This window comes from Telopea speciosissima, chromosome 3 (assembly GCF_018873765.1).
Source record: "Telopea speciosissima isolate NSW1024214 ecotype Mountain lineage chromosome 3, Tspe_v1, whole genome shotgun sequence".
Taxonomy (NCBI): domain Eukaryota; kingdom Viridiplantae; phylum Streptophyta; class Magnoliopsida; order Proteales; family Proteaceae; genus Telopea; species Telopea speciosissima.
This window is the reverse complement of record NC_057918.1, coordinates 35,793,289-35,849,232: the sequence shown is the minus strand read 5'-3', so window position 1 is coordinate 35,849,232 and position 55,944 is coordinate 35,793,289. Positions and strand designations below refer to the sequence as shown.

At 41.8% G+C, this 55,944-nt stretch overlaps 1 protein-coding gene and 1 long non-coding RNA gene across 2 annotated transcripts; one reads left to right on the top strand and one right to left on the bottom strand.

Annotated features, from left to right (window-relative positions):
* Positions 1-2,953: 2,953 nt before the first annotated feature.
* LOC122657098 (BEL1-like homeodomain protein 8) lies at positions 2,954-33,755 on the bottom strand. Its single transcript, XM_043851871.1, has 4 exons — positions 32,406-33,755; positions 4,628-5,028; positions 4,482-4,542; positions 2,954-3,707 (listed from the first exon to the last, which is right to left on the bottom strand). Exons 1-4 carry the CDS (start codon positions 33,738-33,740, stop codon positions 3,213-3,215), a joined length of 2,292 nt encoding a protein of 763 aa, XP_043707806.1. The 5' UTR covers positions 33,741-33,755; the 3' UTR covers positions 2,954-3,212.
* LOC122657099 lies at positions 11,685-14,930 on the top strand. The gene is made up of 3 exons (XR_006332211.1): positions 11,685-11,721; positions 11,791-11,879; positions 14,920-14,930. It is a non-coding gene; the product is annotated as an uncharacterized LOC122657099 (long non-coding RNA).
* Positions 33,756-55,944: the final 22,189 nt, after the last annotated feature.

Sequence of the window (55,944 nt, the reverse complement as noted above, 5' to 3'; positions counted from 1 at the left end):
CCCATCTTTTGAGAGTTATAGCACTTGACCTTGGTGATATCTTTCTTTCCACCTAGCTTGCCACGTCGACGCTTGGTGGTCTTACGCTCAGTTGGTGCAGCGTTCTAAGCTTGGTCCTAATTCCCAGTGGTCCTCTGTCTCTTGCGCTTAGACCCATTCTTGCGTGCCCCATTTGGGCGACAAGGGCATGTGGTTGGGTCGCCTCTAGGCACTCCGCCTCTAGTTCCACATGAGCGGCAATGTCATTAAATATCTTGACAATATCGTTATTTGTTAGAACTATCTTCATTTGCCTCCAGAAATCAGGCAATGTCTTGATGATGGCTTATACTTGCTTCTCATCGGTAAGGTGTACCCCAGCATCATCTAATTTTTGGATCATGTCTTTCATGACCCTGAGGTGTTCAACCATAGTGTGCTTGGGGTCCTTACGGTACTTCTCAAACTTTAAGGTCATGGAGCTAAGCCTAGTAGTGGATGTACTGCCACAGTTGAGCTTTATCTGGTCCCACATGGACTTAACAATCTCGCACTTCTCCGATGAGATCATCGTGCATCGTGCTTAACATAAGAAAACGCACACTACGATCTCTCTTAAACCAATTATCGTAAACCTCATTTTCTTGATTGTGAAGAGTAATAGTACCCACTTCGAGTGGGGCCATTTCAGTGGTCAATAGTTCAAGGTAATCTTGCTCATTAAGCAAGAACTTGACCTTTCGATGCCATATGTCATAGTTGGTGCCATCCAACTTGTTGCCTTGATTAAGGTCAGCAACCACACTTTTAAAGGTCATCACTACAATGTGCAAGGGAATACATTTAGTATACATCCATAAACCAAATTTGTTCAAGAAACCCTAATTAAAATTAATGGTTCATTTTCCCACATGATGAGATCAAAGACTTCGCTAAGCTGGTAATCAAATTTCACATTGTGTAGGTCTGGGGACTTATAACTTTAATTGATTTCGAACAAATATAGGAGGAAAAAACATCTCCTAATCACAATTTAATGCGTCATTCATCGGATGCGCAAAGGACTCACACAAGAGACCCAAACTGATACTTAAAGTGATATGCCGAGTCGGTACAGGGTTGTAATATGCAGCGCAGTAACTCCCATTACATGGCTTCTCAAATAATATTAAAAATTACAACCGACTATTTACATTCAAGATTCCTACTACAAACTATCGGCGAACACTACACTTTGTATCACTTCCAGGTACCAACTCTAACGCACATATATCTCAAAAAACATATCACTATGCAAGCACCAAATCCATCCCACGAAAAAAATAATAAAACCACATGGTATACATGGGATGGGGTGTTTGACAACATTACCCCAATGGTAACGTCAAACTGGTATGGACCGCAATGGGAGGGTATAATTGCTAATTTAAATTTACAAACACATAATAGCAAAATTAAATATAAACAAAACAATTAAAACCCAAAAAAACTGGCCCACAACCATAAATATAAGTTCATTAGGGAAACAAGATAAAGGGGTGGGTGAAGGAATTCCCACTTCAACCATCTCCTTCTCCCCAAAAACCCTAAAAAAAACATTCCTTAAAATATTTCTACCCGGACCCCCTTTTTTTCTTTCTTCTTTTTTTTTTTAATATATATAACTTGTCATGGCTACAGTAGCCATACGCATGCAGCCCAGCGGCGCACAGCCGCAGCAGCCACAGGCCACAGCCTATTACTATCGCTGCTGTGCCCGCAAGGCACAAGCATATCGTGGGGCAGACAAAAATCAGATTGCTTGTTTTTTTTTTTTATAAAAAACCTGTCATACTTTTCAATCATCACAGCAATCATGAAAAGGAATCTGTTTTTCATAATTGCTGTGCGTCATGCATGGTTTTTTTTCTTTGTTTTTCTTCTTTCTTTCCTTTCTGTTTCTTTCTTCTCTGTTTTCTTTTTTTTTTTTTTTTTGGCAACAGCTACTTGGCTCAGCCAGCGGCTGCTACCATGTGTACGCTTTGCTGCACACGGTTGCAACAGCGCAAGCCACGACCCGCTGCTGCTGCTGTTGTATGCTACTAGGTCATGTGCGCCCCTGCACACATCCGTAGCATCCGTCCACCGCGAGCGTGCGCCAAGGGCAGCAAGGCATGGGGAAGAAAAAAAAAAAAAACGTGCAAACTAAAAGCCAATAACTCTGATACCATTGCTAGATCACATACACCAAAATCCAAATTAACTAGCGTTTGGATCATACCTGAATGTGTACAGAAGCGCAGCGAAAGAAGGATCAAACGCCAAGCTTATAGTTACAAGCACACGAACGAATCTCCATGATCACGACAGACTTCTCTATAGAAAACACCACACCACAAATCCCTGGGAAGAGATGGAAACCCAAAGAGAACACAAACACTGCAGAGAAGGAGAATTTGGTTTCACAGATCTCTTGGTCTTAAGATTACAGATTTTCTATATAAAGCCAAAACCCTAAGACCCCTGCCCCTTTTAGACTCCCACTGAGAATCTATCTAAGAGGGAGGAATAGATCCAGCCACTTAAGTGGCTGGTTCTTCCCATGCGCACCAGGGTCGGGTCAGGTCCGACCTGCCCCTTGTGGGCGGCTTAGGCCGGGCCTGGCCCGTGTTCTATTTACAGTTTGTATGATTTCTTCCTTGATTGCACATTCGTTCCCACCAAAATATAAAATAACAACTAGTTGGAAAGCTTTAATCAATAATCAGATTTTTCCAACAATAATTGATAGATCTGTACTTCATCCCATCATCTACATCTGCCCATATATAGCATCTATACATTTGAGTGGGGTTGCTGGCTTGCTGCTCATATTGCGTCACATTTTCCACTCCATCAGAACGGATGGCCTTTTCCCAAAATCCAAACTACCATCGTTTTTCTCCATTTCACTCCTCAACAACCCCCCCCCCCCAACAAAACACCCCTCAAGTAGGCCTTGGAACTGAGGTATACCTTAAACCCCCAGTCTCTCTTTTTTCATCTCTTATCCAATTCCAACCTCTTTTGGATGGTGCCCAGCTGCCCCTAGACCAACTCTTTCTGTGCACTTCAGCCATTATTCCCATCTACAACATCCACCAAAAGTACAGGATTCAAAAAGTGGATAACATTTCCTCTTTCTATTCCCCCAAGCTTACACTCCATCCAATCAAAAAACACAGAAACCTCCCCCTTCCCAATAATGCTCAAAATTAACCCACAAAGTCATGCATCATCTGAGCCCCAAAATGACTGATTAGCTGATGTTCCTGTTGTATTTCCTGTCTATGCTGCAGCTGTTGCGCATTCTCGGCGCTGTGTCTGAGACCTAAGGTGAGTGACACAGCTCCCATTCTCCCAATCTCTAGCCTGTTCTGGTTGTATGGCATACAACCCATTAAGCCCCCACCAACATCGACCGGAAACTGACTCCCCATTCTCAAACGCTTCCCCTGATTACATTCTTGAGGACTCTGATTATCTTTCTTGTTCATCATGGATACCACTCCCGAGCACTTGGATCGCTTCTCAGAAACTGCATCCACCATGAACTTGTTGAAGGTATGATCTCCCATTGGCTCACTGCTATTTCTGATGGCTGGTTCAACATCATTATTGCTGGAATTCAGGTTGGTTTCAAGCATGTGTATCTCCTCAACCATAGGTTTCCACACCCGCACTCGAGCATTGATGAACCAATTTGATACCTGCAGAATACAATCTAATCGCTGGTGTCAGACTGTCACTGATGATTGGATATCAAAGACCAGCCAATTCACTCAAAATAAAAAATTCTAAATAATAAGATAAACCTATCAATCTCATGCTGAATCCTTAGCAATAGCAATGGGGCATAACAGCTTTATTTCTAAATGCCAACTCAGCGATTGGAAAGTTCTGAAGTTATGGTTCATCTTTATATTATGGTAATTCTGTCATTATGGAAGAAAGGGCAACTAAAAACCCATGATTTAATGCAATAATCAAAACTTGCCAATCATACCACAACAGGTTCTAATTATTTCGACAAGAACAATAATTAATAGCTGCACACTATTTCTAACCATGTCTAACCATTCCAAGGTCAAAAGCTATTCCAAAAATGTGGAATATATAGCTCACTCATGTAAATTACAACATCCATAGATAATTTGGATTTGGAATGATTCAGAATGCGAATAATTCAGGTTTAATTCGAACTGAAATTTGGAAAAAAGAATCAAATTTGTCAAAAAAAAAGTGGATTATGGCAAAAGGTAGGTAATGGATAAATTCAGGTATTAATCTTTTACGTTTCAAAATTATGGGCAATAGTCTTTTTCTTGTTTTTATTGAAGTTTCGTGAAGATTCTGAATTATACAAACTCTGAAAAAATCATGAAATTTAAAACCAATTTGGATTCAGTTCAATTTTTTGCCGAATTATTCAGCACTTCATTGACTATTATAACAGCCCATTAGTTACCATCAGAAGGCCCCACCTGGTTTCGAGTAAGACCAGTTTGCGAAGCTAACATGTCCTTGTCTGTGTCGGTTGGATACCTGAAAAAATGAACCACTCATTATATTCAAGAGGGAAGAAGAATGCAAGGGGGGCACACACACACACACACAAGTGAGAACTCACGGATGAAGAAAATGTTCAAACAGCCATGCTCTTAGAATGGCAACTGAATTTTCTGGGAGGCCCCTCTGAGGTCTCCAGATGTGGTGTTGGGGTTCAAGGATGCCTAGACTGTCCCCACCTGACTTGTGCTTATGAATGCTATGGTCAATGAACCTTAGCTTTGGCACAATTGTTCCACCTTTACTACTACCGGTGGCAGGGGACGACAAATCCTCCCCAATGGACCTGTTTATGTGTCGAAGCCGATCTGAGATGACATTCTTCAGGCTCCGGAAGTGCCTTGAAACAGCTTTCAAAGCCAAGGAGGTGTAGGGGGTAGCAGCACTGAGACCGGCTACTGATTCAAATGATGATACCACCATTTGCATCTGCTGGTGGTACTGCTTAAATCTTCTCCAAACCTTTGAATACAATAAGATAAAATCCATCATTGAATCAATTAGTTTATGATCTGTGTACAAACATAATCCAAGTTGCAGAAGACAGAACATAATACAAATGCAAATACTTGAGAATAAAGTTCACCCTACAGTTACAATAAACCTGAGAATTGATATTCTAGCTAATGCCCACACTCAAGCATAGCATTTAAAACAGGATTTAAAGAAAAACAATGAATCGAAGCTGACTAATGACAATGAACTGAAGTAGTGGTCAAATGAAGTTCACAAGATGAGAAAATAAAACATTCAAGTTGCAGTCATGACACTGTTTCATTGTTCAATACCTAGGGCAGACTACACCGGCCAGCCACTTGACGGATTCCATAATGATGTTGAAAACTTTGCAAATCCTTCCTTTTTTCCACTTCATTCCAGGTAATCAAATGGATCTGGTCTTAGAAACTGTTATAATTCCAAGAACAACTAACCAGATTAGAGGAAGAAGAAGAAGAAAAGAGGCAAATCCCGAGAGAGAAAGGGACCTGCGGGAGAACAATTAGTTCTCATGCAAGTCAGCTGCCTTTGTATTAATAACAAAATAATAAAACCAAAAAGGACTGTAATGCCCCTACACTGAACCGAAATAACAAAAGACTGAAATAACTACAGAAAAAGACCTATCTGCCCCTAGACTCAAACTTCAATACTCCCTCTCAAGCTGGAGCATAAATATGACCAATGCTCAACTTATTACAACATGATCGAAAACTAGGGGCAAATAAATATTTGGTAAACACATCTGCTAGCTGATCAGATGAAGCGACAAAAGGTGTCTCAATTAGTTTCTCCAAGACGACGCTGCGAACAAAGTAACAATCCACCTCAATATGCTTTGTCCTATCATGAAAGACCAAATTACCAGTAATATAGATGGCTGCCTGATTGTCACAAAAATCTTCATAAGAGTTGGAACTGGAAACCCCATCTCAAGAAGGAGAGATCTAATCCACATCAACTCGCAATAGTATGAGTCATAGCACACGTTTCATAGATGGCTGAAACCCCATCTGAAGGAGAACTATCAATCAACTCTCAATAGTATGAGTCTGCCTATCTGCTTTCTTGCTTCGCCACATAACCATTTTCATAGATGGAACTAGAAACCCCATCTCAAGAAGGAGAGATCTAATCCACATCAACTCTGCAATAGTATGAGTCATAGCCCTGTACTCTGCTTCAGCACTGGATCTGGCAACAGTGCTCTGTTTCTTGCTTCGCCACATTACCAGATTTCCTCCAACAAACGTACAATACCCTATGATAGACCTACGATCGCTAGCAGAACCTGCCCAATCTGCATCAGAGTAGGCAACAAGCTCCATATGACTATTTGGACGATAAATAAGCCCCTTCCCAGGGGCACCCTTCAAATACCGAAGGACCCAAATAGCCGCATCCCAATGAGACTTATAAAGGAATTGCATGAATTGGCTGAGAACTCCAACAACATAAGACATATCCGGCCTAGTGACAGTCAAGTATAACAGCTTTCCAACTAAACTTTTGTAGGAATGAACATCCTTGAGACACTCACCATCATCAATACCAAATTTTAGATTGGGATCCATAGGAATATCTACTGGTTTTGCAGCAAGCATACCAGTTTCGGTCAAGAGATCTAACACATACTTTCTTTGGGACATGCTGATCCCCTTTTTGCTTCTAATGACTTCAATCCCAAGAATGCCCAAGTCTTTAGTCTGAAAATGCTATTGTAAGTAATTTTTTCACCTCCTTGATCCCACTCTCATCATTTCCCGACACAATAATGTCATCTACATAGAGAACAAGAACTACAAATTTCTCTCCTTGGTGATGAACAAATACAGAATGGTCTGAGAAACACTGAGAGAAACCATAATCAATCACAATGGAACTAAACTTCTCGAATCAGGCTCGAGGAGACTGTTTCAACCCATAAATGGCCTTATGCAGCCTACACACACGTCCATCATTCTCCCCCTGAGCAACATACCCAGGAGGTTGCTCCATATAGACCTCTTCGAGCAACTCACCATAAAGAAAGGAGTTTTTAATGTCCAACTGGTATAAGGGCCAATCAAAATTAACAGCCATAGAAATAATGAGGCGAACTGAGTTCAACCTAGCCACAGGAGAGAAGGTCTGGAAATAATCAACATCATAGGTTTGAGTGTATCCCTTAGCAACCATACGGGCTTTAAGCCGCTCAACAAAACCATCAGAATGACACTTAATAGTATATACCCACCAACAATTGACTAAGTCTTTGCCAGGAGATAAATCCACCAACTCCCATGTATGCCGAGTTAGTAAGGCATCCATTTCCACATCCATGGCTTGCTTCCAAGCAGGGATAGCAAGAGCTTCAGTATGGGTGCGAGGAATGGTATAGGTAGATAGGGAAGTAGCAAGACTATGATGGCACGATGGAAGATGAGACAAAGAAACAAACTTATCAATATGATAGGCAACTAAAGATTTTTGAGTACATGGACGCTTACCTTTCCGAGTGGTAATAGGTAAGTCATCAGGATCCGGATCAGCTGGTAAGTCAAGGAGAGCAGGTAAGCTAGAATCTCTACTAGAGGTTGATGACGGTACAGGAAGCGATGTAGGTGGATCAATATTATATGTGTTGAGCTTCTCACCACGCATCTTCTGTCAATACACCTGTAGTAGAGAGGTAGATAGAGGGACAACAACCAGAATAGGAGGAGGATCAGACACAATTAACGGATCACCTGACAAGTCGGGCTGACCAGAAAAATAGGATGTGCGTTCAAAGAAGGTGACATCCGCACTAACAAATTGCCGCCGAGTCAAAGGGTCATAACACCTATATCCTTTCTGGGTCCGAGAGTAACCTAGGAAGACACATTTTGGTTGATCTGGGGTTTAACTTATCACCAGGCAGATGAAGATTATGAACAAAGCAAACACATCCAAAAACCCGAGGAGGCAAGCAGAAAATTGGTAAGTCAGGAAATAAAATAGAAAAAGGGGATTTATCTGCAAGTACAGATGAAGGCAGTTGGTTAATCAAAAAACAAGCAGTGAGTACTGCATCACACAAAAATGTTTGGGCACCTGCATATGCAGCATGAGAGCTTGGGCTACCTCAAGTAAATGCCTATTCTTTCGTTCCGCTACCCCATTTTGTTGAGGGGTATGAACAACTAGTTTGATGAATCACCCCGTTGGCATCACAAAAAGAAGAAATCTCATTTTGAACAAATACCAAAGCATTGTCAGACCTAAAAATTTTAATGGAAGCATTAAACCGAGTCTTTTTGCAAAAGCTTTGGAAAACATGTAAAAATTTAGACCGATCCTTTAAGAGATACAACCATGTAGTTCAGGAGTGGTCATCCACAAAAGTGACAGTACCGAAAACCATGTCTATTACTTGCACGACAAGGACCCCACACATCTGAATGTACTAAAGAAAATAAAGACGTACTACGGGGCATAGGACGAGATGGATAAGTAGCACGATGATGCTTACCTAACTCGCAGCCCTCACACTCTAAGCTATCTAAAGATTTAAACTGTGAAAATAAAATTTTTAATCTAGACAAAGATAAATGTCCTAGCCGACACCACCATTGAAAAAGAGACTCTCCACCAACAGTAGTAGTTGCAGCCGAAGCAAACGAAGCAGGGCCATACAGATAATACAATCCATCTTTCTCACACCCTCCACCAATCGTCTCCTCGTGTGAAGATCTTGAAAATATAGTGAGAAGGGAAGAATTTACGAAGCAGTTCAAATTTTTAGTAAGTTGGCTAACTAAAAGTAGACTTGAGAGAAATTGAGGAACATGTAATACGGAAAAAAGAGAAAGGTTAGAATTAAGACAAATAGTGCCATGCCCAGTAACAGGTGTGGAGGAACCATTGGCCACAATAATAGGAGTGTGAAAATTAGATGAAATAGAACTAAAAATAGATGACTTACCAGTTATGTGGGCGAGAGCCCCAGAATCAATGATCCAAGGTGTGGAAGTGGTGGAAAAGAAAGCAAGTGTACCTGCATGAGCCAACGTGGCAACGGAAGTAGATGCCCCAAGAGTGGAAGTGGACGACTCTAGACTCTTTATACGGCGCATCAGTTGATGAACCTCATCACGAAGGTTGGAAGATGAATCTCCCACGGCTGGACCAGGTTTGGTATCATTAGGTGCAACTAAGTTAGAACATCTTCAGGAGCTGCATGATTGGCCATGTTTTGAGCCCATTCCGGTTTCCCATGCTTGGACCAGCATGTCTCCACAATATGATTTAACTTCCTACAATAAGAACACAGCCCGGCAGCTTTACCAATGTGCTGTCCACCTGAACCTTGACCACCAAAGCCACGTCCTCCCCCTGAATCACAGCCTCTAATAGTAGTAAAAGCAGAATTTTCCTTAGGTTTGGTTTTAGGCTTGGAACCTGGAGAAACAATCCGCTACAGCCTAGAATAGGTTTCATTCAAAGTAGGAATTGATCCACCTGCAAGTAGATGTCCTTTCACAGTCTTCAAACTAGGATTCAAACCAGCCAAGAATTTGGCGACAAAAAATTCGTTTCTTTGGGCCTTCAACTTTTCAATATCAGTGGTAAGGGGTTGAAACACATTTAATTCTTCAACCATGCCCTTAAAAGCAATGTAATTCTCTTGGAGAGACCTGTCGGATTGTTGGAATTGGAACAACTACTCATAGAGGTCATAAATAGACCTGTGGGATTGTTGGAATTGGAACAACTACTCATAGAGGTCATAAATACGTGTCATACTCTTCTCCTGAGAGTATGTCTCCTTTAAGTCATCCCACACTCTTCTTGCAGTGGTGTGGAACATGACATTGGCAACAATATCTGGCTTCATGCTATTCCATAACCAAATTAAGATAATGGCATTCTCCTTCACTCAGGTACTGTAGCCCTTAGAATCGGATGGTGGAGGGGCAGAGGTAATGTAGCTAAGTTTATCCTCAGCCATAATGTAAACACGGACAGCTTGGGCCCATAGTAGATAATTAGAACTCCCCTTGAGCTTGATAGAAGTAATTTGAACATTGACATTGTCAATGGAAGTCTTTGTATCAGCCATAATAAGAGAAGGAGATTAAAAAAAAAGGGCAGTAGCAGCTAGTTCAGACAATTCTTCAAACACTTGTAAGGCAGCAGAAATTAACTCAAGAAGCAGGGCAGCAGCAGCTAGTTCAGGCAATTCTTCAAACACTTGTAAGGCAGCAGAAACGAACTCAAGTAGGTAACAAATTAAACTGCAGAAGTGGAGATAAAAAAAGTAAGAAGCAACCGAAACTGACTCCAAGTATGTATAGGAGTTTGAATCTTCAATCAGCCAGAAGAAACAAACAAGCAGAATACTAGCAAAAATCGAAGCCAAACCTCAGATGAGACCACCACCACCTCAGAAATGCAGCAATGGAGATGAAAAATAGTATGCAGTCGATTGCAATCAGTAATCAGAAACCATATTAGCACAGCCTTCAAGCAGCATATCTCCAACAGCAGCCATACAGGAGGAATCCATCCTTGTCAGGGTTTTCCCTTGAAGTCGATTGTTGCAATCCTTGGCAGTGGGTCACAGAATCTTCAACTCAGTAATCATAATTACAGGAAAGAGAGATCAGCACGAGAAGAGAGAAAGAGAATCCAATCTGATTAGAGAAGCTCTGATACCAAGTTATAATACCAAGAACAACTAACCAGATTAGAGGAAGAGGAAGAAGAAGAGAGGCAAATCCCGAGAGAGAAAGGGACCTGCGGGAGAACAATTAGTTCTCACGCAGGTCAGCTGCCTTTGTGTTAATAACAAAGTAATAAAACTAAGGGTTAATTACGTAACACCCCCTGAAAATGGAACGATACTCAAGTCACCCCCTCTTTTTTGAAAATACTCAACCGTCTCCCTCTACATTAACAGTGTTAACTTAAATCAATCCAAAAACTGAAAAGACAATTTTAACCTCAACCAAAATACGATAAACAATAACAATTGAGGTATCCAACGTTTGTCGAAAATGCACTTTAGATACCCAAAACTGGTAAATTATATTTAGGATACCAATTTTGATATTTCCAACTATACCCCTAATCACCACCACCGCTACAACCACCGTTGCCACAGTCACCATCACGGGAAGGACTTTGATATTGGACAGGGCAGCCAGTACATGACCCTCATCCATGCTCTTGCAGAGCGACAATCGGCCAAGCCCACCACCGTAAAGATCACCACTGTCATCGAACCTTGCAGCAACCCAAACGAATAGGAGTTACGAGCTATTGGTGATCGGCTGAAAAAGCTAACCGATCGAGTGGGTGTCAACCTTAAATTCAATGCCGTGAGTCGTAAAATCACTGATCTGGACAGGGAAGCACTTGGGTGCGATGCCGATGAGGCACTCGCGATGAATTTCGAATTCAAGCTGTACAGAATGGCAGACGAGAGTGTATCAACGGAGAACCCTCGAGACCAATTGCTGAGACTGGTGAAAAAGTTATCCCCTCTTGTCGTGATTTATTTGGGGGTTTTTTTTACCCTCAGAAAATTATTTCTCTCCCTGTCCCTCAATTTGGAATTTTAAGTTTCTGATTCAAGAAAAAAAGGAAGCCCAGCCAATGTCTTCTGCTTACAACAGATGGTCAAAGCCAGAGGTTTGTTCAGAAAAAAAAATGAAAATTTTGGCATGAAATCAGTGTTTTAGTTCTCTGAATGAGTTGCAGGTTTATCCAATGTTGGGAGCACTAGGTCTGGTAATCTCAGTTGGGACGATGCAGCTCGTGCGAAACCTTCGCCAAAACCCTGAGGTTATGTAGGTGTCTTCCTTCGTCTTCCTTCTATCCATTCCTTCTTTGTAAAAAACTTGCTCTTACTCTTTACTAATCTCATATGTCCACCGTGTTTTTTGTATCTGCACTTGTCGTAGAAGATCCCACTACAAATAATAACTCTTAGATTTTCAGATCTACAAATCAATCAATTAGAAGAGAGACAGAAAGAGAGCTTAGTGTTTATGGTGAAATTCTCTTGAATTTCTTAAAATGCTTTTCTATATCCAATGGTGCCATTCAAGGTTGACAAGAATGAAGAAGGACAAGAAGGGTTTCGTTTCATGAACTAGGAATGAAGAAGAAATTGAAGGAATGAATGGTCAGCAACTCTATAGGGTTTCGTTTCACGAACTAGGAACGAAGAAGAAATTGAAGGAATGAATGCTCTGCAACTCTATACCTCACTTGTCTCCTCTACTCTATTCTCATTCTCGCATCTCTGAAAACCCTAAAACCAGAAGAAGCAGCAAAAGATGGAGAGGAGGACGAGGCAGTTATAAGTTGGGGAGATTAAAGCAGCAGGTCCACGTCAGACAGACATTGAAGACGCAGGTTGGTCGGAGATGGAGAAGGAGAAGATACTGGCTCCAGTGCCGGTGCTGGTGCTGGAGAAGGTGAAACGCTTCATTCCTTCATCGCACTTGATTTAGGGGTTTTTTGATAAAGGGTAAAATAGTAAGTTTACCCTTATTTGAGCGTAGTTTGGGCATTTAAATAAAATTAACTTGCTGACTTCATAAATTAACCGCATAAAACTAACGGTAGGTACTAATTTGTGATATAGTGCTCACATACAGGGGGGACAGGTGAGTATTTTCAAATAAGAGAGGTGACTTGAGTATCGTTCCATTTTCAGGGGGTGTTATGTAATTTAACCAAAAAGGACTGTAATGCCCCTACACTAAACCGAAATAACAAAAGACTGAAATAACTATAGAAAAAGACCTATCTGCCCCTAGACTCATACTTCAACAGAAACAAAGCTAGGGGCTTGATTTTCAAAGATATTATTGCAAGTAAGGTTTCTCCCTGGTCTCCCAAACAATCAATAAACTTTTTGGCCTCTCTTCATTCCAGGTAATCAAATGGATCTGGTCTTAGAAACAAAGCTAGGGGCATAATTTTTCAAGATAATAATGCAAGGAAGGTTTCTCCCTAGTATACCTAACAATCAATAATATTTTTGGCTTGTTTTGAGGTCAGAGAGATAATTACAACAAATTGTCAGTGATCCTCAAAGGATGTTAACCAATTCATATGCAAATACTACCATTGGGTTTCAACCTCAACCAATCAGCTGGATAACAGGCCAACTACTAAGTAAAAGACAAAGATATGACACCTATAAACATGAAAACTGAATTGGCGGATTCCCCTTCAACCAATCAGTTGGCACATAGTGAACTTTTATGTAGAAAACCTTGATATGACACCTAAAAAAAACAGAATCGTTGACAACCACAGGGTGACATTCCCCAAAGAAATCCTCTGTGACATTTTGGCTACCAAAGAAGACATGCAAGGAAGCAAAAACAACCCACAATGATGGTCAAATTTCCACTCCTTCGAGTTGGTTTCCATAACACTCCAGTTTGGCGTTAATTCCAGCTTTTGTTTCATCCACCAAAATAATGTCATCAGCAAAAAACATGCACCACGGAACTTCATCTTGGATGTCTCTGGTTTGTAATTGGGAATTCACTACTTTGACCCCCCCCCCATGGTTCTTACACTAGTCACCACACCATCATACATATCTTTAATTATGTCCAGGTCAAAGTAGTGAATTCCCAATTATAGTTGGGTTACATCAAGATTCTGCTTTAAATTCTTATTTGTTTGCGCTTATCATGAATGATTCAACCAAAGACATTTTAAATGAGGTTCCGTGGTGCATGTTTTTTGCTGATGACATTGTTTATGGTGGATGAAACAAAATATGGAATTAACGCCAAACTGGAGTTATGGAGATCAACCTTGGAATCAAAAGGTTTTAAGATAAGTAGAACGATGATGGAGTATATGATGTGTAACTTTAGTAACTCTGGGACGGATAATGAGAGGGTGAAAGTTGATGAGATGGAGATTCTGCAAAACGATCATTTTAGGTATCTAAGATCTATCATTGTAAGGAAGGTGATATAGAAGAGGATGTCTCACAAAGAATTAAAGTACGATGGATGAAGTGGAGAAGGGCATCCAGAGTGTTATGTGATCGACGGATTCCTTTAAACCTTAAAGGAAAATTTTATATGACAATCATAAGACTGGCTATGACGTATGACACAGAGTGTTGGGCAATTAAGAAGCATCATATAGATAAGCTAAGTGTAGTGGAGATGAGGATGCTAAGATGGATGAGTGACAAAACCAAGAAGGATAAAATAAGGAATGATCATATTAGAGCTGATTTAGGAGTAGCCCTGATTCAAGATAACCCATGTGAAAGTCGTCTGAGGTGGCATGGCCATGTTCAACGGAGGCCTTCGCATGCTCTAGTTTGGAGGAGTAACTTGCTCTAGAATTCATATTGAAGGTACTAAAAGAGCTAGGGGCAGGCCTAAAATGACCATAGGTGAAGTGGAGAGGAAAGACATGCACAGACTAAGCCTTGTCTCGAGTATGACGTTGAATAAAGCTGACTAGAGGGCAAGGATCTGTATAGCCTCATAGACTAGGCATCGTCTCAAGTATGACGTATGACGTCGAATAGTTTGTTTATGACTTAGTGTAGTTGTAATTGTTAAATTCTTTTCTTTTCTAGCCGACCCCATTTAAAACACACACACACACAGAGGAATGCATTTCAGCCTACGACAGTACCTATGAGGAAGTAATCGATTCCCTTTGCTCCCCAGGGTGGGTATAAGGTTACATGCAAATCTGAGTCTTGAAGTCTTGTCAATTGGCAAAATTCTGCATCCCAAATTTTCTAGCATGTAGGTAAATTACCAGTCTACCACAACTATTCAAAATAAGGCACTATCCCTACAATGCATGATGTTGTACCCCAGAAGAAAGGATAAATAAAGTAACTAGAACTACCATGAACAGATTTAAAAATGACACTGCTCAAAAACTACAGCCTAGATGCTGCATAAATCCTCTCAGTCTGAGAACTTGGGAAGAAAAAAATATCACTATCAAACCACCCAATACAGGATTAGTGAGCTTTTGTATTTCCGAATGCGCAGTGAACTGTCCATATCCAGTTCATCCTTGGGAACCATATCACATCCCAGATCTGATGAAATAGGATGAATTGAGATGGTATGTTGTAAATACGTAATTATCTTGAATATATCAACCATTTCTTTATTTTCCGATAGCCTGGAAGGGACAAAAGAAACATCTTTGTTCCTTCTTCAACAATTTCTGATCTTTAGTGGACCTCTGAGTTGGATTTGAACCCAGATAAAGTTCTGAGCATCTGTCAGAGAAAAATCAACGAATTGATCTTGTAGGATTCCCAAGAAATTCTTTGATTTCTTTCAGAAGCGGAAGATCATTCATCTACTCTCATGTTCCGTGAATAGCTGGGACATTCACAAGAAATTCTTTGAATATTATATTAAATATAATGTAATGGTATGACTAGATCTAGGGCTGCAACAAGGTCGGGTTGGGCCAGGCTTTTTAAAACCCCAACCCAACCCTGAGTCCCTGACCCAGGACCTGAAAAATCCAACCCTGACCTGCCCTCAAGGTCGGGCTGGGGGCTGTCCCTGTTTGGCCTTGACTGGGGAGGGGGGAGAAAGATGTAGGGGCTAGGATGGGCTGGGCCGAGGAGAAGAAGAAGACAGGGTCAGGCTAGGGCGGGCCAGACTCAGCCCTGAGGCCTCAACCCTGGCCCAGCCCGGCCCTACCCTGACTCAGGGGCAGAAATGCCCAGCCCTAACCTGCTGTCAGGGCTAGAGTATCACAACCCAGGCCCTGTTCGGGCTTAGGGGGGGCTCGAGCCGACAGGGCCAAACTTGTACCCCTAACTAGATCTAAAGAACTTTTCAGCTTCCATGATTCATTCCATCAACCATAGAAATTTTTGGTTCGTCATTCATGAACCATTAATTGTTCTATATCTCCATGAACCTAAGAACTTTTGCTTGCATTGGTTCATTTAGTCCGAAGTATCAAAACTGATAAAATTCGAGATTATGCAGGATTATACACGAAAGATCCTTTTTTAGCTCTCTTCAACTTTATGTCACTTATCCATATGTCTTCCTCCACTAACAGGTTTTTCCGGAAAACTCCAAAATGTAGATGCAAGTTCAACTAAGAACCAACTCTATAGGAGGATGATACACTAACGTCCAACAATTTTATTTATTTTTTGGTTGAATAAAGAATTCATTACCAAAGTGAAAGAGGGCTACAAGAGCCCCCAAAGGGGAAAGAAAAGAAAATACACAAAGCCCAGGACCTCAAACAAAAGGAGAGGGCAAGGAAAAGAAGGGAAGACCCCAGGACACAACAATATGCCTGTTCCTTGGGGTGTTAGAACAAACAGAGGAAACAGAAGCAAGATTGACTTTAATATCAAAAGAAATGGCATCCCAAATCTGATTGAGCGACCTAGATTTGGTGGTCCATTTCCTGATATTGCGCTCCATCCAAATATGGTTGATAGTCGCACAAAAGGCCAATTTCCCAGCAAGATCACAAATAGAATAACCAACAAAAGTCGTGTCCACCCACAGCCATTCCCTGTCAAAGGGGAGAACTCTTCTCCTGCGAGGCCAGCATTTAGAGAGGATACCTTCCCATATGGATAAGGAACAGGGGCAGGCAAAGAAAAGGTGATTAGAGTCTTCTTCATCATTTCCACAAAGGCCGCACAAAGAGGAAACCTGGATCTATCTTTGGCGAAGGAAGGACTGCGTTGGAAGGCAGTTGGAGAAGACACGCCAGACTGTGAACGAGAGCCGGGGAATGTGATGCTTGAACCAAATGAGCTTTGTCCATGGGGGTTGAGGACCTCTAGCACGAATGAGATTCCAGGCAGCTTTAGAGCTAAATGGGTCGGAAGTGGAAGAGGACCAAGTAACTAAGTCTTCCCCCCAGGGGGTCTTCTGAGAATAGAAGGAAGAGCATCCCACACATTGTTAAGCGTTGGGTGCCTAGTGTTAGGGGGGGTCCCAATCATTTCCAGAAAAAATCTCAACCACCAAAGATTTCCTATGCAAAGCACAGCTGTAGATAGCTCTTGAAGAGACCGAGTAAAGAAGGATTCCCGAAGGATGTTAGTTGTCCAACCACAGATAAGTAGAGTTTCCATGTCCAATTTGAGAACTAATGGCTCCCAAGGCTATAGACCTAAGGGCAAGAATCTTGCACCAAACCCAAGAAGAATCAAGGGGAACTGAGACCGACCAAATGGAGTCATTGTAAAGAGGACATGAGAATAGCCAATCAACCTAAATACTATAGCTTTTAGCAACAATCTTCCAAATCAGCTTTATGATATCGACTGAATTCACATCTTTGATACGGCGAATCCCTAAACCTCCCTCATCTTTGGGCAAGCAGACGGAAGCCCAGCTAGTGGGATGAAGAAATCTAGAAGCTTCTTTACCTTTCCAGAGGAAAGAAGCCATAAGAGATTCCAGAGAATTGATAGTGGAGTAAGGAAGACCAAAGATACCCGACCAATAGATGTACAAAGATTGCAACACTGATTTGACTAGAACTAGCTGATCAGTATAAGAGAGAAGTTTTCCTTTCCAAAATTGAAGCTTTTTCCTCATTAGATCCAACATGGGGAGCAGTAATGCACTGTAAGCCTCGCAGGAATCAAAGGCAGGCCCAAGTATTTAACTAGAAAAGAGCCAATAGAAAATCCCGACTAGTAATCATAGAGGCTTTTTCCAACTCCGCAAGAAATAAAAGAGACTTTGAAGGGTTGATCCGAAGCCCTGAGAGGTCTTCAAAGAGTTGCAGGCAGGCCATGATATTCTCAAAAAAACTAATGGAAACCTTTACGAAGATCATAAGATCATCAGCGAAGGCAAGGTGAGTTAGCTTGAGAGCTTTGCATTTGGGGAGAGGAGCAATAAGTTGCTGGGTCTGTATGCATTTGGATGCTTCTTGAGAGAACTTCCAAGGCCAAAGTAAAGATGTAAGGGGAAAGGGGGCAGCCTTGACGAATCCCCACTGAAGAAGGAAATATCTAGTTGGGCTACCACTAACTAACACTGAGAATCTTGGAGTGAAAATACACTAGTGAATCCAATGGATGAAGACATGAGGGAAGCCCATCTTAATCAAAACTTTATCAATAAAATCCCATCTCAAAGAGTCAAAAGCCTTGTGGATGTCAATCTTTATGAGAGCAGCAGGGGGATGAGATTTTCTGTCAAATCCTCTCACAATCTCATTGCATAGGAGAATGTTGTCTGAAATGTTTCACCCAGGGATAAAAGCAGACTGATTCTCACTGACAAGGAGATCCCCTACAGAATTTAATATGGTAGCAAGGATCTTAGCAATAAATTAATATAGCAGGTTGCAAAGAGCAATAGGTCAAAAATCCCCCATATTTGATGCACCCTCTTTCTTGGGGATAAAGCACAGAAAAGTATGGTTGATACCTTTGATCTGACTGGGGTTGATAAAAAAACTCTTGACAGCCTTTATGAGGTCTTCCTTGATGATGTCCCAAGAAGCTAGGAAGAAGCCTAAACTAAAGCCATCTGAGCTAGTGGCTTTATTAGCTATGAGGGAGCGAATGGAAACAACAATTTCATCTTCAAAGGGGATGGCCTGGAGAGACTGAGAGGACAGGAGCTCTTTGGGGATTGATTTATTCAACAAATGGTTAGAAATTGGGCCTGAAATCTCCTAAGAACCACTGAAGAGATTTTTGAAATAATCAACCGCTAAATCCTTGATGTCCTTGACCCGATGCACAGTAAAACCATTAGAATCTGAAAGCTATAAAATAGAATTCATATTGGTTCTAGACTTCAAAGAACGATGAAAGTAAGCCGAGTTGGAGTCACCTAATTCCAACCAAGTGATCCTGGACTTCTGTCTAAGGAAGCTTTCCTCTTGGAGTAACAAAGATGAGAGCTCCGAGGTAACTTTTTCTTCTTCTGCAAGTGAAGCATTGAGGAAATCAGTTTGAAGAAGAGTCTGGATATCAGAGAGCTTATCTCAACAATCAATAACCCTTTGAGAAATATTACCAAAGTAGGTGGTATTCCAATCTTTGAGAGTCAACTAGACATTCTTAAGCTTCCTGGCAAAAGCAATGAGGGGGGAGGAGAAAGCTTGACTAGGTTTATCCCAAGCCTCCTTAACAGTAGCAAGGAAAGTAGGGTGGGAAGACCACATGTCAAAATATTTTAACGGTTTAGGCCCAAAAGAAATGGAGGGATGGATAAACAGAGATACCTAGATTTTCAAAAGTGGCATGAGAAGAGGGAAAAGAGAAAAGCCAAGCTTCATTTCCCAACACTTTGTCCAGTTTGCAAGCAATATGGGAGGTACTTCCACGAAAATTTGGGACCAAACCATCTGATATCACTAGTCCCAATGTCCTCAATGTAACAATTGAAAGCATCCACATAATCAAGATCTAAGTGGTCACCTCCTTATTTCTCATGATCATAACACACAACATTGAAGTCACCTCCAAGACCCCACGAAAGGGTGCCAATCGAACCAGCAATAGAGCGGAGATCATTCCAAAGGGATAGGCCTTTCAGAAGGGTTGTTTGAGGCATAAACAAAGGTAAAGAGGAAGCTGGAATGGCCAAGACAATCTGAGAAATTAAGGTGAAGGAATTGGGAGGAAGAAAGAAGGGTGGGGTTGATTTTAGAAGGGTCTCAAATTAGCCAAATACGGCCATTAGGATGAGAAGAGAAGTTAGCTAAGAGGAACCTAATGGGGGCAATGGAGTTTAGGATTTTGGCAGCATTTGCCTCTTTTATGTGAGTTTCTAAGAGGCAGCAGAAACTGGCACGAAGAGCTTTGATTCTATAACGAACAGCAAAGTGTTTGGAGGGGGAATTAAGACCCCTGGTATTCCAAATAACTCCTTGATTCATTGAGACAGTCGGGGGGAGTACAACTCAAGCCCAAGGGGGCTGGGGGAAAGAATGCGAGCTTGGGAAGAGCTCCTATGAGGTCTGTGGTAGGAGCGGAGATGATAATGGGGACTTTTGATCAAAGCAAAATGGGGGGTCGTAATTTTCTGGGGGAATAGGTGAGCAGGAACTAAATCGGGTGAAGAAGAAGGGATTTTCGGGGTTGGGTTAGGAAGAAAAACCCAATTACTAATGGGATAGGGGGTAGAGGGTTTAAGAGAGGATGGCCTAAGGTTGGACGGCCCAGGGTCAGATGGGACAGGGTTAAGAGAGGTAAGAGGGTTAGAAAGGGTGGGCACCTCTGTTAGTTAAAACGGGAACGGCAAAAAAACGGTGTTCAGAACGGACGTGTTTTAAAGGGATCAAAACTTGAATGGGACGGTCAAAAACGTCAAAAGAACGAAAAACGGACAATACGAGTTTTAAATGAATTTTGAACAATACGGTACCAAAAAAAAGACAATACACAGGCATAAATTGATCAATAATTATCTAAGTACCTGTATGCAAATTTCAAATCAACTACAACAATCAAAACAAATGTAAATAGTATCCACATTCCATTTCAAATTCAAAACCTATTATACCATCAAATAAGAAACACAAGTTAACTGCAATAAGTATGAAAAGAAAGCCACTGTCACTTGCTCATCACTCACAAACAAAAAAGAGACCAATACAAACTCTTTACGGCTTTTACCTTCTAACCCCCTTTTTTTTTTGCAGGTTGCTAGTTTGTAAACAAAGAAGCTAAAACAACAATTAAATTAAAAAAGAAAAATTCCACACGCAGGATAAGGCCAAAAGCTTACATTGTCTCATCGGTATTTTTTTTCCTTTAACACTTGCAAGATTTTTATTTTGATAAGCATTTAACACTTGCAAGAATAATTTAAACAAGTACTTTTTTGTACAACCAAGTACAGTAAGCCGTCACCGTTGGGACTTGAGAGTGAGAGAGAGCAGAGAGAAATAGTGCAAGACAACAAGAGCAGCAAGAGAGGAGTAGAAGGAGTGAAGGACAGTATCACAGTACCTTCGAGCGTAAGTGTCGAACTTCCTTGTAGGTTGCCAACAGCTGACCCCTTCGAGCGGTGGCTTGCCGTTGAGAGTAAAGGAGAATGGGGGTGTGGGAGTGGGACTGTGGGAGAGGCGGACAGCTGCAAGGTTTGGTTTCTATAACTAAATTTTGGGGGGAAGTGAGGAGTTGGGAATTGGAATTTGGAATGGGAAAGTGAATCGGTTTTCGGGGGGGGGGTTTGGGGTTTGGGTTTTGGGGTCTGTCATATGGCTAAGGAATTAGATTAGCATATTTTTCTCTCTCGTAAATTCTCTAAATGTATTTGGTTTCCAAGACCCCTGGGTCTGAGGACTGAAAGCTCTCATGGCTACCTCTCTTCTCCATTTATTTAATTCTTTTATTTATAACATTGAATATAATAGTCTTTATCTGCATCGTATTTTTGCTGTGGCTTCCATACATTTTACTTCATTTGGATTGCCCATAATAAATGTTGTATTGGTAAGCAAAAACCCAACCCCATACTGGTTATATCTAATATTTACCGTCGGGTTGTTGATTTAGACATCTTACCACAATCCTCCATGTCCACGTGATCCCCGCTTCACAAGCCATCATTTTCTCTTGATAGCTATTTAAGCCTTCTATCACAGGATCGGCCTAGCTTAATATTCCATGACAGCTCTAAACCATTAAATGGAATCTCAAGTTGGGTATCATTGATTCTATTTAACCACAGATTTGTTTGGGGGTATATGGACTTCGGTAGAACAGGATGTTCTAAGAAGCAAAGGCAAAAGGCTTATGGCAAGGATTGCAAGGGGCAATGGATGGGATTCGCAGAGCTACACATATGGACAGATCTAGACATATGAAAAGATGGTTTGATAAAGCACAACCTCTTTGTTGGCTATGGGAGTTATTCCCAAGTCTTTTAATTATTTCTAAAACTTTATCTGTATTTAAGTCTATTCAAATTCAGGTAAATGAAATTATCACTGATGGCTTGAAACTCCCATGTAAAGGGAGCTTTCTTTGGATGTTATATTAGATGCTAACTCTTAATTTATATTAATGTTTATTTTGATTCTCATTTAAAAAAACAAAAAAAAAAAGTATGTTCTATTTACTTTCTGTCTTCTTTCCATGTGTGTTTCTCCTAATCTAACCATCATTTTATTATATATTAGTTTCAGGCCCATCATATTTTCAGTTTGGAAGATATAATCACATTAAGTTCCTGTCCTATTTCTCAGTATTTAGGTTCACTGTGATTATGGTTTGCTAGTTTTTGTTTGTTTCAGCCTACATTACCTCATCAGGGCCTACTGGTGCGGGTCAGCTCTTGAGAGTTGAGACCCCTCAATTCAATGCTATTTATTTAGCTAGTAACTTGGCCTCCTGTTGATTGTTCCTAAGAGTTCTAAGAGCTGAGAATGTCATTCTGAAATTCCAGCTTGATTGGCTGTCAAATTGGTGAGTTTCCTCACCTGATACGAAACCGTTATACTGCTGGTTATGAAAAGTTGTGAGGTTGAAGATGAACAGTTCCAGAAATTACAACTAAGGCCAGGTTTTTCTGATATTTATTAAATGGTCTTCTTTCTTGACTTTTATTTTTTTTACCCCTATTCTGAAATTAAATTCCAGTTTAGTCATTCCCTCCAAATTTTAATTACCCACTTTGGTCCCATTCCTTTTTTTTTGGTTGTTGTTGTGAAGGTTCCAATTCCTGTTTACTAAACCCAAAAGGGATACTGATTACTGAACTGTTCTGAATATTTACAAAATTGCCACTGTGATGTAAGACTTGGAACTAATCTCACAGTAGGATCACTCTGTACTTATTATCGGTTCTACCTTCCACATGATTCCTCCATTGTTTTACCACTTCCTCTACCCGACCATATGCCTTTGGATGTGTTAACTCCCAACTTACCACAGCCCCAACTAAACCAGCATTCTCCTAGCCCGATTTCACCAATACAACAACCGTCCTTGCCCACTACGGCCTCACAAACCCCAACCTCAACCCCGGGGTCACCATTCCCCCAACCCCAGCCGGAACCGGACTCACCTAACCCAGCCGCACCACCGGCTGTCCTTGTGCCTACCGTAGTCCCAAACCGAGTTTCCACTCGCACACGCCAACAACCTGTTAAATTAAGAGATTTTTACTGCGGTCATGTGCACCACCAGACCTCTTCCACATCAAGCAACATGTCCATTCATCAAGGTTCGGCTTACCCTCTCTCAAATTATTTATCTTATTCCCGTTTTAGTGCAGCCCATTTTGCTTTTCTTTCCTCCCTAACACATGATCAGGAACCTACATCATTCACTGTGGCTAACAAAAATCCACAATAGAAGCAAGCCATGGCTGCCGAAATTAAGGCTTTAGAGCAGAACCAATCTTGGTTTATCACAGATTTACCACCAGGCAAAGTCTCCATTGGCTGTAAATGGGTCTATAAGATCAAGAGAAAATCAAATGGCTCAATTGAGCGCTACAAGGCCCGGCTCGTAGCAAAAGGATTCACCCAAACCGAGGGCATAGCTTACAATGAAACATTTGCCCCAGTAGCAAAACTTGTAACAGTTCGGTGCCTCCTTGCCATCGCTGCCATCCGTGGCTGGTCTTTATACCAAATGGACATAAACAATGCTTTCCTACATGGAGATCTCGATGAAGATGTTTACATGACTATACCACCCGGGTTTGCAAAACAGGGGGAGCGACGCGTTTGTCGCCTACATAAACCACTTTATGGCCTTAAACAGGCGTCTAGAAATTGGTTTTCCAAGCTCTCCCAGGCACTCCTCAATGCCGGATTCACTCAATCAAAGGCGGATTACTCCTTGTTCACCGCATGCCACCCCTTTTCTTTTACAGCGGTGCTCGTTTACGTTGATGACATCGTCATCACCGGTGATGACCCCAATGCCATTACACTTTTAAAAGGTCATCTCCATTCTCAATTTCAAATGAAGGATCTTGGCATTTTGAAATACTTCTTAGGCATTGAAGTTGCTCATGCAAAACAAGGAATCCACATTTCCCAACGCAAATATGCATCGGACATCATTAATGATGTAGGAGTTCTAGGAGGACGACCTTGTGATTTTCCAATGGAAACCAACCTCAAGCTCACACCCGATGATGGCACTCTTCTAAGTGACCCCACCATTTACAGGCGTTTAATCGGTCGGCTTTTGTACCTTACTATAACACGTCCCGACATCACTTATTGTGTCAACATTTTAAGTCAGCTTATGAGCACTCCAAGGGAACCTCATTGGCAAGCAGGTCTTCAGTTCGTTCGTTATCTCAAGGCACATCCCGGCACTGGAATTTTATTCCCTTCCAATAGCAAGCTACAATTACGAGCTTACTGTGACTCTAATTGGGGCTCTTGCTCTACCACCAGACGATCTATCACTGGTTACTGCACCTTCATTGGTGATAGCCCTATATCTTGGTGTTCAGAACTAAAATACTCAAAAACAGAACTGAGAAAACTTGAATGATCTATTGTGATCACCCAGGCACCTATATTTATAATGCTGGAATATGAAATTACATGACCAAAATACCCCTGCCTAGCCAATACAATAGGCAAGACATAAACAACTATAAAACATAATACTAAAGCACTAAAAGACCAGAATACCCCACGGTATTCTGGTTTACATTATTCAACACTCCCCTCAAGTTGGAGCAAATATGTCGATCATGCCCAACTTGACTAGATTAGGGTGAAATAATTTTCCAGCAGACCCTTGGTGAAGATATCGCAAGCTGATCCGAAGAAGTCACAAAGGGAATACATATCTGCCCATCTTCTAATTTCTCCTTGATGAAATGCCTATCCACCTCAACATGTTTGGTACGGTCATGCTGCACAGGTTGTGTGCTATACTAATTGCAGCCTTGTTATCGCAAGACAAAGATCATAGGAAGGCGAATAGGTAGACCCAAGTCTTGTAGCAGCCCTTTAAGCCAAAGTAACTCACAAATTCCTTGTGCCATAGCTCAATTCAGCTTCGGCACTAGAACGAGCAACTACATTCGCTTCTTGCTACGCCAGTAACAAGATTTCCACCTACAAAAGAACAATATCCAGAAATGGACTTTCGATCCTTGAACCAGCCCAATCAGCATCGGTGTATGCCTCTACCCGTAGGTGACCATGAGAGGACAAAAGAATGCCCTTTCCAGAGCCGACTTCAAATAATGTAGAATACGAAGAACAGCCTCCATATGAGAAGTGTAGGGATCATGCATAAATTGACTCACTGCACTCACAAGAACAAAGAATGTCCGGGGAGTGTGTGAAAGGTAAATCAGCTTCCCTACAAGTCTTTGGTACCGACCTTTATCAACAGGCTCACCCCCATTTTCCTTGAGCCGAACAAGAGGATCCATAGGAGTGTCCGAAGGGTGGCAGCCTAGCAAACCGGTTTCAGCCAACAAGTCTAGGACATACTTTCTTTGGGAGAGAAATATGCCTTTCGCAGATCGGCCACTTCAATCCCAAGAAAGTACCTTAATTTGCCTAGATCTTTAATCTCAAATTCCTGGCCAAGGAAGGTCTTCAACTGCCCGATCTCATCACCATCATTGCCAAGAACCACTATATCATCAACGTAGACTATAAGAACAGTGAGTTTTCCACCAACCCTCTTGATGAAGAGTGTGTGATCAGCATTACTCGCTTATAGCCCACGTAAATCATGGCCTTGTGGAATCGACCAAACCAAGCCCGGGCGACTGTTTCAGCCATCATACATGCACGCTCAGCCGCACACTTTTCCTCTATTACTCGTCACAAGAGAACCCTGGTGGAATGTCCATGTATACCTCCTCCTCCATGCTCCATTCAGAAGGCATTTTTAACATCTAGTCTGTTGCAACTCCCAACCAAGGTTGATCAGACAAGATAACAACACACGAATCTGTATTCAACTTTGCAACAGTGCAAAGGTCTCCTGGTAGTCTATGCCGTATGTCCGAGTAAAACCCTTGGCAACGAGCCGTGCCTTATATCTATCCACGGTGCCATCCACCTTCTTTCACCACAAACACCCATTTACATCCAACGGTTTTCTTCCCAGTGGAAGAACAACAAGCTCCCATGTGTTATTTTTTTCAAAGCTTCCATTTCTTCCATCATGGCTGCCTTCCACTTTCCATCTCGATAAAGCTTCCGCCAATTATTAGGAACACAATGAAGAAAGAGAAGTAACAAAAGCACGAAATGATGGGGAAAGGGAGTCATAAGAGACAACATGAGATATGGGATGCCGAGTACAAGTCCGACACCTTGCGAAGGGCAATAGGCAAGTCGAGAAGGAACATTACCAGTGGAGAGGCGTGTTGGATCCAGGTTCGGCAATTGGATGGGTACAGAGCAACAAGTGGATTGAACCCGATTATGTCTCCTTCCATAGGTCTTCATAGTGCTAACATCAATCCTCCTCAAATTCACTAATGGTTCTCTCGGACAGGAGTTTGGGCTTGAGGGTCTGCTCCCCTGAACAGAACCTCGGCCGATCGGAGTGGTCTCCTCCCTCGAACAAGAACTTCTCCCCCGACTCGGGGGAGGACCAAGTAAGGCTGAATGACTCATTATGGATGCATCGGAGTGGAGGAGGATGCTCAATATCAACACATCTTCGCTAACACTCTCCCCCGAAGAGGTGGGGACACATAGTAGGAGAGACGCTCATGAAACACAACATCCATGCCGACAAAAGTCCGGATGGAGGAGGGGATAACATTTATACCCTTTTGAGTAGCAGAGTACCCCAGAAAATGCACCGAAGACTACGGGGTCAAGCTTGCTCGGGACTCGGTATCCCGGCATAGCACACGCAGCCAAACACCTTAGGGGAACAATAAAGGAGGAAGAGCCAAGTAGTAGCTCAACAGGGGTTTATAGTGAAGGACCCAGATGGCACCTATTAATTAAATAGGCGCGGTGAGAACAAGATCCCCAATGAACCGAGGGGACATTCCGGGCAAACAAAAGGGCACGAGCGACCTCTAAGAGGTGGCGGTTCTTCCTCTCACCACACCATTTTGGGCTGGAGTATCAACACAAGTGATGCAGTGGAGGATCCCATGGGCAGCCAGGTATTTTTGGCCCGACCTTCCATATACTCTGCCCATTATCACTCCGTAAAATTTGAATAGTGGTATGAAATTGAGTTTGAACCAGTGGTGAAAGTCTGAAAACATGAGAAAACCTCACTTTTGTTGTGCATCGATAAACCCAAGTAAACCTAGAATAGCAATCAATAAAGGTGACATACCACCGATGACCCGAAAGGGCAACTGTTCTACTAGGACCCCACACTCGAATGAACAACATGAAATAAAGAAGATGACCTTTTATTAGAAATAGGATAGTTGGGCGTGTCTGTTTGGCAAGACACAAGGCTCACAAAAAAACTTCTTTATTATAAGTTTTGCAAATGCGGAAATAAAGTAGATAAGGTTCCTAAAGGTGGATGTCCTAGTCTAGAGTGCCATAAGTGTAATTCGAGGAAAAAGATGTTGGTGAACAAAGTCTAGAAGGTAAAGCCGGTGTAGATGCAGGATCTCCATCAAGCGGTACAATCCGCCATGCACTTTACCCGATCCAATCGTCTTCCCGAGTCCAGCTCTGAAAAACACAATGAGTAGGAAAGAATGTCACTTTGCAGTTTAAAGATTTAGTGATACTACTAATGGAGAGAAGGTTAGTAGTAAACTTGGGAATATGTAACAGAAGATAAAGTCAATGAAGGAGAACAACCAATGGAGCCCGTCCCGGATATGGGAGGAGAGGGACCCATCAGCCAATTTTTACTTTGTCTTTACCAGAGGCAGGAAGTAGGTATTAAAAAGACCGGAGGAACCCGTCATGTGATCGAGAGCTCCAGTCTATGATCCAAGGAGTGGAGGCCACGGATGCACAATGACCAAGAAAGGAAATACTGTATGGGCAAAGAAGGAACCTGAATTGGCGGATGTAGTGGGGGCAGCAGATGTGTTCACAGACGCTGGAGAGCTTGAAGTTCTTCCCGGGAGAAACCAATGTCGATAGTGGAGCTGAAGCTACACTTTCAGTGTGATTGGCCTTGTTTTTAGATTTAGCACGACCATGTTTGCTCTCAAAATCAGCGAGGCTTCCCATGAAGTTTCCAACACGAGCCTTAGTGTGATATGGTTTGTGGCAATGATCACACTTCACGTGCTCTTTACTAGCAGCGATAGTAGCAACATTATCAACAGAAGTGTCGTGAGTGAAGGAACCAGAGTCGTAAAGCTGATCTCACAACCTTAGGAGTAATCATCATAGCAGCCCTCCTTGTCTCTTCACTGTGAACATATGAAAAAGTTTCCTCCAAAGTGGGAAAAGGAACTCGACCAAGAACCTGCACCCGAATAGGGTCATAATCATCATCAAGTCCAGCCAGGAAGTCATAGACTCGGCCATCCACATAAGTGTGGTAGGCTCGTAATATCTCGGCGATGAGTAGGCGGGAATCGAGCATAGTGATCCGATTGCTGCCATAAGCACTTGAGGGCAGCATAGTACTTGGTGACCGTCATCTCTTTCTCTGGGTAGTGTGTTGAAGAGTCTTTCGGATCTCATAAACCCGAGCACCACCCCGAACGACCATAAGTACCCTTGATGCAGTCCATACTCGAGTCGCAGTGTCGAGGAGAAGGTACTCGACTAGAAATGTCGATGGTCATAGAATTCAGAACAAAAGACATCACCATCGCATCATTAGCAGCCCATTTAGTGCGGGCAGCCCCTTCTTGATGGGCTGTTTGGTGATACGTAAGGTGGCCAGTGAGTCCCCCGGCCACGGTGAGGGATAAGGATCTCGCCCAAATCGGATAATTGGTACCATCTAGTTTTATGGCAGCAAAGATAGGGCAAGAAATCGTCCTGGTCTATCTCCTCCAGGAGCAGTGATGTAACCTCTCGAGTCACCGATAATGCGCAAAGGTAAAATTGAGTTTTTTGAAAAAAACTGAATTTCAAAAATTCTGCGATGGTCGATCCGAAATTGACTGACTCGATCTTCAAAAAAAACAGCAGAAATTCAAGGCTGAAACAGTTTGAGTGCAGCAATATAACCAGGGAATAATCCTCAAAAAATCTTCCCAAACAAGCAGCCTAGAAGAACCAAATCGATAAAGTGTCGGGGTTTTGCAAAACCCTGGCGCTTGAGATCGATAAGAAGAGGAAAGAGGCTGCGGCTGTGGGGTCTTCAATCAATGTGAAATCGAGAGAGGATAGATGCTTGTCGTAGGCCTACATTGATACTCCAAAGAAACCAATTGATCTCCCAACTGTTATGAGATCGATCTCCAAAAAAACTGAAGCAATCCTGAATCGCAGAGAGATAATGGCAAAGCTATCGATCTGAATTAGGTTTTAAAATTGAGGTGAGATGGAGGGCAGCACTCGAACCATAGATGGATCACCTCATGGGTGCTGCCCTAAAAAGGGTTGAATGGATCAAAGGAAGAGAAGAGAGAAGGGAGAAGGGAGAGGAGAAGAGGGAGAGGAGAGGAATCAAGGGGAAAAGGGTTGTTTTTGAACAATCGAGCAGGTCTTAAAACCCTAGCTCGATACCATGTTCGAACTAAAATACTAAAAAACAGAATCGAGAAAACTTGAATGATCTATTGTGATCACCCAGTGCACCTATATTTATAATGCTGGAATATGAAATTACATGACCAAAATACCCCTGCCTAGCCAATACAGCTAGGCAGTACATAAACAACTATAAAACATAATACTAAAGCACCCAAAAGACCAGAATACCCCACGGTATTCTGGTTTACATTATTCAACACTTGGAAATCAAAAAAGCAGCACACAGTGTCACGCTCTTCTGCTGAAGCAGAATACAGGGCCATGGCATCTGCATCCTGTGAAATTACTTGGCTCCAGGCGCTACTTCAAGACCTCAAAGTACCATGTTCTACAGCTATCTTATACTGTGACAATCAAACAGCCCTTCATATAGCTTCTAACCCCGTGTTTCACGAGCGGACGAAGCATATCGAGATCGATTGCCACCTCATTCGAGAAAAACTTCAATCAAGTAGCCTCATCACAGCATATGTTCCCTCCAAGCAACAAGTCGCAGATGTCCTCACCAAAGCTTTGGGAAAGGAAGCTTTCCACTTTCTAATTGACAAGTTGGTTTGTGATCTCCACTCTCCAACTTGAGAGGGAGTATTATCGGTTCTACCCTCCACCTGTACATCTTATCCCTTCATCCACTTGTACATCTCATCCACCTACCTTCTCATTTTGTTCATATTGTATATATGGTAGGCAAGGATATGATTAGCTTAAGCTAAGGGAATCATATCCCCAATTAGCATAGACAAGGGAGACAATCCCTCTACCAAATAGCTTAGTTAAAGGAGAAATTATCTCCAATATCTTTGTATATATACACCTTCTATCTATACATTGAAATCACTGGGTTTTGAATAATCAATTCAAATTTTACAATACTGTCAACAGTAGATTACAGCATATAAACCAGCAACAGGAAAACAAGTACAGACCTGTCAACAAGCTAACGATAAGGTCTTCAATGCTCAGGTTAACCCCTAGGCCTAATAGGTACAATGCCAATAATAATCAGCCACAGGGAACACAACAACAGGGTAATCTTAATCGCCAACAGAACTGGGCAGCCTCAGAACTCAGAAAATAAGTTGAACCTCAAAATAGAAAGTAGACAACTCAGATGGACAGATCTTCTCAGTTGGGTGTAGGGAACTTAGTACAGAATAACACTCCCAAATTGCAGTTAAATCTGATTGTCAGATTATGCAATATGAGTGGTTTTCAAAATTAAAAAAGTGAATTCAAATTAGTAACTAGATTCCTTTGTTGGTGAAGACCTCGCAGTCAAGGGAAGAGTACTTGGAGTGGATGGACTCCTCACAATTACAGCTAAATTTGATCGATGGATTAGTAGCTATCAAGGGAGCTCAGAATTAGAAAGTATGAATCAAAATAGCAATTCACTGTTACAAGCCAATCTGGCCATTAGATCAGTCTTAAACTACAAGGAAGGGTTATGGAAGGGTATTACAGTGCCAAAATATGATCAGGATCTGACAAACTGATCTGGAGATCCAAGGGGTTGAATATTAATGCAGTAGAGCTCAGGTTATTCTTGGATTTTCAATCTGAACTCAATGGAGAAACAACAGAGCAACACTCTTCTGACTCAACAGCTTCAATGGAGGGAAAACAGACCTTTGATTTCTTCTCAGATGTGGACTAATAATTGCAGAATGATGAAATTAGAAACAAATGAAATCTATTGGAAGAGGAAGAAGAATGGGAGGAGGATATGACCAAAGCCTCTCACCAATGGCCTTGGTTTGTCTCACACAGACCTAGGAATCTCTCCTACACTCACTGCATCTCACAGCCATGGTTTTTAGAACCAAACTCTTTTTTTCATTCATCAAAATCATAGCCGCAATGGTGACCCCTCTCCTTTATTTATAAAAAAATAAATACAAGTAATAGTAACTCTCAATGTCTATGTGAGAGTTATTAACAAAATAGTAACTGAAATAATAACGCCTCATAATAACTACTAACTTGTTGGTTAAGGGAATAATAATAGGAACTAAATAAAGTCTCAAAATAGAAATAAATTTTAAAAGCAAATCTCACTTTAAGAGCCCCCACGCATGACACTAAATATTCTCTTAATGAGCCTAAAATAAAACATAAACAGGCTTTCAGAAACTAGACTTGATGGGCCTTGTAATGCTGATCTTCACGGCTAAAAATGAACTGGAATGCTAGCTTTATGAGTATACAGAAAAAAAATGAAGTATACGAGTATACAGCTACTGCAAGGAATATAAAGGGCACCTCCCTTGGAAATCCTTGTGTCTCCATTCATTGTAGTATCTTTTCCATGTGCTTTGGAGACTTGCGATATTCCAGAATTGGATATTTTTGTATGAACTGGAAAGATTTAAGAATAAATGAAACGCTATTGTGACCCTCATATATATATATATATATATATATATATATATTCATTAATTAAAAGGAGAAATAAAGAATGTGAAGAGGCTGAATAAAACAAATCAGACATGCTACTTTTCGATGGATAACATATATGACTCCATGAATTTTCAAGTATAAAAAGAAAAAGGAGTACCTAATTAACTAGATGACACCATAGTGATTGAACAGCAAGCTTAAGTAGATCTGGCTATCAAGAAAAAACAAAGACCCTAAAGCAATCCAAAAGTTCCATTGCTCCTGATTAAAATAAAAATAATCCACTAAGCTGTAAGGCAATTAATAGCACGAGAACAGGCATGACTGACCTCTTCTTGCATATACAGTAGCTTTGCCTTCCTTTGTTGGAACTCAGGGTGACAAGACTGATAAGGTCCACTTACACTTCCACCTTCACCACTAGCTTCATTAGAACCATAAAATGAAGAAGAGGAGACGCCAGAGCTCCCAGCCCTAGTGTCAATTTCAGTCTCAACATTAGTGGTATCCCATGAACTGATTATGTATCTTGAACCCTTCTCAGTTGTTTCACATATCCTCATGAATCTTGGGTTCATAACATTACAAAATTCCTCAAGAAGCTGTTGTGCAGGCTTCAAGAATTTTGAACACTTCAAAATTGTTGCATACCCAATGAAGGGGCCAAGAGGACCCGTACTTCGTCTAGTATATGTAGAAGAGCACATGATTCCTTCGATGAAACCTCCGTAGCCTCTAGAAAGAGGTGATTGTGAACTTGAACACAAGTAACCACTAGTCTTTGAATCTTGAGAACCACTAAAAGCATTGCCTTGGGATTGAAAATTTTCTGACCCAAATCTTCCTCCAAACTGAACCGCAAGCATGTCAGAAGGTCGATGTGAAGAGAGTGACAAGGATAAACTCTGAGATGCAGAATCACTCGAAGCAGTTCTAGCGCTTCCCTCCCTCTTGTTCACAAAGGAACCCAATTCAGACTTCAACTGATGGTTACCATCCACTGGCTTATGCAGCAATACAGCAGCAGTACTAATCTGTGGACCATCATTTGTATTCCCGTTAGATGGAAGAACCAACTCATTCCCACCATCTACCCATGAACCAGCAGATTCCCTGATTTTTTGCTGTGAAAAAGAAGCCATTTCAAAACCTTGTCTGCCAATGCTGGTAGTACGCACAACTTGCCGAAGGGTATTTTGGTAGAGAGGAGAACTGAACTGCAATTCTCCAAACTGCTTGATACTCTCTTCATCAGATATTTCATTGGATGGGTTAGTCAAAGGTGATCTTACATCATAATACCCAATAGAGGCAGGCAAGGAATAAAGGGTAGAGGAAGGAATGCTGTTTTCCTTCACACTGCCAGATAAAATTCCCCCCACAAATGAGGGGCTCTGATTGCACCCATTGGTAGCCGGACCGCCATTCATGTAATTCACATTCCAATCACAGTTTTGTTGCGGCACAAAGCCTTTCAAGTAGCCGGGGTTGTATGCATCACTAGCCTTAGCTGAAGGGTTAAAGTCAAAAGTCACTGGATGGGTATCAAATGGAGCATTCTCCACCCCAACAGGCCTACCATTTCGATTAGCACTTGAGTCTTGTTGCAGCATTGCATCCCTTTGAGCTAACAAACCATGAGTATTCGTTGAAAAATTTAACATTTCCGAAGAGGGATAATGGGCTGGATCATACAACAGATCACAACTTCTAACATTTCGAACTTGAATCACATCTGGATTATTCCATACTCTCAGGTTAAGAACACAAAGTGTTTGATAAAATCAGGTTCAGCAAGCGATGGTTCTTGATTACTGCTGAACTGTCCAACTTGTCACGGCGGCTTTGCTACGCTACATGCGATTCGGGCCTAAAGTTGCTCGACCCCAGCAGTGAAGTCTCAAATCTCGTTATTGTTTGGTTGAAACATCTTTCCGACTCAAATCTGTCTGGCATCGGTGTTCGATTACTTTAATCTCTCCGCTCCAATCATCTTCAAGGGGAGTTACAGACACGAATATCAACAACCAAATCACAAGTCGTTCTCCTGCAACCACATACAATATAGATTAGTATAGCACCAAGTAACCGAAATCATTCAAGCTCTACATAAGACACCTTCATCAGTTTGAGTATTGAACACCCCATCCCCCAGAATAAAGACTAAACATGAAATCAGAAAGATAATCACACACAATATTTTATCTAAAACGATTCACTTCTTCCAGTATCATATTTCTGTCCCTTACCGCATCGAACACAACGTCACAACCCAACAAAAGAGGGGCAAAATACAAATATCTCTATCATCATCAAAACAGCCAAATATAAACTAAAGATGAAAAAAAAAGTAGATGTTTACAGAGACCGCAGAGTTCAAAGACGAAGGTAAAACAAAAGAAAAGGCAAAGAATGTCTACTCAAGTAAGCATCACATGACTTTGGTGATAATTGAAAAGACCAAGACACTCTCTCTCTCTCTCTCTCTTTTATTGCTTCCACTGTCTAAGACTCTCTCCGCTTTTATTGCTTCCACTAATCCACTGTCTAAGAATTTTTAGCACTTTAGACAAACTCCTATCTGCGTCCCTTATAAACTCAGTTGTATCCAAAACGGTGCAATTTTACTACTGTGGGTAAACTTAAGCAGGAAAAGCTTAGATATCACGAAAATGGTGAAACCATAATATTAGAAAACACGAAAAATGAGGACTGCAAACAGTAGAAAGTCTAGTCCAGCTAACGAAACCCTAACCTCACGAAAGGTTAACAGTAATCAAACTTGACTTGAAAAGGTCGAAACAATGAGTCAATTAGACCCGCGGGAAACGCAACTTCATACGACTGGATCCACTCGAAAATCACCATGAATGAGCTTTAAAGCTCCAAAAACAATCAATAATTCCTGAAGTCCAATTATATTTGTCTCTCCAGTAACCAACAGTACTCAACAGTGTTAGTGACTAGGTGATCAGCAAAGTAGCAGAACTCAAACTATGACGATTTCGCCAACAGTTGAGCAGAAACGATCACTCGATGAAACGAAAACCAAACTAGATCTACAATAAGAAGTGCGAAATCTTGCAGTGTATAGTGACTAAAAACACGATTCGTCATTACCTCTCGTACAATCGTTACTTGATCGTCCATGACGAATTTGTATGGAAGCTTCATTGAAAGCGGAAACCAAAGTTTTTTCCAGACAAAATTTCACTTCGCCGGAGAACCGGCAACAATACGACGAAGTGTCAAAGGTAAGCTAACCAACGAACTTCGGAGAGAGCTCGAAAACGATAATGGCGAACAAATAAATAATCGCCGTTACCTTTTAACGTTGCTAACTTCTACCCACTCAGCACGCAATAGCCTTTCCAGCCGTTATATTTAACGTCGAAAGACACGCTTTTGGAGTTTCTTTTTCACCTCAATCGCCTAACAGCTACAGTCTACAGAAACAAAGACTTTGCTTCTTTCTCGTTCGGGGTTATATAAAAGCCCAGTCGAGGCATCAGACAAGAAAAAGCATCAGAAAGCGATGGGATAGTAAATGCGAAAACCAAACCCCTTTATTGAATCTTAAATTACGAAAGTACCACTGGAATTGAAAGGATGGCGAGGGAAGTACGTTATAAAGAAGTGGACTTCCCATGTCCTCCCTAAGACCCTACCCTGGCTACTCTGTAGGCTAGAAAGTTGGTCATTAAAAAGGCATTAAGTGACATAAAAGTCCTAATGGGATTCTTCAATTCACGATACTACCATTCTAGGTGCGTCAACCTTCTCGTCCGGTCAGTTTTTTACTCTGCGTGATCGGCCCCACTAATTTATGAAAGACGTTTGACGTGGCTTGATTATATTCATCGTAGACCTTAGGATGCATAAATAAGGAATGAGTGATTTAATTCAAATTAATGAATTTAAAAAAGCTAGGCTTAAAATGATCTCATGAGAAAAAATTGAAGAAAGACATGCATAGTTTGGGTCAGTCTCAAGTATAACCTTGAATAGAGCTGATTAGAGGACTAAGTTCCATGTAATTAACAGCACGACACCATTTAGGTATGTTATTGTTGAGCTTTTGTCAATAGTGTTGTACTTTTTTTTTCTTACTATCTTTTTAACTTTTTATTAGGGTCTTTGCAGCCGATCCCATTTAGTTGGGAAAAGATTGTTAATCGAGCTACACTCAATCTTTAAATGGATTAATTAAATTATAAATCGATAGTAATAAGTTATAAACGAGTTGATCAAGCTATAAATGAATCGGTCTTGAGCCAATATTAGACCATTTAGTAACTGAGAGATTTCGTTTGGGCCTAGTGATGTGGGTCTATTTTACCAACTTGGTATGTCATCAGATCGTAGGGATTTAGTTCCACATTCTTAGGAATCAATGATAGATAGGCCGATAACTATCAATCTCAATCATGATCGAAACCAGTACCAATACTGATACTTGATAAATATAGATTGGTTTTTTATGTTAACTAGTTGCATGGTACGTGTGGTTCCTACGTACAGACACAAACCAATGCCTTTGTGAATGAAAATATCGTTCAACAAAGAATGAAATTGAAAATTGCATCTAAACCAATGCCTTTGTACACACTTTCATTGGTTACAGTACTGGTGCAAGGGCTACACGATTGCCTAGGGTTCTGTTGTCCATAATATAAATATAAATTTTGGGCTGATGTTCTTTGTGCCGTAGTGCAGCCTACACCCAACACATGCGTTAGCCATTCAAGGGGGCAAGGTGGTCATTTCACCCACTCCATGTGTCTGTACGCAGCCTGCACCCCTGAAATAGAGAACATTTGGTCTATTTTTAATGAAAATAGTGTTAAAACTACTTCCCTTTAAGATTTTAATTTATAATCAAGTCGAAAAGGATTCGGCTCTTCACTAGGGAGCTCAACGCCCTAGGGGGCATCCAAGAGTTGAGCTATATCACACACATCTTGGTGCACACCTAGGGATGTGTGCAACACAACCCAACAGTTGGATGCTCTCTGGGCGTGCTGGGCTTCCTGGAGAGGAGCTCAATCCGAAACAATATGATATGATCGATCCATGTTTAAGTTTTATTTTTATTTTTTTTTAAGTAGAAGATCCATGTTTAAGTTCAGTTATCAGAAACTACAGTTTTTTGGTTTGTCTGTCTAAGTGCTTAGGTGGGGCCGGGAACAGAGTTTTTACAGCTAATCGTGCGCACTACAAGGTGTGTTGTGATGTCATGAGGGACGGTTCCCGGTAACCCACGAGGGCCGAGCCGCTTTTATGAACCTCTGTCATGGTCATGGTCATGGTCTACCGCCAGATCTTTTGCTTGTTGGGGTAGGGGTTTCACCGATTACCGATAAACGTTGTTTGTTCTCAGAAACGTAGGATCTATACGGTCCCTGCATCGAGCTACTTTTAAGCTCAGAAACTCTCACTCCCAGTTACGAAATATTAAAGAGAAGGCCGGGATCCCAGTCGTCCTTGTCTTTTTCCCAACGTCCACCATCCATTTTGTTATTACTAAAAGTATGGCTAATTTACTATTTACTCCTTCGAAGTAAGTATCAATTTTTTCCTATTTTTATGATGGGCTTTATTATTGATTTAAATCACAATACTGTATCTATGGCATGGTTTTCACGAATCGGTATCGATTTGATCGGATTGGTCGGTTTAGATTGGTATCGGTGGAAACCGATATTGATTTCTAGCCGATCCCATATTGGTGGATCAATACGAACAAGTGTGAAATGAAAAACAATTTTTTTTTATGAAAACAAGAGAAAATATAAAAAAAAAAAAAAAAAATTTGAATCTTGGCTGATCCCATATTGGTGGATCAGTACGAGCAAGGGTGAAATATCAAACAAAAATCTTTTTTTTTGATTCGGAAGATAAGTGGTGGTGTTTAAAAGCCAAAAATGGTATTCTCACAACTAAAATTGCTGCTCGTTATCTTAGTTCTGATACTTGTAGATGTTCTTCAATTGAGCTTGATTGGTGGAAATTCTTTTGGAAAATTCCAGTTCATCCAAAATTTAAGATTTTCTTCTGGCGTTTGCTAAATGCAGGAATTCCTACAAAGGCCACCCTTTCGAAATGGATCCAGATTGACTCCTCATGTGCTCTTTGTGGAATTGGTGTTGAATCTTCATGGTACCTCTTCTTATCTTGTAATTGGGTCAAATGCATCTGGGCTGCAGGACCTCTGGGATTAAGAACAGACTCATTGGGGTTTGACTGTCTTAAGGCCTTTTCTTTGTTTTTTTTATTCTCTTCTCGGGTTGGATAAACACTTGGCCTCATGGGTTTTTTGTGTCATTTTAATTACCTACTATTTTATTTGGTTGACAAGGAATCGATGTGTCTATGGTGCACATCCCCCCGATCCCCGTTGGGTGCTTCAATGCACGCAAAATTGGATCATAGATCGCACTTTACATCCCCCCCCTCTTTCGTCCCCGCCTGTGTAATAGATGATATTGAATCTATCTCCCTTACTTCTTTTGACCTTAAACTGCCAATGCTCAATTTCACTGTTCTGATCTGTGCAGGCTACTGTCTACTGGGGTTAAACCAAGCAGGATGGTCCTATTTCTTTTTGATAGATGGCAGACTTAAGTTTTTTGATGCAGGAACTTTGCAAGCTGTTGACGAGTTAACTGCTGTCCTTTGTGCGATCCGTAGAGGTATCGACCATGCTGCTAGAAGTAGGTTGCAGATTAAAGCGGTTTGGTGTAACAACAGTTTCGTTGCTGATACGCTACCATCCCCTACCAAATGCTTATGGTCGTGGACCTTGTTTATAGACTGTTTATATATATCTGATCGTACTCAGGATATAACTTTTGTAAAGGATGGTGACCGGTTTTGTATAACCCTAGCTAAGAATATGGCTAAGAATACTGTCTCTGCCCATATTGGTGATATGTAGTAGTTGTTTTTTTGTTTTACTCATCAAAAAAAAATCATTTTTTTTTAAAGAAAATAAGAGCAAAATGTTTTTAAAAAAATCTAATTTTATAAAGAAAACATAGGTAAACTTAACCAATGGATCGGTATTTGCAAAGACCGATATTGATACTGTCACACCCCTATCCCGACAAGGGATAAAATACAATATCAGGGTATGATTGGGGTGGCACGCGTCATCCCACCTCACCGCCAGGATCTCAATGCAGTGGCCAACTCACAGTCATACACCAATATTACAATACAATAATATCAGAGTGCGAAAGACAAAGGAATATTACAATTCCAACGATCATAAAATAAGCGGAAGCGTTTACAGTAGTTACCTCATGTTCACACGGCTAAGTGATACATAAATAGTTTGGATGGATATCCCGAATGACCATAGCATAACTACCCAAAAACAAGTATAACAATAAATATTTACACAAGGCACGTGGCCCCCAATAAAAAATAAAAGAAGGGAACAAGTCCCAAGTATCAATACAGCCCGTAGGCACAATCATCATGGGCAACCATCGCCATGATCCTCGATCACGGTCTCGGCTCCCACGTAATCATCCGCATCAAAATCTAAAAAGAATGTGTACACGGGGTTAGCTCCACCGAGCTAGTGAGAGAGAAAAGGGGATGCACAATCACACAATCACAAATAGTCCATGGTGCATGCTATTATTAATTCATTTACCACCTAACACACAATGCTAAGTCAATGGGTATATGCTACGCAATAACTCGGGAAGACATTGTGGATCCTTCCATTCTCACCACAATGTAACCTCAATTATTACTATGGAGCCGCGCCGATCGTAGTCATCACCACCCGAGGCGAGACCCGATAACCATTACTACCCCTGGCCTGGCCTCTCTAACTCTCCACAGCGGGTGCTCGGCTGCCCAACACCTAAACCCCTGTTGGTAAGGGTCATAGCATAGGGACCGAGCCTAACCACGGATATACTACATGAATCCTATCGTGTTGAGAGGTACATCCGGGTGTGTCAACGTCCCATTCCATCTAACACCCGGTACCACACAACACGGCGCATACAGACAAGAATGAGATGCAATATATAATTCCACGTAATCCGGGGTTCCGGTGCGGTACTTCCCAGACCGTAACCCAACACAAATCCATATCATCCAAATCATCATCATCGAATAAGAATAAATGCAAATATGCAATCATGCTTGAATGATAATGTCACAATATAATTCATAAATGCATGAATAAGCAATAGTAAACAAGCTCAAACAGTCACCCAAACCCACTCACCAATTACTTCAAATGGAATTTGTATAAGCGCAACGATTCCTGCTCAAAATCACTCCATTGCACATATGTTGGCGCCTATGGAAGTGAATAAGAGTGTGAGAGAGTGTAGGGGAGGCCTCATAGAGAAACCCCACAGTTTACATAAGTTATAAGCCTTAAAAGCGCATCGGAGGCAACGTCGGACTCGGCGGCTTGCCTCGAGCCTTGCCTCCGACCTTCCTGCAGGCTCGGGACACATCGGAGGCAAACATCGGACTCACGCAGTCTTGCCTCCGATGCAACCCAAGTGTGATTTCAAGGTCTTTAAAAGCCCAGGGTCGTCCCATTTGGTTCTCTAAGCCTCAAGGGACAAGGGAGGGGTGTCTTGGAGTCTATTTGGGTCTTAGAAACACCCAACATCCAAAGATTTAAGGGGGTTTAAAGGATCAAAAGCTCAAAAATCCAGATTTGGGGTTTTCTTTGGTGGTTGAAGCTTTAGAATCAAATAGATTCAGCAAGAGGTCAAATAGAGGTCTTTATAGGATTGTAATGAAAATGGGATAGCATCCTACAAGGGGAAACTACACATGGCTCGAGCTAACCCTTTGGGTTTCCAAAAAGAAATCCCCATCTTGGGGCTGCAACCAACGAACCACCCAAGCTCAAACGAGCAAGGGGGAAAGAGAGAAAAAGGGGGGAAAGGGGCACTTGGCTTACCTGGTCTGAGATACACAAGATGTGTCCTCTTTAAAGCTCCAAACCCAGCAGCCATTTCCTTCTTCTTCTTCCCTTCCTTCTCCTTCTTCTCCTCCTTGCCGCCTCCTCTCTTCAAAGCTCTCCTCTCCTTTCACGATTAGGTTAGGAAAGAGAAAGAAAAAGAAAGACTAAGGAATAGTCTTACCCCTCTCTCTCATATAGAAAATCACTTTTATTGGCCTATTTGGATAAGGCCTCATAAGTGTAACCTAGGGTCTATTTGGGTAGGGTCAAACATGGCAGGGCACCAATAGCACCTTAGCCACAGGGTCTCACCCACAAGGGTCCTTGTTAGCAGCATTGGATGCAGGGTCGGAGGCAGCCAGTAACCTTGCCTCCGATGCGAGTAGGAAGGTGGTTCCCACCATAAGAGGTCAGGGCCTTTGGACCACACTTCGAGGGCTTTGAGAGGGCAGTAAGCACACAACAAAATTTGGTCAACTACTTACCCCTGACACGTCAAGGTGCAACCTCCGTGGTCCCGACTAGTTTCCACAGGCAACCTCGTACTATGGTCAATATAGTTTGGGTTTGACCACCGGTGAGAACAACTCACCGGCATACGTGGCGTGATAACTACACGCCATCACGGGGAAGAATTAATAATTAATTATACTCCTGGGGTGCGGGTATAACATTCTCCCCACCTTACAAGAAATTTCGTCCCCGAAATTTGAGGCAGCTAGGGTCTCAAGTGATAAGGGCTGTTGGATAACAACATCCCAAGTCACCCACATCTTAAACTAAGTCAAAGGTCGGGTCAAGATCAGGCAGTGCCTACATGTCGCAGCAAGTCAGGTTCCACAATTCTCTTTTCCTTACAGGGTCACATTACCACCGGGGTGTGGTTCACAATAACCCTAGGAAAACAGGGTTCCAACTACTAAGTTAAGTCTCAAGGAACAAAGGTTCCCTAGATCTTCCAGATCGGGTGATACCACTCTAGCCTTCAGTACTCTGGTCATTCTTGGGTTACAGGATTTAACCTGTCCATGACCCAACATAGGGTTCACATTCTGAAGGCTTTCACATCTGGTTGTCTCATTACCTAACCCAACTTTAGAATGATTTGGAATATTGATGGAATCTCCTATTGTTCACTCCAGATCGGAGGGAACGCATTTGGTGATCCATTACCCCATTCATATCTGTCGTTGGAGAAGGTTTTGTTACATCCTTCGTTTTAGCTTTCACAACCTTTAAACCTATAACACGTTATCCCACAGGAAAGAGTCCACATCAGTCCTCTTTCGAGAACCAACAACCTTTACTAGCTTTTGTCCAAGTCAACTCTTCAAGCGGTCTCCATAATTTAACCTATCCGGTCATTAAATTCATTATTCATTACCCTAAGGTTTGGTCAACCAAGGTCAGGGCTCCAACTAGTTTCACAGCAAGGTCGAGGTAAGTCATACTTGTAGTACCAGAGAATCACTCTAGTCACACAAGTCCAAGGTTCTAAGGGATATCTATATATATTTATCACACCAATATGTAGGCATAGATTCAATAATTACATTCAAATCCCTATGGACATATCTGTCATCTAGGTCAATCCACAAGAACAAGAAGTTCTCGAGTGCGGTTCGCTAAGTCCTTTCTTTGGAAAGTCGAATCACGGTGTAGGACTTCCTCTATGAGTCTAAACAAGGTTTGGATGGACCAAGTAAAGTCCAAATAGAGTCATCACTAGCTTGAGGTGTTATGAGTGACTTCCAAATACACGTGACCTTCATGGCTTACTCAAATAAACAGCCCAAACCAGCCTTATTACTTTCCTTTCCTAGTACCTACCCACAGGTTTAGATTCTACGCACCCCCTTAAGGGTCTCTACCCGCATAGATTTAGGTTTCCCTATCCATAAGGTTTGAGTCCTTACATTCATAGGGTCTAAGGATCTTCATCCTCAAAGGTAACTCTTCTTCCTTTATGTAAGAGAGGAGTCACAAAGGTTACCAATGCCTGCTACTTTTTATTAGCTGGTCCAGTCGGGTACAAGTCCTAACCTCTTTCAATTTGAGGTATTGACTAGACTTAGGTGGTTCCCACCAATGGGTCACACAACGGGGTGTCCGATCTAGGGTATAGGCACATAATCATCACATATAAGTGTGGTCAAAAGGTCTCCAAAATAGGCTCAAAATCTTAAAAGAAATCGGGTGGACTCACAAGCGACGTCAGCACTCCGGGTGCGTTCATGGCTCCTCCGTGAAAATAGGTAGAGCGGATTAACGGGCGGATGTGGAATGCAAATCCGTTCATTCGTCCGGTCTCAGAAGTCTCAAAGGCAGAGAGAGTTGAAGTCAAACGGATCTATGAATGGATGCATGAGTGTGGATCCGTTCGTTGATCTGCACAGTTTTAAAATGATAATTTCGAGTTTTGTGCGGAGCGGATTCACAACAAGTGGATCCGTTCGTTCGTTTGTTCGTAGAATTTTAACAAAACAGAGCCACGAGTTTTAAAACGCATTTTTGGCTCCAAAGAAAAGGACATAACCGCAGGGAGAAAAAGCTCTACAGGGACTTTCGTTCAAGCTCCCCTTAGGTGGTTTTCTTGTAATCTTAAGCCTCAAGGTTCAACTCTTACTTGTTCATGATATGACTTTCTTCTCATTCCTACTTTCTCTTTCTTGGATTTGGGATGAATCATCTCAAGTTGTGATCATGTCTTGATTTTGCTTGTAATCCCATGGCCATGTACACCAAGTCCATGCCAAAATCGATTGGTCGGAACTAGGGTTTTTAGATGTAAATCAAGCCCTATTTGATCGATGGCACTAAGTTGTTGGATCCTCGTTTGATTATTGCATCTTTTATAAATTTTCAAGTCTTTGCAAACATTTTAGAGATTGTTGCTATGTTTGTCATGTCTAGTTGAATTTTACTAGGATTATGTTCAGGTTTTGGTTGTGGTAAAGTCCTCAATTCACAATATTTTGGGAAAACTCTCCAAGTTCAAATCTAGTTCTTTTACATGCCATAAAATCTCATAGAAAATTATCACAATGTCTTATCTTCAAACATATTTTCTTGTATACATGATTGTTGATAAAATCCTTAGAATCTTTCCTCTTCTCTTTTGCCATATTTGATTCGGTCTTACTAGATAGGGCTTAGCTTATATTTTCTCGAGTTATCACAAATCATATTTACTTGTTTCCCAAGATTCAAACTTCCAACCACAAAATCTAAAAAAAATTTCTTTGAAGTTCAAGGCATGCTCCATGATTGAATAAACCCATTTCTTGCTTGAACCCACTGTTTTGCATAAAATATTACTTTCTAGGCATAATTTGGCCATTAACCTCTATCATGTATGATTGCATTCATATAGTGGCCATGCATTCCCTTTTTCCAACTTCTTAGATCACAATTTGATAAAAAATCAGAAATTTCTAGCCTAAGAATCCTGTGTAACTTGATTGCCTTGGGAAAAGAATCAAAGGCTAGGTTTTAAACCCCATTACCTTACATTGATCATCTACTTAGGCCTTAGCATTCAAGGTATTAATTTGCTATCTACTTGGCTTTTGGCTGCAGGTTAAAACAATCAATGGCTCCAAGAACACGGCGTGCATGCGTGGAACAAGTTGCACCAACTGTCCTAGATCCACTTTGGTTCCAAAAGATAGAGGACCAAGAGCTTTATCAAGACTACTTCCGCTTCAAAAATATAGTGGAAGGGGTGAAATGTAGTGTTGGATGATCTCAAAGCATACAATGTGGAACAGAGATTCGAGGCATTGGGGTGGACTGACATTCTCAACCTCCTGAACCATATTACCCAAAACTCATCGGCATTTCTATGCAAATCAACACCGAGAACCCGGGCACACAAAACTATCGGGTTGTTTCGTATGTAAAGGGGTTCCTATAGCCTTCACGCAGGACAGTTGGCGGCATTATCAATGTCTCCATTGGGGAAGAGAAGACCTACTGTTCACCTAGAAGGAATCCCTATACCTTCATCAGGTGGGAGGTATTGACATTCTGACGACCATCAGGCGACTGAACCTGCGAGTGGTGGATGCTTCGATGAGGTCACGAAGCAACTCTTCGACCAGACTCGGCGCCTAGAGGGTATCGAGAGAGGGGTAGATGACATCAACACCTTTCTTGGTCGCGGTGGTGGCGGTGGTGCAAATGACTAGCCCAGCTTTCTCTCAACAAATTGAAGTTATCCCGGATCAGTTCTTCTAGTTCTTGTCTTAGGATGAACAACTAGGAACTTTTAGAAATGGTAGACTTGTATATTTAATCTGAGATAACCAGAATCAAAAGCTTCGAATTGGAACAAATGGGGTCTTGCATTCTGAGTTGGGAAAGGCACAGTTATGCCCAAACAGAGAATCTGAAACAATTATAGTGTTTAGATTGGTATCTTTTGATTGAGCAGGATGGGGTCATATGTTTTTGTTGGAATGGATGAAATCATGAATGTTGAAATAGGAAGGATATGATTGCCTCCCAAGAAGATTTGGAACAATTAGATATTTGTAATTAATCTTATATGTATCTCGATGTATTTGCTTAATTCTCTCTTGTTTAAATCATTGCTGATAATTGTGCTTAGTTATGATTGATTCATTAGTGTTTATGAATTATAGCATATAACTGTCCATCTATGACCTACTTAAGACTCAACCAAGCAATTACATTGTTGTAGCTTAACAGCCTATGGTTCAAGTCCTAAGTTCCATGTTACCTATTATCTTCTAAGTCCTTGTTTCACCACAATCAGTCTTCTCCTATGTCTGCACACAATCATTTATGTTCTTGAAGATTTTTAATTTAGAACCTAATTGTGGAGAGTAAATCAAGAGTCCGCAAGACTGTGGTCGGTGCAGAGCATCATTGCTCTGATACCATGTTGTCACACCCCTATCCCGACAAGGGATAAAATACAATATCAGGGTATGATTGGGGTGACACGCGTCATCCCACCTCACCGCCAGGATCTCGATGCAGTGGCCAACTCACAGTCATAAACCAATATTACAATACAATAATATCAGAGTGCGAAAGATAAAGGAATATTACATTTCCAACGATCATAAAATAAGCGGAAGCGTTCGATGAGTTACCTCATGTTCACACGGCTAAGTGATACATAAATAGTTTGGATGGATATCCCGAATGACCATAGCATAACTACCCCAAAACAAGTATAATAATAAATATTTATACAAGGCACGTGGCCCCAAAAAAAAACAAAAGAAGGGAACAAGTCCCAAGTATCAATACAGCCCGTAGGCACAATCATCATGGGCAACCATCGCCATGATCCTCAGTCACGGTCTCTGGCTCCACAGTAATCATCTGCATCAAAATCTAAAAAGAATGTGTACACGGGGGTTAGCTCCACCGAGCTAGTGAGAGAGAAAAGGGGATGCACAATCACACAATCACAAATAGTCCATGGTGCATGCTATTATTAATTCATTTACCACCTAACACACAATGCTAAGTCAATGGGTATATGCTACTGCAATAACTCGGGAAGACATTGTGGATCCTTCCATTCTCACCACAATGTAACCTCAAATTATTACTATGGAGCCCGCGCGTCGTAGTCATCACCACCCGCAGAGGCACCCGATAACCATTACTACCCCTGGCCTGGCCTCTCTAACTCTCCACAGCAGTGTGCTCGCTACCCAACACCTAAACCCCTGTTGGTAAGGGTCATAGCATAGGGAACCGAGCCTAACCACAGATATACTACATGAATCCTATCGTGTTGAGAGGTACATCCGGGTGTGTCAACGTCCCATTCCATCTAACCCCGGGTACCAGCACAACACGGCGCATACAGACAAGAATGAGATGCAATATATAATTCCACGTAATTCGGGGTTCCGTGCGTACTTCCGCCGTAACCCAACACAAATCCATATCATCCAAATCATCATCATCGAATAAGAATAAATGCAAATATGCAATCATGGCTTGAATGATAATGTCACAATATAATTCATAAATGCATGAATAAGCAATAGTAAACAAGCTCAAACAGTCACCCAAACCCACTCACCAATTACTTCAAATGGAATTTGTATAAGCGCAACGATTCCTGCTCAAAATCACTCCATTGCACATATGTTGGCGCCTATGGAAGTGAATAAGAGTGTGAGAGAGTGTAGGGGAGGCCTCATAGAGAAACCCCACAGTTTACATAAGTTATAAGCCTTAAACACGCACGGAGGCAACGTCGGACTCGCAGGCTTGCCTCGACCTTGCCTCCGACCTTCCTCGCTGAGCTCAGGACACATCGGAGGCAAACATCGGACTCACGCAGCTTGCCTCCGATGCAACCCAAGTGTGATTTCAAGGTCTTTAAAAGCCCGGGGTCGTCCCATTTGGTTCTCTAAGCCTCAAGGGACAAGGGAGGGGTGTCTTGGAGTCTATTTGGGTCTTAGAAACACCCAACATTCAAAGATTTAAGGGGGTTTAAAGGATCAAAAGCTCAAAAATCCAGATTTGGGGTTTTCTTTGGTGGTTGAAGCTTTAGAATCAAATAGATTCAGCAAGAGGTCAAATAGAGGTCTTTATAGGATTGTAATGAAATGGGATAGCATCCTACAAGGGGAAACTACACATGGCTCGAGCTAACCCTTTGGGTTTCCAAAAAGAAATCCCCATCTTGGGGCTGCAACCAACGACCCACCCAAGCTCAAACGAGCAAGGGGGAAGAGAGAAAAATGGGGGAAAAGGGCACTTGGCTTACCTGGTTTGAGGTACACACGATGTACCCTCTTTAAAGCTCCAAACCCAGCAGCCATTTCCTTCTTCTTCTTCCCTTCCTTCTCCTTCTTCTCCTCCTTGCCGCCTCCTCTCTTCAAAGCTCTCCTCTCCTTTCACGATTAGGTTAGGAAAGAGAAAGAAAAAAGAAAGACTAAGGAATAGTCTTACCCCTCTCTCTCATATAGAAATCACATTTATTGGCCTATTTGGATAAGGCCTCATAAGTGTAACCTAGGGTCTATTTGGGTAGGGTCAAACATGGCGGGGCACCAATAGCACCTTAGCCACGGGTCTCACCCACAAGGGTCCTTGTTAGCGAATTGGATGTAGGGTCGGAGGCAGCCAGTAACCTTGCCTCCGATGCGAGTAGGAAGGTGGTTCCCACCATAAGAGGTCAGGGCCTTTGGACCACACTTCGAGGGCTTTGAGAGGGCAGTAAGCACACAACAAAATTTGGTCAACTACTTACCCCTGACACGTCAAGGTGCAACCTCCGTGGTCCCGACTAGTTTCCACAGGCAACCTCGTACTATGGTCAATATAGCTGGGTTTGACCACCAGTGAGAACAACTCACCGGCATACGTGGCAGTGATAACTACACGCCACGGGGAAGAATTAATAATTAATTATACTCCTGGGGTGCGGGTATAACATTCTCCCCACCTTACAAGAAATTTCGTCCCCGAAATTTGGGCTAGGGTCTCAAGTGATAAGGGTGTTGGATAACAACATCCCAAGTCACCCACATCTTAAACTAAGTCAAAGGTCGGGTCAATATCGAGGCGTGCCTACATGTCGCAGCAAGTCGGGTTCCACAATTCTCTTTTCCTTACAGGTCACATTACCACCGGGGTGTGGTTCACAATAACCCTAGGAAAACAGGGTTCCAACTACTAAGTTAAGTCTCAAGGAACAAAGGTTCCCTAGATCTTCCAGATCGGGTGATACCACTCTAGCCTTCAGTACTCTGGTCATTCTTGGGTTACAGGATTTAACCTGTCCATGACCCAACATAGGGTTCACATTCTGAAGGCTTTCACATCTGGTTGTCTCATTACCTAACCCAACTTTAGAATGATTTGGAATATTGATGGAATCTCCTATTGTTCACTCCCAGTACGGAGGGAACGCATTTGGTGATCCATTACCCCATTCATATCTGTCGTTGGAGAAGGTTTTGTTACATCCTTCAGTTTTAGCTTTCACAACCTTTAAACCTATAACACAGTTATCCCACAGGAAAGAGTCCACATCAGTCCTCTTTCGAGAACCAACAACCTTTACTAGCTTTTGTCCAAGTCAACTCTTCAAGCAGTCTCCATAATTTAACCTATCCGGTCATTAAATTCATTATTCATTACCCTAAGGTTTGGTCAACCAAGGTCAGGGCTCCAGCTAGTTTCACAGCAAGGTCGAGGTAAGTCATACTTGTAGTACCAGAGAATCACTCGTCACACAAGTCCAAGGTTCTAAGGGATATCTATATATATTTATCACACCAATATGTAGGCATAGATTCAATAATTACATTCAAATCCCTATGGACATATCTGTCATCTAGGTCAATCCACAAGAACAAGAAGTTCTCAGGTACGGTTCGCTAAGTCCTTTCTTTGGAAAGTCGAATCACGGTGTAGGACTTCCTCTATGAGTCTAAACAAGGTTTGGATGGACCAAGTAAAGTCCAAATAGAGTCATCACTAGCTTGAGGTGTTATGAGTGACTTCCAAATACACGTGACCTTCATGGCTTACTCAAATAAACAGCCCAAACCAGCTTATTACTTTCCTTTCCTAGTACCTACCCACAGGTTTAGATTCTACGCACCCCCTTAAGGGTCTCTACCCGCATAGATTTAGGTTTCCCTATCCATAAGGTTTGAGTCCTTACATTCATAGGGTCTAAGGATCTTCATCCTCAAAGGTAACTCTTCTTCCTTTATGTAAGAGAGGAGTCACAAAGGTTACCAATGCCTGCTACTTTTTATTAGCTGGTCCAGTCGGGTACAAGTCCTAACCTCTTTCAATTCGAGGTATTGACTAGACTTAGGTGGTTCCCACCAATGGGTCACACAACGGGGTGTCCGATCTAGGGTATAGGCACATAATCATCACATATAAGTGTGGTCAAAAGGTCTCCAAAATAGGCTCAAAATCTTAAAAGAAATCGGGTGGACTCACAAGCGACGTCAGCATTCCGGGTGCGTTCGTGGCTCCTCCGTGAAAATAGGTAGAGCGGATTAACGGGCGGATGTGGAATGCAAATCCGTTCATTCGTCCGGTCTCAGAAGTCTCAAAGGCAGAGAGAGTTGAAGTCAAACGGATCTATGAATGGATGCATGAGTGTGGATCCGTTCGTTGATCCGCACAGTTTTAAAATGATAATTTCGAGTTTTGTGCGGAGCGGATTCACAACAAGTGGATCCGTTCGTTCGTTTGTTCGTAGAATTTTAACAAAACAGAGCCACGAGTTTTAAAACGCATTTTTGGCTCCAAAGAAAAGGACATAACCGCAGGGAGAAAAAGCTCTCAGGGGACTTTCGTTCAAGCTCCCCTTAGGTGGTTTTCTTGTAATCTTAAGCCTCAAGGTTCAACTCTTACTTGTTCATGATATGACTTTCTTCTCATTCCTACTTTCTCTTTCTTGGATTTGGGATGAATCATCTCAAGTTGTGATCATGTCTTGATTTTGCTTGTAATCCCATGGCCATGTACACCAAGTCCATGCCAAAATCGATTGGTCGGAACTAGGGTTTTTAGATGTAAATCAAGCCCTATTTGATCGATGGCACTAAGTTGTTGGATCCTCGTTTGATTATTGCATCTTTTATAAATTTTCAAGTCTTTGCAAACATTTTAGAGATTGTTGCTATGTTTGTCATGTCTAGTTGAATTTTACTAGGATTATGTTCAGGTTTTGGTTGTGGTAAAGTCCTCAATTCACAATATTTTGGGAAAACTCTCCAAGTTCAAATCTAGTTCTTTTACATGCCATAAAATCTCATAGAAAATTATCACAATGTCTTATCTTCAAACATATTTTCTTGTATACATGATTGTTGATAAAATCCTTAGAATCTTTCCTCTTCTCTTTTGCCATATTTGATTCGGTCTTACTAGATAGGGCTTAGCTTACATTTTCTACGAGTTATCACAAATCATATTTACTTGTTTCCCAAGATTCAAACTTCCAACCACAAAATCTAAAAAAATTTCTTTGAAGTTCAAGGCATGCTCCATGATTGAATAAACCCATTTCTTGCTTGAACCCACTGTTTTGCATAAAATATTACTTTCTAGGCATAATTTGGCCATTAACCTCTATCATGTATGATTGCATTCATATAGTGGCCATGCATTCCCTTTTTTCCCAACTTCTTAGATCACAATTTGATAAAAAAATCAGAAATTTCTAGCCTAAGAATCCTGCTGTAACTTGATTGCCTTGGGAAAAGAATCAAAGGCTAGGTTTTAAACCCCATTACCTTACATTGATCATCTACTTAGGCCTTAGCATTCAAGGTATTAATTTGCTATCTACTTGGCTTTTGGCTGCAGGTTAAAACAATCAATGGCTCCAAGAACACGGCGTGCATGCGTGGAACAAGTTGCACCAACTGTCCTAGATCCACTTTGGTTTCAAAAGATAGAGGACCAAGAGCTTTATCAAGACTACTTCCGCTTCAAAAATATAGTGGAAGGGGTGAAATGTAGTGTTGGATGATCTCAAAGCATACAATGTGGAACAGAGATTCGAGGCATTGGGGTGGACTGACATTCTCAACCTCCCTGAACCATATTACCCAAAACTCATCAGGCATTTCTATGCAAATCTGAACACCGAGAACCCGGGCACACAAAACTATCGGGTTGTTTCGTATGTAAAGGGGGTTCCTATAGCCTTCACTGCAGCACAGTTGGCCGGCATTATCAATGTCTCCATTGGGGAAGAGAAGACCTACTGTTCACCTAGAAGGAATCCCTATACCTTCATCAGGTGGGAGGTATTGACATTCTGACGACCATCAGGCGACTGAACCTGCGAGTGGTGGATGCTTCGATGAGATCACGAAGCAACTCTTCGACCAGACTCGGCGCCTAGAGGGTATCGAGAGAGGGGTAGATGACATCAATACCTTTCTTGGTCGCGGTGGTGGCGGTGGTGCAAATGACTAGCCCAGCTTTCTCTCAACAAATTGAAGTTATCTCGGATCAGTTCTTCTAGTTCTTGTCTTAGGATGAACAACTAGGAACTTTTAGAAATGGTAGACTTGTATATTTAATCTGAGATAACCAGAATCAAAAGCTTCGAATTGGAACAAATGGGGTCTTGCATTCTGAGTTGGGAAAGGCACAGTTATGCCCAAACAGAGAATCTGAAACAATTATAGTGTTCAGATTGGTATCTTTTGATTGAGCAGGATGGGGTCATATGTTTTTATTGGAATAGATGAAATCATGAATGTTGAAATAGGAAGGATATGATTGCCTCCCAAGAAAATTTGGAACAATTAGATATTTGTAATTAATCTTATATGTATCTCGATGTATTTGCTTAATTCTCTCTTGTTTAAATCATTGCTGATAATTGTGCTTAGTTATGATTGATTCATTAGTGTTTATGAATTATAGCATATAATTTCCCATCTATGACCTACTTAAGACTCAACCAAGCAATTACATTGTTGTAGCTTAACAGCCTATGGTTCAAGTCCTAAGTTCCATGTTACCTATTATCTTCTAAGTCCTTGTTTCACCACAATCAGTCTTCTCCTATGTCTGCACACAATCATTTATGTTCTTGAAGATTTTTAATTTAGAACCTAATTGTGGAGAGTAAATCAAGAGTCCGCAAGACTGTGGTCGGTGCAGAGCATCATTGCTCTGATACCATGTTGTCACACCCCTATCCCGACAAGGGATAAAATACAATATCAGGGTATGATTGGGGTGACACGCGTCATCCCACCTCACCGCCAGGATCTCGATGCAGTGGCCAACTCACAGTCATAAACCAATATTACAATACAATAATATCAGAGTGCGAAAGATAAAGGAATATTACATTTCCAACGATCATAAAATAAGCGGAAGCGTTTACAGTAGTTACCTCATGTTCACACGGCTAAGTGATACATAAATAGTTTGGATGGATATCCCGAATGACCATAGCATAACTACCCCAAAACAAGTATAATAATAAATATTTATACAAGGCACGTGGCCCCAAAAAAAAAAAAAAAGAAGGGAACAAGTCCCAAGTATCAATACAGCCCGTAGGCACAATCATCATGGGCAACCATCGCCATGATCCTCAGTCACGGTCTCTGGCTCCACAGTAATCATCTGCATCAAAATCTAAAAAGAATGTGTACACGGGGGTTAGCTCCACCGAGCTAGTGAGAGAGAAAAGGGGATGCACAATCACACAATCACAAATAGTCCATGGTGCATGCTATTATTAATTCATTTACCACCTAACACACAATGCTAAGTCAATGGGTATATGCTACTGCAATAACTCGGGAAGACATTGTGGATCCTTCCATTCTCACCACAATGTAACCTCAATTATTACTATGGAGCCGCGCCGGTCGTAGTCATCACCACCCGAGGCGGACCCGATAACCATTACTACCCCTGGCCTGGCCTCTCTAACTCTCCACAGACAGCAGGTGCTCTGGCTACCCAACACCTAAACCCCTGTTGGTAAGGGTCATAGCATAGGGAACTGAGCCTAACCACAGATATACTACATGAATCCTATCGTGTTGAGAGGTACATCCGGGTGTGTCAACGTCCCATTCCATCTAACACCCGGGTACCAGCACAACACGGCGCATACAGACAAGAATGAGATGCAATATATAATTCCACGTAATTCGGGGGTTCCGGTGCCAGTACTTCCCGGCACCGTAACCCAACACAAATCCATATCATCCAAATCATCATCATCGAATAAGAATAAATGCAAATATGCAATCATGCTTGAATGATAATGTCACAATATAATTCATAAATGCATGAATAAGCAATAGTAAACAAGCTCAAACAGTCACCCAAACCCACTCACCAATTACTTCAAATGGAATTTGTATAAGCGCAACGATTCCTGCTCAAAATCACTCCATTGCACATATGTTGGCGCCTATGGAAGTGAATAAGAGTGTGAGAGAGTGTAGGGGAGGCCTCATAGAGAAACCCCACAGTTTACATAAGTTATAAGCCTTAAAAACTGCATCGGAGGCAACGTCGGACTCAGCAGGCTTGCCTCCGACCTTGCCTCCGACCTTCCCTGCAGGCTCAGGACACATCGGAGGCAAACATCGGACTCACGCAGTCTTGCCTCCGATGCAACCCAAGTGTGATTTCAAGGTCTTTAAAAGCCCAGGGTCGTCCCATTTGGTTCTCTAAGCCTCAAGGGACAAGGGAGGGGTGTCTTGGAGTCTATTTGGGTCTTAGAAACACCCAACATTCAAAGATTTAAGGGGGTTTAAAGGATCAAAAGCTCAAAAATCCAGATTTGGGGTTTTCTTTGGTGGTTGAAGCTTTAGAATCAAATAGATTCAGCAAGAGGTCAAATAGAGGTCTTTATAGGATTGTAATGAAATGGGATAGCATCCTACAAGGGGAAACTACACATGGCTCGAGCTAACCCTTTGGGTTTCCAAAAAGAAATCCCCATCTTGGGGCTGCAACCAACGACCCACCCAAGCTCAAACGAGCAAGGGGGAAGAGAGAAAAATGGGGGAAAAGGGCACTTGGCTTACCTGGTTTGAGGTACACACGATGTACCCTCTTTAAAGCTCCAAACCCAGCAGCCATTTCCTTCTTCTTCTTCCCTTCCTTCTCCTTCTTCTCCTCCTTGCCGCCTCCTCTCTTCAAAGCTCTCCTCTCCTTTCACGATTAGGTTAGGAAAGAGAAAGAAAAAAAGAAAGACTAAGGAATAGTCTTACCCCTCTCTCTCATATAGAAATCACATTTATTGGCCTATTTGGATAAGGCCTCATAAGTGTAACCTAGGGTCTATTTGGGTAGGGTCAAACATGGCAGGGCACCAATAGCACCTTAGCCACAGGGTCTCACCCACAAGGGTCCTTGTTAGCAGCATTGGATGTAGGGTCGGAGGCAGCCAGTAACCTTGCCTCCGATGCGAGTAGGAAGGTGGTTCCCACCATAAGAGGTCAGGGCCTTTGGACCACACTTCGAGGGCTTTGAGAGGGCAGTAAGCACACAACAAAATTTGGTCAACTACTTACCCCTGACACGTCAAGGTGCAACCTCCGTGGTCCCGACTAGTTTCCACAGGCAACCTCGTACTATGGTCAATATAGCTGGGTTTGACCACCAGTGAGAACAACTCACCGGCATACGTGGCAGTGATAACTACACGCCACGGGGAAGAATTAATAATTAATTATACTCCTGGGGTGCGGGTATAACATTCTCCCCACCTTACAAGAAATTTCGTCCCCGAAATTTGAGGCAGCTAGGGTCTCAAGTGATAAGGGCTGTTGGATAACAACATCCCAAGTCACCCACATCTTAAACTAAGTCAAAGGTCGGGTCAAGATCAGGCAGTGCCTACATGTCGCAGCAAGTCAGGTTCCACAATTCTCTTTTCCTTACAGGGTCACATTACCACCGGGGTGTGGTTCACAATAACCCTAGGAAAACAGGGTTCCAACTACTAAGTTAAGTCTCAAGGAACAAAGGTTCCCTAGATCTTCCAGATCGGGTGATACCACTCTAGCCTTCAGTACTCTGGTCATTCTTGGGTTACAGGATTTAACCTGTCCATGACCCAACATAGGGTTCACATTCTGAAGGCTTTCACATCTGGTTGTCTCATTACCTAACCCAACTTTAGAATGATTTGGAATATTGATGGAATCTCCTATTGTTCACTCCCGTACGGAGGGAACGCATTTGGTGATCCATTACCCCATTCATATCTGTCGTTGGAGAAGGTTTTGTTACATCCTTCAGTTTTAGCTTTCACAACCTTTAAACCTATAACACAGTTATCCCACAGGAAAGAGTCCACATCAGTCCTCTTTCGAGAACCAACAACCTTTACTAGCTTTTGTCCAAGTCAACTCTTCAAGCAGTCTCCATAATTTAACCTATCCGGT

Bases quoted from the DNA above. Each gene is read 5' to 3' on its own strand.
- LOC122657098 (XM_043851871.1), bottom strand. From the start codon at position 33,740: ATGTTAAATTTTTCAACGAATACTCATGGTTTGTTAGCTCAAAGGGAT. The intron at 5,029-32,405 runs GTCAGTCATGCC...TTGTATTCAAAG, and splicing joins TACTGTATATGCAAGAAGAG to GTTTGGAGAAGATTTAAGCA. The intron at 4,543-4,627 runs GTGAGTTCTCAC...TCATTTTTTCAG, and splicing joins TTTGAACATTTTCTTCATCC to GTATCCAACCGACACAGACA.